This window comes from Eurosta solidaginis, chromosome 3 (assembly GCF_040869045.1).
Source record: "Eurosta solidaginis isolate ZX-2024a chromosome 3, ASM4086904v1, whole genome shotgun sequence".
Classification (NCBI taxonomy): Eukaryota; Metazoa; Arthropoda; class Insecta; order Diptera; family Tephritidae; genus Eurosta; species Eurosta solidaginis.
In genome coordinates this window covers 236,021,074-236,093,162 of record NC_090321.1, presented here as the reverse complement: position 1 = coordinate 236,093,162, position 72,089 = coordinate 236,021,074, and the positions used below count along the sequence as shown (strand labels likewise).

The following is a 72,089-nucleotide window of genomic DNA, read 5'->3' as shown; positions in this document are numbered from 1 at the left end:
GTAACCAATCAATTTAGAATTGGGTTCTCTCACCATCCTTTTACCATCCTAGTATGATACTTCTCATCAATTTTATCTATCGTTAAAGTATCATTTTTTCTGCCATCGAATGAAAACGCTAACAAATTGGTATCATCTAACCGTTTGCGAATCACTTCTTGTCTGCATTTCCATTTTTCAATGCTGATGCTACTCTGTCAGGCACACCAAATCTGTCACATACCAAGGCAAAGTTAAAACAATCGTATCTCTCTGTGTTTTGTGAACTTGTGCTTCTATCCATATCTTCTTGAACCGGTGGCGGTGCGTATGTTGAATCATCGGGATCTTGGTATTTTGGCATTGATGACATAGACGTTGCTCCTTGCTCTTCAGTTTCCATCATAAATGCATCCATTGTTAGTCTTCTCTGATTATGTTGATCGTGCATGAACTCTTTGAGGTGTTCGGGAATCCAGCCGCATGCATATGGAGCTGCCTTCAAATCGCATTGACATGTTCCAATGTAAAAATTTGTTTCCAGAGATTTTACATACTCTGTAAATTGTTGGGTGTTGTTTCTTCTCTTGATTTGCTCTTGATACTTGAAATTAGCACTTCACACTTTGAGTTCTTCACAACGACTTAATGAATTCACAAAAACCGTTGCGTTATATATGGTCTACGAGACGAGGTAATAAGAATGAAATGGTAATTTCAATTCTACCTGCTGTGTCTTGTGGTGGCTTAAAAAAAACAACAAAAGCAATTTTACGATCTGCAATTGTGTCACAGTGATACCTTCATTTTTTAAAACGGTTGAATAAAAAACCCACACAACTATGTTTACGACATGCAAATGCATCACAGTGATGCCTTGGTTTTAAAAGGGTTGTAAAAACGCTAATTTCTAATAATTTTTTTTAATTTCTTTTCTATCACTAAGTTAAATTCATTTTTTCATTTACATATGTTCTGACTAAATAAATTTCTAAAGAGAAAAATAAACTCCAAAAAGAAAAAACATAGGCATTTCGTTGATTTTTTCATGTAAAGTGCAAAATCGGCGATTTTTTGAAATGTTTGTATGGTGAACCCCCAGGGGGGTTCCAAGGGGTGTGCCACTGGCATTGGTGGGTCGGGCTTCCAAAGTTAGTGGGGGTCGGTCATACATTTGGACTTGATTGGAGCACTCTAAATGGGTCAAAGTGGGATATTTCGAAATTTGCCCCTACCCAAAAGTTCGACCCAAATTGGGGGACACCAGAATTCGGTTTAGAGGTATGGTTCCTTCGGTAAAGTTTCTTATTTTGATCCCTAGAATTTGATTTTCACAGAGCAATGGGCAATTTTTTTGCCTCCCTACAAATCGACCCAGCCTAATATACATAGTTGGTAAAAAGGAATAGAAGTAGCGATTTATCAGTCAAACAAATCACCGCTGTTTAGCTAAATGGTCAGCGCAGCGTGGCTACAGCGTACTGATGATGAAGCAACCATCGATATTGATCTATTTGCGCAGCTACGGCAGGTTGTCTAAAAGATTTTCTACCTTCTATTCCAAAAACCAAAAAAAAATTTTCAAATTATGAAAAAAAAAAAAATAATAATTATGCAAATTATTGTTCTGTCCTTGAGCTTGAATTGAACCTTGAATTTTGAATGAATTCTAAGCTAAAAAAATTAATTGCCGTTCTGCAAGTGGGCCTTATTTTGCATGTTTTTATAGAAATATGGGGTGAAACCCACAGGCATATGCTAGTACTCTTATAAAATAACTGCTTAATAAACTAACAACTGAAAAATATCCTTAATATCAATTTTAAAATAAAATCTGTAACAAAACTGATATAAAAATAGCTAGAAAGAAAACTTGAACCAAAAACTGGCTTTCAAAGCTCTCACAGCTGCGGCAACTATCGATATCTCTACGAAAAAAATCGGTAATACGATTGACACAAGCATAGCATTTCCATAATAAGCCGATAACTTTTTGATAAATAATGGATACATTTTCAATAGTAACTTAGACTTTAGACAACAAATCAATCACTTTTCGAATAAAAATCGATGATTTTCGATACCAAATCGATTACTTTAATATTACAAATCGATAAGACACTAATACCACATCGATAAATTTTCGAAAACACATCGATCAATTTTTCGGTAGCATATCGATAACTTTTACAAAAATAATTGATTGCCTTTCGATAATAAAACAACAACGATAATAACCCGATAAAAAATCTGTAACCCCTCGATAAACGTTGTTATCGATAGCAAGATTTTTATCTTGCCTCTTATGTCTCCTGACTTGGTCCCCATATAACACAAACAAGTAACAAGAGTCCGCCCTTAAATTTGATGTTCATGTTGAGAGGTTCTCGGAAAAATTATAAAAAAAATGTTGATCCTTCCAAATACAGCCGTAATTGTTTTTTGGTTGTAACTTTCGTTATTTGACATCCGACTTTTAAAACTGATATGATACTGGTTTTGTCTTTACGGCTCTGCAGTCGCTTTCATTTACTCTCTAAGGGGCTATAAGTAGTTTAGCAGAAGAAACTGTGAGAAAACGACTGCTATGGCATATGAGCATTTCCGTAGAATGGTCAACCAGATCAAAAATTTTAAATGTTAATAAAAATAAATTCTTTTTTAACCCTGTTATACAAAATTACCCAAATTTTTATAAAAATAAAGGTTTGGAAGTTAATTTGAATATTTTTATGAACAATTTGGCATAAAACCTGAAAAAATTTTTTTTTTTTCATTTCCAGCCAGGGAAATGGCCTGTTTCTTTTCAATTTTTTCACATGTACAACTTATACTAGCGATCCCTTTTTGCAACGAAATACCCCCATGAATATCAATTAAGACTATCAAAATGAAAGAAGAGTGATGTATTAACGGTAAATTTTTATTGAAACTTTTACCTCTGCCTGGATCGTACGTTCGCGACCAAAAAAATACATTTTTTGTTACCACTTCTCAAGGAGTGTAAGGAAATGTCTAGAACTACATTGCTCAAGCCAGTTGAGTGCACTTAATTGAAAACCAAAACTACTTCTCGTGAAGGGTTTACCAAACTTTTTTTTAATTTTCAAAGTTGCGTACTTTCGCGCTCGTTTTGCATTTTGATATATTTTTGGCCTGTTCACTTTGAAATTATGTACTTTGTCCTTTATTTTTCTATCCATCGTGTTAGCAGTTGTTGTGAGTCATCTCGCGTATTGAAATTTAATAAAGAAATAAAAAGGCAACATGGCGAATTCCAAGACATTTCCTTTTTCTCGGATGGAAGTAGCTGCCAATTTAAAAATAAGTATATAGTTCGGAGTCTTCCAGATTTGCTGACTCAATTCAACTGTAAAAAGTTTGAGTGGAACTATTTTGCGACATCTCATGGCAAGGGTGCAGTCTATGGTGTTGGAGCAGTTTTGAAAAGAAAAGTCTGGCAACTAACAAGAACAAAAAATCTTATTTTAAATGATGCATTATCTTTCTATAATTGTGCAAAAGAGCACATCACTGGATTTGAACTTAAATATATTCGAGCTGATTCAATCGCCGAGATATCCCCAACTTTAAGTCGAAAATGGACGAATATACCAAGCATTCCAGGTATCAGATTGATACATTCAATTTCCTGTGACGAAAACTTGAAGTTACATATAGCTCGTACGGCATATTCACAATATAAAGATATTTAATAATATTTCATTATATAGATATATATGTATGTATGTATATTAATAATAATAAATAATACTGATGCCGCATTTTACTCCATAATTCAATATGCAGAAAATAGTAAAAAAAAAAAAAATGTATGGAAAAATCGTACGTTCGCGACCGGTATTTAAGCGTATATATAAAAATGTACTGAAGATATTTTAACGCGAAATAAACGTAAAGAAAGTCACTTTATGCCACTTCAATATGGTATCAACCGTTTTGAAAAAATCCATTCCATTTCGCTGAATTTTGAATTTTTCCAATTGCACAAAAAAGTCACTTCCATTTTGCGTACATTCACGACCACATGTTTATTGCCCCCACAGTCAAAACTAAAAATCGAACAAACCTGCCTCTTGCACCTAAAATTGACCTACCAAAATGCTATCGAAGTAGCAAAAAAAAAAAAAAACAAAAACCTGTGTTTACTTTATTTTTTTGGCCCATAAAAGCGTACGAACGTACTATTCGCGACCGTGGAAACACCCATATACAATTTTAAAATGAGATATGAAAAACCTTAATATATCAGTCTTAAAAGTCGAATGTCTAACAATCAAGTTACAACAAAAAAAAAAAAAACTTTCGGCTTATTTGCAAGGATCAAACAATTTTTTATTTACCTTCCGAGCCCCTCGCCATAAGCTTTAAATTTACTTTTGCAACTTTTTTCTTCGGCCCAGTCTTACTTACACAGTGTGGCAAAAGAGCCCACTATAAAGCAAGAATATGAAATGCTGAACGGACATTCTTTGTTAAATTGTCCGAAACCGTGACATCCCAGCAATAAATTGCTTGATCTACTCACGCCTCCCAGAGAGGTAAGGAAACATATCCGTAAGCTCTATGATGACTTTTGACTCCAACCAACTCAGCCGTTTGAACCACATAAACATAAGGAGGCCAAAAGCCTAATCTGCTCGGAGTCGGTAAATATCTTCGCTGAGTTGCGCTCGGTGAACCACGTTAGCATGATATATTATCAAATTCTTGCAGAAGTGGAAAGCAGACTACCAAGGGAGACACGATTCACTCTGGCCCAACTTTGTTCTTACAGGTTAAACATTTACTTGTCCAGTATCAACTCCGACACACATAACCGCTTGTCCCGCTTGCAACGTGATCCCACATGACATAAATCATATTTTCAATTGAAATGCGTAACCAACGACTTAACACTCCTTTCTGTCTGGTCTACCCCTGTTGAAACTTCAAGTTTCCTTCGACTGCCGTTAGAGGATATTGATGAATATTTATGAATGGTTGCACCTATTGGATGTGGTGAAGCACTGCTACAACAACAACAAAAGCAGCAACAAATACTGAATAGTAAAGTTTTCTCTGGATCGTCGAAAGCAGAAAGTAAAGCACACAAATGCTGAACTGCAACAACGTTTAAGGTTTGTCAATCGCTGGCACCCACAAGAGTCACATTAAACCCAATAGATTAACGATGGTTCTACAATGTTGATTAAAATTGTTTGTGCTCTTGATTCAGGGATGTGCATGCGTTTTTATTATGTTCACAGTCAAGGGTTAACAATATTTTTTTTATTAAGCTATTGCATAGATTTTATCGTGGGCTTGGCGACTAAATCAAAAAAACCGTAACGGATATTTGTCAAAAAAGATCCGAAAAGGCTCGAAAAGGTTCGTAAAGGTTCGGTGTTAGCAACAGGCCAAATACATAAAATTGGATCTCTATCATAATCAGCGATGGGCAGGTTACCAAATTGAGAATGTGTTAGTAAACACGAACGCGTAGCGAGCACGAAAGCAAAATCAATTATTTATTTAGTTTGATTTCAATGCTTGAACGGTAAACACGTGTCACACGCACTCTTTGGTACTCTGTTTTAAGCGCGCGTGCGACACTTCCTCACTGTACGACCATCGAAATCAAACTAAAAGAGCTGTCGTTGATTTTCGTGAAGTAGCCATTGTGCTATCGCATATCGTATACATATATGGTCGCTTACAAGCCAACCTAATAAAACCGCACTGCGTTTTTTTAGCGCACGCAAACAACCGGCGTTTTTTGCCCTAACCCAAATAAGCATGGTTGCGACAATGTAAAGCATATGTGCAAACGTCAAATCTAAATGTCACGCAGAACAAAAATTTGAAATCGAGTTAGGTTTTCACGCAGCAAATTCAATTTGAGTTGCTCTCATACAAGTTGTATGTGCATGAGACATTTTTGACATTTTTGCGCGCGTTTATATTAGGTTGGCTTATTAGCAGGTGCTAGCTCACGCCCACCCCGGATCATAAAGTTAAAGTTAACGTTAACGTTAAAGTTAAAGTTAAAGTGAATGTTAAAGTTAAAGCGAAAGTTAAAGTTAAAAATAAAGTTAAAGTTAAAGTTAAGGTTAAAGTTAAAGTTAAGGTTAAAGTTAAAGTTAAAGTTAAAGTTAAAGTCAAAGTTAAAGTCAAAGTTAAAGTCAAAGTTAAGGTTAAAGTTAAAGTTAAAGTTGAAGTTAAAGTTATAGTCAAAGTTAAAGTTAAAGTTAAGGTTAAAGTTAAAGTTAAAGTTAAAGTTAAGGTTAAAGTTAAATTTAAAGTTAAAGTTAAAGTTAAAGTTAAATTTAAAGTTAAAGTTAAAGTTAAAATAAAAGTTAAAGTTAACGTTAAAGTTAAACTGAATGTTAAAGTTAAAGAGAAAGTTAAAGTTAAAGTTAAAAATAAAGTTAAAGTTAAAATAAAAGTTAAAGTCAAAGTTAAAGTTAAAGTTAAAGTAAAAGTAAAAGTTAAAGTTAAAGTTAAGGTTAAAGTTAAAGTTAAAGTCAAAGTTAAAGTTAAAGTTAAAGTTAAAGGTAAAGTTAAAGTTAAAGTTAAGGTTAAAGTTAAAGTTAGTTAAATTTAAAGTTAAAGTTGCAGTTAAAGTTAAAGTTAAAGTGAATGTTAAAGTTAAAGTTAAAATTAAATTTAAAGTTAAAGTTAAAGTTAAGGTTAAAGTTAAAGTTAAATTTAAAGTGAAAGTTACAGTTAAAGTTAAAGTTAAAGTTAAGGTTAAAGTTAAAGTTAAAGTTAAATTTAAAGTTAAAATTACAGTTAAAGTTAAAGTTAAAGTTAAAGTCAAAGTTAAATTTAAAGTTAAAGTTAAGGTTAAAGTTAAAGTTAAAGTTAAATTTAAAGTTAAAGTTAAAGTTAAATTTAAAGTTAAAGTTAAAGTTACAGTTAAAGTTAAAGTTAAAGTTAAAGTGAATGTTAAAGTTAAGGTTAAATTTAAAGTTAAAGTTAAAGTTAAATTTAAAGTTAAAGTTACATTTACAGTTAAAGTTAAAGTTAAAGTTAAAGTGAATGTTAAAGTTATAGTTAAAGTTAAAGTTAAAGTGAATGTTGTTAGTTAAAGTTAAAGTTAAAGTAAAAATAAAGTTAAAGTTAAAATGAAAATTAAATATTAACTTCTCATTTATTCAATAAAGGTAAAAAATTTGTTTTCTTATCGGTCACCACGCTTAAAAATGTTAACTTGAATTAATATCAAAGACAAAATTTGAATTAATATCAAAGAAAACAAAATGTTGCATAAATATTATAATTGCATAAGTTGATAATATGCAATAGCTTTACCGCAGCAGTCCCCGAGTGCCACACGTCCTTTTTTGAGTAGATACTTTTTCATTGTAACATGAGAAAACGAGCAGTTAAAGATTAGCATTTTATTGCAAAAAAAGTTAAATTATCCTGTGAAATAATTTCGAATAAAAAATTTTCCACTATTTGCTTATTGCTTACGCTTTCAATTTTTGTTTACATGAATTTTGTCACCTGAGCCAGTTTAAATTAACTTGATTTACATAGCTTTTATTTAAGATTTTAACATTCATTAAATGCCGCCTTTTCCTCGCTTAGTTTATATAATTACATTTATTGCCACTTTATCGCCACCAGTAATCTCACAGCTGATAGCGTAAAAAAACTCAAATATTTTTCTTACAAATTATACTACGCAACTAATATGATTCAAGAAACAAAGATGTTCAAATTAGTAGAATATTTACACAATTATTTCTTTTTATATAGATGACATGATTAATTTTGCTTAGTATAATTTAGTAAAATAAATTATTTTTAAAATTATTTCTAAGCTAAATAAGTAAAGGTGTCTAAGTTCGTGTGTAACCGAACATTATATACTCAGCGTGAGCTTCAATTGTACATTTCATTTCAGATAAATTACGTTTCTACATAACACGTGGCACCGCCCGTTTAAAAAAAATGTCTCCCCATTTCCTCTTAAAATAAAACTTGATAAGTGAAATATCATTGATTCAAAACTATTTTTTGCTAAGTTATAGCTTATTATTCTAGTCTACGACCCTTTTAAATTCTAGAAATATTTCCTGCTATAGGGAAAATGTGTGTACCAAATTTTATTACGATCCGTTAGTTTTTCTTCGAGTTATGTCTACCGAAACATAGAAAATTGTTTAGTCATAAAAGGGCCGGTGCCACGCCCATTTCTTAAAATGTTTTCCTATTTATTGTTATAAATACACTTGGGAAATGAAATACCATTGATATAAAGCTCATTTTTGCAAAGATATAGCTTATTTTATTCGTCTACGACCCTTTTAAAAATATTTTATATAAAAGTGGGCGTGGTCCTTAACCGCATTCGTTAATTTCTTCAAAGCATTCCTTATAGTAAAGGCAACCTCTCTGCCGAATTTTGTTACGATAGGTTTAACGGGTTTTGATTTATGATTAATAATATTTGTAAAATTGAGTTTATAACAAGTGGGCGGTGCCACGCCCATTTTAAAAATTTTTTTCAAATTTTTATCAAGAGCCTCAATATCAGTCCACAGGTCAAATTTCAACATTCTAGGTGTATTATTTACTAAATCATATGTAAAAAGTGGGCGTGGTTATCATCCGATTTCGCTCATTTTCAATAACAATCTATTTTGGGTCCACCAGATAAGCTCGTGTACCAAATTTTGTGAAGATATCTCAATATTTACTCAAGTTATGGTGTTAACGGACAGATGGACGGACGGACGGACATGGCTCAATCAAATTTTTTTTCATACTGATGATTTTGATATGTGGAAGTCTATATCTATCTCGATTTCTTTATACCTGTACAACCAACCGTTACACAATCAAAGTTAATATACTCTGTGTGCAAAGCACTCTGAGTATAAAAAAAAATCTGGTATCATCAACTGAAATTGGCGCCTAGACCATGTTGGCCGTTGCGTAGCACTTTATGTCAATAATTTCACGTTACCTGACGCCAATTGGGAGCATTTGTGTAGATGAAGTCTTCCCCACTTAACTATTCTAATCTGTTTGAACAGAAATAATTTCTGGTACGAATTTGTTTTTTTTTTTACATTTGCTTAATACAACCTGGAACCCGTTTCACAAAAATACAAGTCTTGTAATAAATAATGAATTTGTTCTGGCAAATTTTTCTTTATGAAGAAATTTACTTGTACTACAAGACCTGTATGTTTTGTCAAGCAGGTTTCTGGAAAGCGAAGGATTTTGAATTCATTGCACTATGTTAATGTGTGCGTAAAGCTCATCATTAAACTTCCTTCTATGCACTCCGTTGAAGCTACGGAGACAACTGGAAAGCTTTTCTCTTGAATATTCCAAGCTCTGTTTCCTTTCGCCGCCGGCCATGATTCTGAGTCAAACATAAGGATTGTTAAGATAAGAGTGAGGTCTTTACTTCTCGGTTGCTTACTGATTCTGATTAGAGTGATTTGCAACTTTACGAAGTCCTTCACAGTTGCGACTACTTGTCTGTGAACAGTGACACATCTGCTAAGCTGTGGGATGACGTTGTCATTTAATGACAGCAAGTATTTATTCTTGCCCTCTCTCACCGCAAGATCCATTTTTCTTGCATATACATATATACGGTTTAGCTTTGCTGCTCATATCGCACACCTAGATCAATAGGGAGCTAACGCAAAAATCTAAAATTTCGATGTATGAGTACCTTCGGACTTCCCATTTTCAATACCTACCGAACTGTATACTCGATTTATTAATCCCTCCACTAATCTACGAGAAAATACTATATACTTTAAAATTGCATTAGTGCAAAAGTCCCCAAGTCTGATATGTCGTTTGGTTAAAAGTGAACTACAAACCATTTACCCTTTTTAGAACCGTCGCCCACATCGGGAACTCCTAATTTGTGACTTTCTTCCTTTCCTATTTTTTTAAAAGCCTTATATAGTCCCCGTGCCCAGGTCCAACTTATTCTTCTTCTTGTAGCGGTAAGGAGACGCTCCGAAGGCTTTTAGATGTCGATGGTTCTATGCCGGATATTGATCCGAATGGTGCCGGAAAATAGCACGATCACAATGAGAACGATTTGATATAACCATGCTGAAATTTCTAAACTTTACAAGAGGAAACAGAGGAGCGTCAGACCCTAGTCTGCAGAATAAACAGGATACGCCACGGGTAGGTGAGAACGAAAATTAGTTTGGAGTAGCTATAAATTGCGCTGGTAACCCCTTGAAAGGGTTGTTATACACAACACATTCAATCCACCCTTATGGTTTGCTTAGCACTTTGTTACAACATTATTTACTGCCACTTAGCCGACTATTTGCTCGAGAATTTGGCGGTTCTGGTACCACGGATCACCCTGATAGAGCACGACAGAAATCTACTCTGAGAATCTCCTACTTTCGGGGTTATCTTGCTTTACTACCTCGACGATATTTCGGATGTTTTCGACTGCGCTTACAGTGAACTTTCCAGGTCTAAAGCCATGTTGCCTAGGGCATATTGAAAAAAGGAAAGGTAAGGAAAGGAAAGGCAGGGAATGGAGAGGAAACGACCGGAAAGGAAAAGAAAGGTGTATAATGATACGAGTTATTATAAACTAACTATCGATAACAAGATTTATGAGTTTGTTATCGAAAATTTATTGTAATCCGAGTGTTATCGATTTATTCTCGAAAAATTATAAATTTCCTATACAAAATTAAATATTTTTATAAAAACATCGATTTTTTATTAAAAACTTATAGAATTTTTTGCAGTGTTTCCAGTTTGTTATCGGAGTGTCATCTTACTTACTTACTTAATTGGCGCTCAACCCTTTAAACGGTTATGGCTACCCAACAAGGCGCGCCAGTAGCTCCTTCTCTCTGCCAACAGGCGCCAATTGGTCACACCAAGGAAGTTTTAATCGTTTTCCACCTGTTCCTTCCAGCGGAGGTTTCCTATAAAACAGATAGCGATAAAACTTCGAGGAATTCAAGGGGTTAATAATCGTGATTCATAGCTTCCGCAACCCAATTTCCAACCTCACCTATGCGAGGCGAATATCAGACACATATTTCGCAGGCGAAGCTCTGACGACCCCAAGCTCCTCATGGAATTAGGGGTTTGGGGCGTGATATGGCTTAGAAGGTTAAATGTGGTCATATTAAATCGTTTCCTAGATGGTCGGGCTACTACATTAGTAGCGCTTGTTACCGGAACAGACCATCAACATCGAAAAATTTCGGGAGTGTCCTTATCGCTACAACAGCAACAACATAATAGTTCAATATAAAATCAATGACACATATGTAACCCGTCAATGAAAAGCCGGCCAGAATCATTAAGAAGAAGATGACTCGGCGATAATAACTCATTTTCAATATTAAGTAAGTTGTCCCTCAAAAGCTTGAAAACTATTTGTTCCTAGTAAATTTACCTAGATTTGTTGTGATTCAATTATATGCATGTATGTATGTACATATGTATTACGATGGGTTCAGCAGGTTATTATTTGCGATATGTTATTAGTTTAATCACAGCAGACAAAACGTGCATCAACACCTAGTCTTACAACAACAACAACAACAACAACACCACAACAACAACAACAACAAAGTAGAATCAAAATCAAGTAGCTGCTGAACAGCTGTGAAGTGTTAAATGCTGATCAAATTGAGAAAAAAACAACGAAAACAATTTGCTAAATAATCAAAGCTCATAATAAAAAAAATATCAAATCATGTTGATGATCATTTAATATAGCTCTAAAGTTAAAACACACCTAGAACATGAAATAAGCAATGTTACGGTTGAGAATTACATATCTCTCTTTGCTAATGCTGTTAAATAATAATCAATAGAATATTTACGGTAGGAGGTTAATGATCTTGCTTTATCTGATTTCAAAAGCAAGGGGGGGAGGGGGGGCAAAATTAATCAAGCGAGTTTTTGTCGTAGCAACGTCTTCTTTAACAGCATAACCAGTTGATGTTGATGCTGTATGGTACATATATGTATACATACATATCGTTGTATATATGTCCTATGTTATTATAGCTCTACCACTGTTATTATTAGTGCCTCGTTGTTGTAGATGTTAATCGCGTCTTATTATTATTGGGTTTGTTTGTGCCGTTGTCGTTGATGTAGTTGCTGTGTTTTTGTTTTTCGTATGGTATATGTATATTTTTTTATTTTTCGTCGCAATAATGACGATCACAACAAAAATATGCACCAAGTTACAAGAAATTCATATATAAATGTGATTTTGTCACAACGATTCTTGACAGTAAAATAACAAAATTTGTACCGAATAGATCGTTGTCTGCGTTGACGTTGAGTGCAGTCAATTTGCGAGTATTAAAGCAAATGAGTGAATAATTTATAAAAACAATTTGTGCAACGATAATTTTGAAAGGTTTAAATTAAAAATTAAAAAATAAATATTCTCAACTCAAAATAAAAATTAATAATAAGAAAACGATAAAACATTAAAAATTGCAACAAAAGTGTCAACAAAAAAATTTTGCTCCCTCCTCATGCTGTGATAGTAATAAAAAACAAAAAATAAAAAAAAAAAATATGAAAATTTGTTGCGCTTGAAGAAGTAATGTTATGTATAAAAGCGAATACTAAACCTTGTAATTGTCAAGGAAGTTAAATAATTAGTTGCAAAATAATTAAATGCAAAGCTGTGCAAAAAATATTTGCCAAAACAAATTTTCCAAGTAACAATTTTTATTTGAAATTCGTTGTGCTTATTGCAAGGTGTATCAAGATAATAGTCTGTATACAAACATAAAATTATAAACAAACATAGCTTTGTAAATTTATTAACTTCATTACAAGGACATAACAGACACGCGGTTGCACATTAATTTGCCCTCGACAATTAAGTGTTTGGAACGAAATCACAAATAGGCTGTGAATATGGCAAAAGTGAGTATTTGAAGATATAAAATACCCAGTTTAAATAAATTTTATGCATACAGGAAGCAACGTATGCTAAATGCATTAAAAAGTATGTAAGATTCTTACATTTTGAATTGAAAATACATTTATTCATTCAAAAAGTATGCGTGCTGTATTAGTGAAAAAGTATGAACAATTCATTAGTACCCGAGTGGAAAAAGATTTATAAAAATAAAAATAAATGTGAGGCGCCATAACCTCCGAAGAGATTTTAGGTCCAGCTTCTCTTCCAATTTGCGTTGTGCACCTTTTAGTTCTTCCTACAAATTGGCGGGGCGGGACCTACTTATTTAATGCCGACTCCGAACGGCATCAGCAAGGCAGATGAGTTTTCACTGAGAACTTTTTCATGGCAGAAATACAACTCGGAGTGTTTGCCAAACACTGCCGAGGGGCGACACCGCTTTGAAAAATGTTCTTCTAATTTAAGAAAATTTTTTCTGAAATTTTGATCTTGCTTTTGCCGAGGAGTGAACCCAGGATCTTCGGTGTGGTAGGCGGAGAACTATACCATGACACCACGGCGGAAAAAGTTGTATGCATGCATGAAATATGCATGTTTTATCAATGACTGAAAGTTTGTAAAAATACAATTTTCTGAATTTCGTCTGCACATATATAATTCAGGACACTTTGAATTTTCTTAGGTGTCTTCAAACCTTTTTTTTTCCTTTATAAAATGTGTGTAATTGAAACAATTATTTTTTTCGATAAGACCTCCAGGACTTGAATAACTGATGAGAGATTGCGCGATTTGAAGCAGTAAACTTGGAATATTCTCGATGAATTATTAACGATAACCGACCGCCTGGCCCCAGGATGCTAAGAGTCATTAAACTGTTGCGAAGACAATTTTCAGAACGGTGGTGTTCTACCAAACAGTTTAGAGATGTGCGTGTATTAGTGGTCCATGTAATTTCAGTTCATGGCTTCAAGTTTCACCATCTCTCAGCATATCAAAGCTATTGTTATTATAATTACATGTGCGCCATAAATTCCTATTGGCCAATGGAGGGATAATGCTTTCATACATATAAAACATACGTAGGGATTAGGGCTGTGAACTGCAACCGGATTTTTCAACTATCCGGATAAACCGGATATTCGAATAACCGGATAGCTAAGCAAAAAATCTGGCTATCCCGATATCTGGATTCATAAATGGAAAATCCGGATATCCGTATGTCCGGATAATGGAATATAAAAGTTGAATATCTGCATATCAGAAATGAACAAAGCAAATATCGAAAAATTATTCACAAAATATGTTTGTAGATTATTAAATTAACTTCAAAAATTAAAAAGGTACAATTTTACAAACAAGTGAAAATAAGAACAGTGCCATTTGTTTATATTGTGAAAAAACGCTACAAAACAAAGGATCGACATCAAGTCTATGGAGCCACTATCGGAGTTTCGATCTTCAAGAGAATGGTATGGACGCAAATGCTGTTCGGTGTTTGAGCCCTGACATAACCAGTCATCCATGCCGTGCACATACACTTCAATTGAGGGTTAATTTAGAAATGAAACAACATGAATGTTGTGGAGTCATCCAAGAGGTTTCCAAACAGGTGATGAGTTTCAAACATTCGAGTAAACGTACATATGCTCTCGAGAAAGATTTAATACAAACTGAAAAGACAGTTCAAAAACTAATCCAAAGTTGTTCAACTAGATGGAATTCAGTTCTTTTTATGTTGGAAAGAGTTAAAGCGCTTAGATCTTCTATTGTTGCAGTAATTGCTGATCGTTCAATTTTCAACAACAAGGCCGCTCAAAATATCGCAATTTCTGACAATGACTGGGATGCAGTTGATGTTCTGATAGATTTACTCACCCCTTTCGAAATTGCGACAAATGTGCTCAGCAGTGACAGCGAGATTACATTTTCTAAAGTGAAACCCATCATTCATAAAATTATTAATAAGCATCTGGAATTCAAAAACACTGATACGAGGATGGCAAAACATTCAAAGCAAAAGTACACTGCAGACTAAAGAAGACGTTTTTCTTTTGAAGACATTGAAGATCCATCTCTGGAAAATATCATTACTGCACATATGGCGACTTGTCTTGATCCGAGGATCAAACAGTTGAATCACGTTGAGACCGATGCTTTTCGTAACAAAATAAAAATCATGTGAAAAAAATGGCAATAAAATGGGTACTGCTGATGTGAATGCCCAAGAAGAAGCTTCGTAAAACAGTGACCTCACGGCGATGGATATACACCTAAATGATAATGACAGTGACACAAGGGAGGAAGACGATTTTCAGCGCTACTTATTCGAAGAACAAATAAACCACAATCTCAGTGCCAGAAATCGGTGGCAAGACCATGAAAAAATATATCCCAATCTGTCGAAAATCGCCAAAAGATATATTGCGAAGAGTATTTTCAAGTGCTGGAAATGTAGCTCGTCCAACACGAAATTGTTTGAGTCGGGAAATGATATCGGCACTTGTTTTCTTACACCAGAACAAGAGGCAAATAGTTTAACATCGTATTACATATTTCTCAATTCGAGCCTTTTTTGTATTCACTGTTAATTGATTTAAATGCCCTACGAATTTATTGTTATTAATGTTAAATAAACATATAGGGGACATCAATTTGCTGCTTTCCGGATTTTATCCGTATCAACGGATATCCATATGGATATCCGCATATTCGAATATGCGAATAGTCCCAGCCCTAGTATGGATGTATATGTAGATGTTTTTCTATTGCTTCTGTATGCATTCGGCATTAATACAGCCATATGCATACAGAAGTAGAACAAAGTGAGTAATAGAGTATGTATGCTCCCTGAGAAATTACATGTGTAAATGGAAATGAACGTTCATTTAAACTGGCATGCATATATAGCTCCAAATCATGTCTCAAATATTGATGTTGTTGTTGTTGTTGTTGTAGCGATAAGGTTGCTCCCCGAAGGCTTTGTTATCGATGTGATGGTCCTTTGACGGATACAGATCCGGTACGCTCCGTTAACACAGTACCATTAAGGTGGTAGCCCGACCATCTCGGGAACGATTTATATGGCCACACTAAACCTTCAGGCCATCCCTCCCTCCCCACCCTCAAGTTCCAGGTGGAGCTTGGGGTCGCCAGAGCCTCGTCTGTTAGTGAAACAGGATTCACCTCGGATAGGTGAGGTTGACAATTGGTTTTGAAGAAGCTGTATATTGCGCTGGCAACCTGAAGGGTTGCGCTACACAGCAACTTGAATCTGGTATTTTAGTCACCTCTTACGACAGGCATACCTACCGCGGGTATATTCTGACCCCCTAACCCACTGGGAGCTCAAATATTTATGTTGCATACATTTCCAGCTGGGTATTCAATCTTTATAAATAATCATAAAATATGAACTTCAAAAATTCAAAGAAATAATAGCAAATTTATAATTTTCAAATATGGTAAACAGCATAACTTTGAATGAATGGAAACCGCAATTTCTGCAAATATTAAAATATTGCTACTCATAAATTTGAATATTTACCTACCCAATACATCGAAGGTTAACAAAGTTTATGCATATTGGACTACAAAATGTTTGGTCAGACTTTTATGTTTCCTCATACGTATATTAGGAAACAGTGATAAATGTGTTCAATCACCATTTAGGGGTAGCCTAAATAGTTAGCTAAAGTGTTGCAGCATATTTTCTAAAATAAACACAATAATAAAATTAATGTTAGGTTAGGTTGAACTGCCCGGTCAATAAATACCCCACATAGACTGAATGTATTACCTGTTTTAGTGTAACCAGAATTTGTTTGGCGACAAAACAGAAGAACTCCAATCAGGTGCCAGGAATTATAAAATAACTCCGTCCTCTTGGCAAGTACTAGAAGTTTTCTAGGACATTGCTTAGTTGCTGACTCGAGATGTGGCAACACTGCCGCCCCTGATAGCTGGAGGCTTAATCTGGTGAGCGCAGGGCACGAACAAAGAACGTGCTCAACCATTTCTTCCTGCAGATCGCATAAGCATGTGACGCCAGAAGGTAATAGTGCCCATTTTTTATGCCCACCGTGCGCCTTAAGTCTTTTTATCATCAGAGATATGAAACACTTTGTGAATCAAATATCGTTTGCACATTTTTAGACAATTTTCAGCCCCGCACTTCTGCCCTCGCCTTTCCTGCTTGATGAATCAAATGCAATTCCTCCCTCGTTTTATTTCTCCCAAACGGATTGGGACGTCTAATGCCGATTCAGCGAGTGCAGTATCCTCCTTTGTCAACTCATCAGCATAGCATCATAGCTTCCATTCTTTTATGACCGGAAAGCCAGTATATATGTATGGTACGGCCTGAGAGAAGATTTTCCAATGCTTCTTTGCATTCCAGGACACTCCTTGATGAAGTAGTGTGGAAGGTTATTGGCTTAATTGATGAGACTGTAGTTTAAGTACGCTTAACCCAGAATATCTGCTACTTTCTACACAGCTATAATTTCCACATGAAAGACGCTGCAGTAATCTGATAGCCTTAGGATCTACTTATTTCTGGATCGAAACAGAAAACAGCAGAGCCGAAAAATTGGCACCAATAAATAAATTTTATTAGAAAATGTTTGCCTTTACGACGGGCATCCACCCAAAAAATACAAAAATAATACTTGGCGCGATCCTCTCCCGAGAAATCCTGTCCCGTAGGTTCAGATCAACCAACTCCAACGTTTTATGAAGAAACGACTAGAGACTTATCGACTTCAAATCCTAAAGTGATACATGAGAGCTTCTGCCGGCCTTTGAAATGAAGATAACCTTTGAACGTGTTCCCAGACCTCAGAATATAGCTGAGCCAAAGAAAGTTGGTTTAAAAAATGACCAGCGGCAGAAAATCCCTAAAGAACTTTGAAGAACAGGCGGAGACTCCAGCGCAACTTGGACATCGGGAAAACGATTGTCCAATAGAAGGGATTCTTCGGTGCTCTTCGATCATCCCCAATTATTATCCCACAGCTACCCTAAAGGGGCCAATCGCGGATTCATTGGTACCTTCCATGTTTACGCAGCAGCTTCTCCACGAATCTCGCATGGCTATCCTTACTACTCAAACTGACATTATAGAGCTCCCAGTCTGAGAGTAGCTTACTCCTCCTACCTCTATTAAAAAGCCGCCTACTGGACGCTCTAACGTCGTGAAAAAATCAAACCACCTGGGCAGATTGCCCTTCCCCCTATGAGTTTTCATCAGACATGACAGATGAAAGGCGCTTTCCTTGCCGAGGTGAAGTTTTCGACCAGGACGTCTATTTTAGTTTCGGAAAGTCCAAACTTTCGGCAGGAGCCGCAAACAATAGCCCCCTCAGCTTCCTACAATACAATCCCAATTAGCGCTTTTAGGGTTTCTGAAAGATATTTAACTAGGTCGTACTTCGTTCGCAGAGAGCTGAAATATATCGGTGGAATGAGAAAGAGTGCTCGTTGAGAATCCTCCAACCCAACATTCAATCTACCAGTACTCTACTAGCCAGGGTGAAGTCCAGGACCTCCTCCTTTATTGCTGTAAGAAAAGTAGGGTCATTCCCCCCTGTTACAAATACAGAGTCCCATAATCTACTCCTTTTTCTTGGTTTTCGAGCTCCCCCAGATGCTGTGGTGGGCGCTCGCATCGGCACCCACAATTATGCCAACACTTCTTCGCCTTGCTTGAGCGGTAGTTTCACTCAGTATGGCAGGTGGTGATCTCACTACATCCCTTTAGGATAAATACGCTGAGACCTTACTAACTTACTTAATTAGCGCTTAACCGTTAAACCGGTTATGGCCGTCCAACAAGGCGCGCCAGTCGCTTCTTCGCTCTACCATCTGGCGCCAATCAGTCACACCAAGGGAGTTTAAACGGTTTTGCATCTGGTCCTATTCGAGGCTTGTTGTTTTCTTTCATTGGAGTGTGGATAGCCGTGACCGGTCCCAAGCCCAGCGCACAAGCCAAATATTATTTATATAGCGAACCACGTGATCCAAGACAGACGCCCGCTCGCAGCCGCACATCGCGGGGGGCAGACGCTGCCGATGAAGGATCCCACAGTTAGCCTTAAACCGAGTATGTCAGAGTTGCCTAGCCAAGTTGTCGCTTTCTCACATTAGCTCACCCCTAAATGGATATTCGGTGTTTTCAAAATAATCGCTCTGGCCATTCCCGGTGGATGGCGGTATTCTACTGTGGACTTCTGCACACGCCTCAACCCTCCAATATACGCTGAGGCCACTGACAATTAATTGCTACCTCGCTTGTGGTAGACTGTAGTCACATAATCATTGCTAAAATTAGAAAGAGTAAAGGCTGTAATCTCCTTTTTAATAAGCACAGAGGATCTAAGCTCTCCTGCCTCCAAATGTACCAGAGGAGCTAAGTTTTTTGTCCGTAATCCAGAAATCTTTCCACTGAGCTGTAACCACGGCTCCTATACAAGGACTATATCCACTCCACCTTCTTTAAGGCAGAGCACCAAATTAGTGGAACCACCACCCTTAGAGTGCTGAAGATTGATGTGACAGATATCCATCATAATCGTCATTCTTCAGCACACCATCCTTGGCGGTTTCGCTCTTGGAGGCTAGGAGTTCGTTCTCTGTCCTATCAAACAGACGACCAGCACTGACAGAGCCCGTATCGACGAGACGCCAACATTGGTTTCACTGTCCGAATAAGCTGGGTCAGCAGCTACATCCATGGGTACTAGGTCTCTTGCGAACGCCTCCATCCACCGAGAAGTTTCTGGTGAAAAACAGCCATCTCTACTTTCCATTAAGCAAAATCAGTACTTGCCGACGTGGCTCAACTAGCTCTTATACCCTGATTACCTTCCAGTTATGTATCGGGTGGTTTGTGTTGAAATATCGCAGCAACTCCAGAATATTCTCTGGCTGAGAAGATCCAGGAGACAGCGACATTCGAGCCCTCGGTCGAAGGGGCAGATCTCTCCGGTTCACCGCTCTTTTCCAGACATCCCCAACTAAAGAAATTATTCTCGCCGGCATGTCATGAAAGAATAATCCTGAAAACAAATTACAAATAAAGCGACAACTTTAATTAAAGTTAATAATTTTGCAAGAAAAAATCTACACTAATTAAATTTTGCAATTCATTCGCACCATTTACCAAATCCAAATAAACACAACGAGCTCAATAAGAAATATTTACTTATATACATTAAGTTATAATTAAAATCCTCTTTCAAGCCAAACTCGAATTAATCCAGTTAAAATGCCATAAAACAAAGCCGCATGACAAAGTTGATGGCAGCGCATAAATCGTCGAAAGTAAACCAAAACCAATCGAATATCAAAACAAGTAAAGGTGTCTAAGTTCGGGTGTAACCGAAAATTATATACTCAACGTGAGGTTCAATTGTACATTTCATTTCAGATAAATAACTTTTCTCCATAACACGTGGCACCGCCCGTTTAAAAAAAATTTCTCCACATTTCCTCTTACAATAAAACTTGATAAGTGAAATATCATTGATTCAAAACAATTTTTTGCTAAGTTATAGCTTATTATTCTAGTCTACGACGCTTTTGAACTTGTTTTATATCTAAGTTGCCGTGGTCCTTAAGCGATCCCGCCCATTTTTACTAGAAATATTTTCTGCTATAAGAAAAATTTGTGTACACAATTTCATTACGATATGTTAATTTTTCTTCGAGTTATGGCTCCCGAAACATAGAAAATTGCTTAGTCGTAAAAGGGGCGGTGCCACACCCATTTTCAAAAATTTTAGTGTTTTTCAATTTAATGTTATAATTGAATTTAGAAAGTAAAATTCTATTGATACACAGCTCTTTTTCGCTAAGATATAGCTTATTATTTTCGTCTATGACCCTTTAAAAAAACCTTTAATATAAAAGTGAGTGTGGTCTTTAACCGATGTCGTCCAGTTTTTCTAGAAATATTTCCTGCTATAGGGAAAATTTGTGTACACAATTTCATTACGATATGTTAATTTTTCTTCGAGTTATGGCTCCCGAAACATAGAAAATTGTTTAGCATAAAAGAGGCGGTACCACTCCCATTTTTTTTAATTTGAAATTTTTCCTATTTATTGTTATAAATCCTCTTGGGAAATGAAATACCATTGATATAAAGCTCATTTTTGCAAAGATATAGCTTATTTTATCCGTCCACGACCTTTTTAAAAATCTCTTATATAAAAGTGGGCGTGGTCCTTAACCGATTTGGTTAATTTTTCTTCAAAGCATTCCTTATAGCCGAATTTTGTTACGATAGCTTTAACGATTTTTGATTTATGATTAATAATAATATTTATAAAATTGATCGATGTTTTTCAAATTTTTATCCAGAGTCTTGATATCAGTCTACACGTCAAATTTCAACATTCTAGGTGTATTATTTACTAAATTATCAGGTTTTTTGTGTTTTCCAAATTTTTATATATATAAAAAGTGGGCGTGGTTATCATCCGATTTCGTCCATTTTCAATACAAATCTATTCTGCGTGCAGATAAGCTCATGTAACAAGTTTTGTGAAGATATCTCAATATTAACTCAAGTTATCGTGCTAAGGGACGGACGTACGGATATGGCTCAATAAAATTTTTTTTCGATACTGATAATTTTGATATATGGAAGTCTATATCTATCTCGATTCCTTTATACCTGTACAACTAACCGTTATCCAATCAAAGTGAATATACTCTTTGTGCAAAGCACGCTGAGTATAAAAAAAAACAAGTAAGGACGGCACTGACTTTTGCTGTGCCGAAGACTTCATACCTTTCATGAATGGGGCTGAACAATAATCTTATCCCATTCGTACTCTCCAAATAATGCGCTGTATAAGATAAGAAATATATAGTGAACAGATGTACATACCTAAACGATTTTAAGATAAATATAAACAAGTAAGGAAGGCTAAGTTCGGGTGTAACCGAACATTACATACTCAGCTGAGAGCTATGGAGACAAAATGAGGGAAAATCAGCATGTAGGAAAATGAACCTAGGGTAACCCTGGAATGTGTTTGTATGACATGTGTATCAAATGGAAGGTATTAAAGAGTATTTTAAGAGGGAGTGGGCCATAGTTCTATAGGTGGACGCCATTTAGGGATATCGCCATAAAGGTGGACCAGGGCTGACTCTAGAATTTGTTTGTACGATATGGATATCAAATTAAAGGTATTAATGAGGGTTTTAAAAGGGAGTGGTGGTAGTTGTATATGTGAAGGCGTTTTCCAGATATCGCCCAAAATGTGGACCAGGGTGATCCAGAACATCATCTGTTGGATACCGCTAATTTATTTATATATGTAATACCACGAACAGTATTCCTGCCAAGATTTCAAGAGTTTTTGATTTCGCCCTGCAGAACTTTTTCATTTTCAATTGTTTTTTGTTTTTATCGGCCTTTTGATAAATCATTCAAGGTTCGAATCGAGCTCAAGGCCAGAACAATAATTTCTTTCTAATGATAATTATTGTTATTTTTTAATTTTTTTAATTTGCCAGTCAAACAAAGCACCGCTGTATAGCTAAATGGTTAGCGCAGCATGCCTAAGGCGTACTGATGATGAAGGCTTAGCACCCTTCGAAATGGATCTATCTGCGCAGCTATGGCAGGTTGTCTGAAAAATTTTCTACTTACTATTCCAAAAACAAAATACAATTTTTCAAATTTAGAAAAATTAAAAAAATAACAAGAATTATCATTAGAAAAAAATTATTGTTCTGGCCTTGAGCTCGATTCGAACCTTGAATGCTTTTTCCTTTTACTCACTCATTTTAAAAAGTTTTTTTCTAGTTATATTTTGCGTCAATAAACCAATCCAATTACCATGTTTCATCAATTTTTTCATATTTGGTATAGAATTATGGCATTTTTTTAATTTTTCGTAATTTTCGATATGGAAAAAGTGGGGGTGGTCATAGTCCGATTTCGGCCATTTTTTATACCAAGATAAAGTGAGTTGAGATAAGTATGTGAACTAAGTTTAGTAAAGATATATCGATTTTTGCTCAGGTTATCATGTTAAGGGCCAAGCGGAAGGACAGGCGGTCGACTGTGTATAAAAACTGGGCGTGGCTTCAACCGATTTCGCCCATTTTCACAGAAAACAGCTATCGTCATAGAATCTATGCCTCTACCAAATTTCACAAGGATTGGTCAATTTTTGTTCGACTTATGGCATTAAAATTATTCTAGACGAATTAAATGAAAGAGGGCGGAGCCAAGCCCATTTTGAAATTTTCTTTCATTTTTGTATTTTGTTGCACCATATCATTACTGAAGTTGAATGTTGACAAATTTACTTATATACTGTAAATATATAAAATTTTTTGTTAAAATTTGACTTAAAAAATTTTTTTTTAAAGTGGGCGTGGCTGTTCTCCGATTTTACTAGTTTTTATTAATATAGTAATAGGAGTAACGTTCCTGCCAAATTTCATCATGATATCTTCAACGGCTGCCAAATTACAGCCTGCAAAACTTTTAAATTACCTTCTTTTAAAAGGGGGCGGTGCCACGCCTATTGTTCAAAATTTTATTAATTTTCTATTCTGCGTCATAAGTTCAACTCACCTACCAAGTGTCAACGCTTTATCCCTCTTTGGTAATGAATTATCTCACTTTTTCTGTTTTTCGAAATTTTCAAACTCGAAAAAGTGGGCGTGGTTATAGTCCGATAGTTTTCATTTTAAATATCGATCTGAGATGAGTACCCAGGAACCTACATATCAAATTTCATCAAGATACCTCAAAATTTACTCAAGTTATCGTGTTAACGGACAGACGGACGGACGGACATGGCTCAATCAAATTTTTTTTCGATACTGATGATTTTGATATATGGAAGTCTATATCTCTCTCGATTCCTTTATACCTGTAGAACCAACCGTTATCCAATCAAAGTTATTATACTCTGTGAGCTCTGCTCAACTGAGTATAAAAAATGGCAAAAAACGCCCTTATCTGAAATGATTTTTTCATGAAATCTTCTATGATATATTAGAATAAATATCACCAAATTTAACGTTTTTGTATTGGAAATTAAGGGAGAAATTGCCAAAAATCTTTCTATCTGAACGATCGGTTGTGTGGGATATAACTATATATATCTCCGATCAAAGTGATTTTTTCAGGATATCTTCTATGATATATTAGAATATATATCATCGAGTTTCACGTTTATACTTTCTAAATTGCGGCAGGAATAACCAAAATCGTCTTATCTGAACGATCGGTTGTATGGGAGATATATGTTATAGTGGTCCGATCCTACCGGATCAGACAAATGTCTAATATAAATATAATACAAAAATACATCCTTGTGCCAAATTTCATTGAGATATCTCAAAATTTGAGGGACTAGTTTGCGTTCAAACAGACAGACGGACGGACATGGCTATATCAACTCAGTTCGTCGCCCTGATCAATTAGGTATACTTAATGGGGAGTCCTTCTTCTATATTTCTCAACGTTACAAACATCGGAACAAAGTTAATATACCATTTCATGTTCATGAAAGGTATAAAAATAAGAAACAGAGGTATAACTGTTCATAATTTTAATCTGCTGAACAGTAAAATATAGCCAAAGATCCGCTTAGAAATTGACTTTTCATTAATCACGTAATTTATTTAAGGTAATTGTGATTGAATTTAAAACAACTGTAAAATTTAAGCCCACAAAATCAGATCACAAAAAAAGTTGAAGAAGGCTACGTTTATATAAAATAATCAACAACAAAAAAAAGTCAACGTTAAAATAAAATCAATAGAAATTCAACTTCTCTACTCTACATGAACTTGTGATTTTGTCACGATAAGTAAAGCGCACTGACTGATGATGACTCTTGTTGTTGTTTCATTAACAATAGAGATACTCCCCGAAGGTTTTGGGGAGTGTTATCGATGTTGACCTTTACCAGATATAGACCCGGTACATTCCGGTACCCTTAAGGTACTAGCCCGACCATCTCGGGACCGATTAATATGACCACATTAAATCTTCTAGGCCATCCTGCCTAGTTCCATGAGGAACGTGGGGTCGCCTGAGTCTCGCCTGTTAAATGTGTGTATGATACATACATACATATTTGTTATAGGACTCCCCTCGCGTAGGTGAGGTTGACAATTGGGTGGCGGAAGTTTTTAAGCTATAAAGCTTTGTATTGCGCTTATCAACTCCTTGAATCTCCGATTATCAACCCCTTGAATCCGTTGATGATGACTGCATTTAAATTTTGCGTGCAATCAGGCTTTGCAAAAATTCCAATCACAGTCCTAGTCACAGGCAAAATAATATGATGAACCAGTGAACTTGTGATTTGCAAATGTCCTCGACCACTGCTTACTGTGCCATCTGCTGTTACTGAAGGACTGGTACAAAAAGTTCCGCAAATTACAGAATGCTCATAAAGTAAAAACAGCTACTTTTTTTACTTTTGTTTTTATTAGTATGGAAATGCATATTTATATCAATGACAGGTAAAGAAATTTTATCAATTTATTTGTTGCCGTTCATACCACCATAGGCTTTTCTGGAGAGACCTGACCAAGTTTTGTACAACGGTTTTGTACTTTCGTAACGATTTTTGTTGGTTTCCGTATATTCAAAATTTTTGCTTTCATCAGAGCCCAATATCGCTAATTGGCCGCAACTTAGCCACGTTGGGTGGATTCAAGTTTTTCCTAACGTAATTTGCATTGTTATATTCGAACCATTATTGGGTAACACGTGCATAATGCGCTGAAAACAAGTTCATCCAAAATATAGTTGGACAATTATGACGACAAAGGAATGGCAAAAGACGTTGTTGAAGGCATTCTTTCACGTAAATTTCTGCGTTGATGGTTCCCATCGTAAAAAAACGGCGTAGATTTATGCTCGCATTCACAAATAGCTTGCCAAACCAGAATTTTTCTGCCAAACTTTTCTATTTGGATGGTTTTTTCCGAATCAGGAATGTTCTCTCCAGACTGCAAGCAGTAGAACTGGAAACCTAGCAACGTTCTCAGCTAAATTTTCAACGACGTTTCGCCGTTCGTAGTAATACAATTTTTTGTTTGCCAATTTGGTCTTATAGTGTTCACGTGCAGGAGGGGAAATGCTTTTTGACGTCTGCTATTCATTTCGTTTTGAAACTGTTTTCTTTTGTACGTTTTAATAGCGTTCCTCTGCTTGTTTCATGTGACTTGCACATGTGTAGTTTTGGCTATTTTGGCAACATCTCTCGTTGACATGAATCGGGGTTTTCCAATAAGGGATAGGACATTTTTCTCCAGCTGGGCGTTTGCTGACCCTTTTGGGCGAACAGATCTTGGCTTGTGCTTTAGTGAGCCACGTTCCTTGAAGCACAAAACCGTTCTTCGAGCTGTGTCATAAATAAAGCATTGGGATCATTCGTCCAAATGTGCAAAATTTGTTTACATACATACCTCTTCATTCGTATTCCTTTTTGATATTGTTGAAAACATTGTGGATAAGACAAATATGATAACTTCTGCATAGACGCCAAAATTAAAATAGAATGGATCACCTGACTTTTTATTGACTTTCGCTGTTTCATTCTGTATCTCTTTCTATCACCCGCTGAAGATAGCCGGCCCTATGCACGCCATATTGAACACCCTGTCAACACTCTGCCAAAACGCTAAAAATAAGCTATATTGAACAAAAGATAATATATTTTTAAAAATATCATAAATAGTTCATTCAAAGCATACGGTGTCATTACTAAAAAATTTAAAGGGAGTTCTAAATTTGCAAAGGCTTCTGTTAGATACATATGTAAATCAATTCATAAAATTTTGGTCAGAATTCAAAGACGTGAGATTTTAGAGCTTAGAAATAAAACAAGAGCTAACTTTTCAATTCTGACTAAGGATTCGTGTTCAGTCCCAAAATCCATATAAATTGATTTGTCTAGTCCGCCAAATATCCCACGTTTTTTTTTGTGTGAGGCTGTGTTATTTTTCTGCCTTAAAGAGATAAGTGATTGCGATCTTAAGCTTGCTTTAAGCGAGTTTATATAAAGTACAGATAGATGCACATAAAAAAAGAAATATAAGCATTCAAAACCAGCCTTAGAATTCGACACGTGTTGTATTTTAAAAGCTAATTGTTTGCAACGACCTGTAATTATAATTTGGCATTTATTTATGGTGGCAACTTTTAAACAAGTAAAATTTGTTGAGAATAGAGTAACAACCCATAATCGAATGAGCAAAGATCTCGCATTCCGGAATTGTTGTATTTGTAATCGAATTTGAAAAAAAAAGTTTGATGGCGTAGCGCTTTTGAAAATTTTCGATTTATTACATTTCTCTCATGTTTCGCTACCAGTGTTCGGAGTACTTAAAACTGTTACCTGAGTAAACGACTACGCAGGAGTAAAAATAAAATTTTCGGACTATATTTTTTCTTCCTTTTTGAAAGCGCGCGAACAACTAACATCAAATTGATTGGTGGTTTGGAAAACCTTTCGATTGTGTTTTTGCCATGAAATTTTTCCCAGCAAAAAAGTTATCTGCCTTATCAGATGCACATGGAGTCGGCCTAAAACGGGTAGGATGACCAATTAATGCTTCCATTTACACACCACATTCTATCTCCCCGGATATTTATCGCGAAAAAATATTATTATTATTATTTTCGGTTTACCATACATATTTCATGCTCTTTTAATGACACAAGATTTCAAGACCGGAGCAGATTCATGTAGGAACGTTAATGGCGACCTGGTAACTGACGTACAGAGTGTGGGGGAAGACGAATCCGATACCCCGATTGCCGATGTTGAAAAACACTACGAGGCATTCCAGTATCACGGCTAAAGAATAACAAGGTGCCAAGTAATGATGGGATACCCGCAGGGCTGTTCAAACATGGCGGCGAAGAGTTAGTATAAGATAAAGAATAAAAAGAAAGTGGTTCTTACAGTGAATTTTGGGCAAGACGAAGTAGTTGCTGTCATCGTGGCCTTTGTAGCCACGTTACTTTTGATGGATATAAATTCGAGACTGTGAAGGAAGCAGCATTGAAAGAAAAAACAATGTCGGCCTAGAAATCAAATGGAGATTAACTCTTGCCAACAAGTGCTTCTTTAAGCAATTGAAAAGTAAAGTCCTCTTTCGACGAACAAAATTCTCGCTCTACAAGTCACTCATCATACCTGTCCTGATGTATGGCTCGAAATCATGGAAGGTGTCTAGAGAAGATGAGATGGCTCTTGGAGTATTCGGGAGAAAATTTCTCCGGAAGGTTTATAGTCCTATTCGTGATGTTGACGGCGACTATCGAAGGAGCTATAATGATGAGCTATATGAGCTTTACGCAGACTTGACGATAGTGCAGAGATTGAAAATCCAAAAGCTTCGCTAGCTAGGGCATGTTATGCAATGTAAACAGAGAAAAGTGAAAACTTTCACTGAGCTGGGAAAGATATTTGGAGGAAGATTTGACCTCTCTTGGTGCCCCAATTGGCGACTATTATCGCAAAACAGGCTTAGCTGATCTCATTTTTATATAAAACTTCAAAAAGTGCTGTATGTTGAATTTTGGCAGGATTTACAGATCTCGCCCGGACACTTTTTTTGCTTACATTCTACTCCTTCTTTTCTCATTCCGAACGAAAAAAGTACAAAAACTGTGAGTAAAATGTGAACAAACATGTCTTAAGACACAAACAATGAATTCACGTCATTTCATCCAATCGTCACTTGTAAACAATCAGCTTTTCATACGTATGCAATAAAAGCTTCAACCAAAACATATCACGTAGTAATACTATTTAGTTTTCAACTCGACCCAATAAGCCTTTGAGATAAAAAATGCAGTAGGACGTAAGACCGAAGCAAAATACTCCTATTGGAATAAAGTCTGAACACTGCGTCAGCAATAAAACATGTTGTCAAAATCGTGACGTCACGCCGAGAAAATTTATTTCAAAGCTAGCTATGAATTTTGGCTCTCTCATTTTTTAATGCGGGATCTGTTACTTGGTTCATGGTAACAACCTATAAGATAGACATCTTGCGCGTTTTGTGTTTGTGTAATTTATAAAACGTTAAATGGAACTCTATGTAGATATGCGTACATAAAACTTTTAGGCGTAGTTACTTACACGGTTAAAAGTTTGAGCCTAAATAAGAAACTTTTTTGAACATATATGACCAAACCAAACTTGGTTTCAAATAAAGATTATACCGGTCTTCCTGAAAATGATTGCACAGAACTAAGTTTGACACTGGAGAGGTCATGCAGTTATACAAAAAAAAAAAAGAAAAAAAAAAAAATTTAGTGGTTGATGGCCGACGTGTTACGGATAATATTAGATTGCTATACCTACTAAGCTATCACAACTTTGTAAGAAAATATCTTGTTAACGAATTTTGGGTAACTCCTGATTGTTTTTCAGCTTCCGTTAACGTTGGAATCCCTGAACTGTCGAATAAATAACTCAAATAATCAGTATAGCAAAATGTTCTTTATTTACACTACCTTGGTAGTACTTCAAAATTACAATACTCGCGTTCTTCAATTACAGCGCTAAAAATCAAACCTATTTCTTCGTCTCGATTAGTTGCTTATTTATTTTCATTTGTGTATCTCCTACTGACTTTGGTTACATACATGTACATATATCTGCCATTTGCTCACTTGATTGCCGTTTACATGCGCGTGAAATATTCTCTTCGCTGGTATGTGTATGTGTAATAATCTCTTCGCTCTTAGATTCGCTGTTTACTTGTATTTGTGGCTTGATTTGATGGTTACATGTACATATGTGTGGTTGCTTACTTTGTTGTTGTTGTACATTTATTTCGGAGCAGCATAGTGATGTATCGAAATGCTAGTATTCGCCACAATATCATAACACTTTATATGTAAGCAAACTGTTTCGAAAAAGAATCTATAACTTGCAGCACTTTTAACAAATGCATTGTTTTGTTTTTAAATTTTCAGCACCAAGGTGTAACTCTTTGTTTTTATTTTAAGGCTAGATGTGTATACAAGTTTCTAGTTTTAGATTTTTGAAACATTCTGGTTATGTTTCAAACCCAGAAGCGTCCACAAGTTACTTATATTATTTATTTATTATTTATTGTTTTAATAAGTTTTGAATTGAAACTGAATAAAATTACAACAAGGTAATAAATTGTGAGGTGTACAAAACAGTTTCAAAAGTTTTAAAAAATTTAACCGATGAATTTTTTAAGACTTAGGCTCAAATTTTTAACGGTGTAAGATAAATGTCAGCGGAATGTTAAGAACTCGTATGCTCTATGGGGGATTACAGAATGTACTGGTAGGATAGGTGTAAGCGTAATATGTGAAAATAGTATGATCTATACGAGAGTCTAGAATGCATTTATTTGCCAATTTCAGATATAATATATGGGAATGGTGGAATGATGAGACGTCAAAATAGGAGCCTAAAATGTACAGAGATTTATGCTTAGTTTACATTGAACTGACTGATCCGTGAGGACCTCACATACACCGAATGAGCCACAGTGTAACCAAAAGTTTGCTCAACGAACAAACTATAAAACCCTATCAAAAACCAGGACATATGATATAAAATAATTCCGTCCTCTTGGCAAATACTAGAAGCTCTCTAGGACCTACGCTACTTGGTGCATCTAGATCTGATAGCTGTGCCACTTCTAATAGTTGTAGTCTTAGCCCAAACCGCGATAACTAATCGAAGTTATAAATTTGTAATAAAAAAAGTATCAACTCATTACCGAGAAGATGTCGATTTGTTATCGGAGTGTAACCGTTTTGCAATTGAGGGGTAATCGTCGTGCAATCGATTTGTCATCGCGTAGTTATCGGTTTGAAATCAGCATATTGTTGATTTGCTATCGACGATTTATAGGTTAGTTATCGAAGTGATCTTCAAAAAACTGATAGAATTGTTATCGATAAAAACGTGATCGATTTCTTATGGGTTCAATATCAATAACACTTCAAAAAAGAAGGTGGCTAATTCTGTATTAATTCGCAAATTATATTGCATGTATTGTTATATCAGTATACACAAAACATTCACCAAAAGAAATGAGTTAATTATGTCAGTAACGATAATCTTACTTAAATCAATATATCAATTTCATTTTAAGCTTTTAATGCATTTATATATAGGCATTTATATATGGCTATCATTTGCAATATTTTTTTTTGTTATAGTAATAAAAACTATGTCACAAACAAAAAAAATTTAAGTAATAAAAAGGCCCACGGATATATTCATTAATTTTTTGCGTCACTATATTAAAATATTTTTAAGTTATTGCAAAGGCTGTAAATTGTGTTATTGTAAAATGACTTATGAAAATGATTTACACATGTTGCGTATATTAGGGTGGTGCTTAAAAATTAAATAAACGACAATTTCCAGTGTAATCCCTTCACATGTTTGTATGCAGCTTATGGACTCCGAAACCGCTCCGCCAATTCTATTCAAGTTTGCAGGATGCCTTCACAGCAACCCAGAGAGTGTTTCTGTGAACAAAGTCTATTCATGGTTAGATTTTAATGAAATTTGGTTTATAAGATGCCCTTTGCCCAGATTAGCAGTTACGATATATCTCTTCAGAGAAATGGACCAAATGAAAATAATGACTGGGACTAAGACTGAGACTGAAACTGGAACTGGGACTGGGAAAGAAGTGAGAAGGAGACTGAGAACGAGATAGACTTAGATGAAGATAGAGAGATAGGGATAGATGGAGCGGAAAAGAAGCGAAGGAAAACATGGAGATGGCAAAAGGGACTTAGAGAAAAAGAAAGGCAGAGGGAGGAGTGAATAAAAGGATAAGGAAAGGGGGAGGGGGGGGGGTGGGGTTGAGAGGGAGAGTAAGAGGTAAAAAATTCTTAAAAGTTATGCAGATATACCAAAGTTCGGGCAGAACATCGTCTGCCGTGTCTGCTAGTCAGATATAAACTTTGTTGTCTTATACACAAAATCGGGAATCTTTTTGTTGGCGAAATTACGTACAAATTTTGATGCCGATGTATTGTAAATCAGTGCGAGTTTTTTCAAACTTTAACTGCTCAGACTTAAAACTTTTTCAAAAATTCTACATAAAAATTTGGAAATTTTCTAAAATATTGTTTAAAACTTTTCGGTATTACACATTTTTAGAAAACGTTTACGAAATTTTTAGTTCAAACTAAATAACGACAGCTTCCGATTATACCTTGTAAATCTCCTTCCATTTTACCTTGTTCGCTGTTGTTGGAAAGTGGGGATTACCGAATAACTTTTAAATGCATTGAAGCATTTTTTTTTCAAACAATTTTTAAAATTTTATTTTATTCAATATTTGGGAAAAAAATGAAATAACGCGACATCTTTTAAATTTTTTTCGATTATGCCTTGTAAATCTCTTCAAAGCATTTTCTCCCGGGAGCGGGATTTTAACCCGCACTCCTGCAATAATCAGACTATTGACAAACACATACGGCCAAGCCACGTCTTGTTGTTCTAGAATTTTTCTCCGATTAACTTCTGCTTTATTTACTCATACTTCCATATAGTTTTCGAAATTGTTTTACAAAGTTTTCGTTTATTTAAATTAGGGACACTAAAAAAAAGAGAAAATAACTGATACATTTTGCAAATAATCTTTGCTGCTACTATTTTACTCGCAGGTGTATGTATTTATAGCTGCGCGGGCTCAATATATTTTTCAAGTCCAGATAGTTTCTTTCGTTAATTTAAACAAAGAAATTGTTATTGGCATTACAGAAAAACTAGACAATACAAACTAGCTAGCAGAACCTGTGTACCTGTAAACACGGATATCCAAAAGATGGGGTTAAAGGGAAATTGGAAATGGCAATAAATTAAGCAAAATAACATAACGTGCAGCGGAGTAATCATATGGCTGAGTGAAGGCTAGATGATGATGTACAGCTAGATGGTAAAGAATTATGAATATTTAAACCAAAGGAAATTCACTGTTGCCATCAATTGTTATGTTGAACTAAGTAGAAAATTAAGAAGTAAACTCTTCTGTCGATTGCGTATTTCTATTTTGGGCTCTTGAGATAAAGTTTAGTTCTGCAACGTTTTATAGGTTGAAATTGAACTAAAATGTTCATTGGTATACTTACCAAGTAGAAAAAGGAAGGAGTAAGAAGCAATTACAGAAGCTCTTCTCCGGAGTATAGAGGGCCTTACCATCTCGATGAATTCCTTAATTATATGAAACGGTCCAAATGGCAAGGCCTTGCCTTTCCGCTTCCGAAGAAATGGCTTTTAGAAGTAGTTCGTCTCAAGCACTCCATATACGCTTAGTTCTAAGGCATTACCGTTTCGCTTCCTGGGGAATGGCTTTTAAAAGGAGTTCGTCTCAAGCATACCATATAGGCCTCGTTCTTACAACGATTACCGTTTCGCTTCCGAAGGATAAGTTTATAAATGAAATATTTAAATATTTAGAGTGTTTAAGTACGTATGTACACATGTTTATTGGTTCAACAGGAAAAAACGTAAAAATAAATATCAGTTCAGCGTAAATTAAATGTTATATGTATAAACATATATGTTATTCCACACGCAAAAAACGTAAAAATTAATATTATTAATTTAGTTCAATAAATAAATATATATTTGTACATACAGAAGAACATAAGAATAAGACTGCATTCAAGTTTTTTTTTAACATTTTTACCAATTAGTGTATGTTATTTGATATACGAAAAAACGTCGAAATAAATATTAATTGAGCGCAAAACGAAATGTGATACATACATATACTTTATATATTATATATACTTTATATATTTGTTGTTTAAAAACTATTTTTGCTTCCTTGCTAGACATTTTGCCTTGTGTACTCGGTTCTTGGAATTTTTTAACCCTTTTTCCATTTCGAAAATAAAGTTTTCTTTTGTTACGGCTTTTCCAGCAACAGCTTCTGCAATTGAAAAGAAAAGACAAATAAAGAGTTTGATTGAATATTAGTTTTATTACAACTTACTATATAAAATATCGTTTATGTTAATATATTGTTTTAAAGTTTGTTTCGTTTGTACCCCGCCATAATTGAAATTAAGAAAAATGTCCTTTCCGAATAAATGGTGGAAGTTTTTCGCGATACCTCCCCTTTCAATAATTTTTTTGATGGCATTAAGCTAAAAGCAGAAGAAAAGGTGTTCAGTTATATTAAGTATATATAATATATATAAGACCTATAAAAATTTGTATGAAACTCCGGTAGTCTTCTTTCTCTAAATTCATCATCTGTCCTCAAACATGCGGCAGTGGTGGAGAAAGTGGTTACGTTATGGATCCGCTTTCCTTTCTGGTAGCATTTAGAGCAGCCTACTAAAGAATTATGACCCATAATATCACACATGCAGGAACGTGCTGGTGTATCGCATATGAATGCTCTTATCTCTACTTTAAATTTCCTACTATTCAAAATGAATTCGTGTTCTTTCAATTCTTTAATTTCGATTGTAAAGTTGTGAAGGTAGGTGTCAACATTGAAAGGTTTTTTTTTTTTACCTAGATATGTGCCAATCAAAAACACATCAACTTTTGAAATATTGACCACTCTTCCCATTATTGGCCACAAAGTTTCTGAGCTACTGGCAATCCATCCACATCTATATCGAGGACTATTGCGTCATAACCAAGCAACGCATATGGTGAAAATTTTTTAACTGCTTCTCTAGCCCAATGTGCAAATTTTCTCCAGGTGCTGTAGTTCTTTAATGGGTTTCGTCTTGGTACTTTTAAGTAGCTCCCCCAGCGTCATTGGGACAATTAATCCCTCGGAATTTAAGACTCCCAAGATGGAATTCAGCATATTCCTTGGGGGATTGAAAGCATAATACAACTTTTTTAATTTAGTATTTAGACTCTCTGGCTGTCTGTCTGCATTTATGGCAGAAATATTTAATTCGTAGCAAACTATATTTTCACTTATGTTATATAATTCTTCGATAGGCTGCACACTTTCACTATTTACTTCGATTTTCTTAAGTTTTTCTCTTAGCTTGTTTTTTTCTTTCACAATTTTTCGTTTTATGTTATCTCTACTTGTTCCTATTTTATATATATTTAGTTATATTAATATTTCCTCATCACACAAATTAATACGCGTCTTTTCTTCACAAACATTTTACTTAAAATGATACATGCTGAAATTGACGCGTCGCTTTTCAGTTTGTGCTGTTATACATAACTGTAACTTGCATAGTTGAGACAAACAAAGCATTTGCCGGCTCTTTTGTTCAAAACCTTATCAACTCGCTTATCAAGAAGGAGCACAAGAAGCGATCACTATGGAGCGCTGCGGTAACGTGTATTGCTCTTGCTTGGAAGCTGTTCTGTAATGCCTTCTTAGGGGAAGCGCTTGCAAACTTTTCTTCTGGGTAAGCATATACAGTTGCTTGTGGTCACCTGTCCATAATAACAGGTTAGATAAACCGGTGACATATGTTTCCGTTGCTTTTACTAGTCTTTTTTTAGTGTTTTTTCATAAAATTGTATGCTAATATTTTATCAATAAACCATGTGCATCTTTTTTCGAATGCCTTTTTGGTATTTTTTGGATGGATATTTTTACTTTTTTTTTTTCGATTTTCACAAGAGCAGATGTGAACACTCTTTTGAGCACAAGCAAATAAATATTGGCTTGCTATAAGTAATATCTCCCACATTCTTCAGCTTATATTATTGTTATTGTCATTTTTATTATTTATCATAATTTTAATATTAGCTTTAAAATTTAGAGTAATGGCTTTGTATTCTCTGCATTTACTTTTTACATATTCACGCTATCAATCTGTATCTATTCTCAATTCGCCTCTTAATCTCTTTTATTTGTTTTTTTTTCTATCTCCTTATGCCTTCGTTTGCTTGAGTTTCATAAGGTATGTAAGCTTGTTCGCTGTCAAAGCGCAGTGTCAATGTTGTTCTGAGCTGTAACAGCTGTATGCGTTCTAAGGGCTATGACAGCACATACAATATGATACGTGTACTAGGCAAGCAAAGAAACGGCTTAAAAATATGTCATATTAATGCACATCCTATCACCTAAAATAGACGAGTTTCGGCATATTTTTGAGTCATCAGAAATATATGTTGTGTGCGTTTCCGAGACTTGGTTCTCTCAGTGGCACAGTGATGCAGTGTTCTGCGTTGACGGATATAAACTTTTTCGTGCAGATAGAATCGGGCATGGTGGTGGGGTTGCTGTATTTGTTAAACATGGATTATGTTGTAAAACTGTTTGTACATCTGAACCCTTTACTTCTATAGAGTACATTTTTGTTGAAATACATTCCCATCATAACAAAATACTAATAGGTTGTGTGTACAGGCCAAACAAATACGTTGCCTTTGATAACTTTTTAGAAGAAATTCACGACTGTACCTTAAATTATAATAATATTGTAGTTGTTGGAGATTTCAATAGTGACCTGCTTCGTGAAAACAAATTTTCTTTAGCTATGCAAACCCTTGCACATTTCCCAGTAAATACCATAACGCCAACACATTTCACTCAAACTAGCAGTACTCTTTTAGATATATTTTTTGTTAATGAACTATCGAATATTCAAATCTACGACCAGCTTTCAGTCCCAAACTTCTCCAATCATGACCTAATTTTTATATCATTTCACTTCGATCGCACATGTGAAGCAGTTGCCTATTCATACCCGGATTTCATGCATATTAATCATGTGCAACTCGAAGAAGCTGTTGATAGTATTCCTTGTGAAACTGTTTATATTTTAAATACTACCCACGAGCAGATCCGTTTTCTTCAAAATAATATCGCTTCACTTTTTGACCAACATGTGCCTATTGTAGTGAAACACTCAATAAATCGTAAACGGCCTTGGTTCAACAACTACATAAAGAGGCTTATCCAAAAGCGCAACATAGCTTATCGGAAATGGAAACGATTTAAATGTACTGTAACATAAAATGTTTTCAAGGGTCGCAGAAAAGAAGTTGCCAAGGCTATAAAGCTGCAAAAGCTGAAATACTATGAGTATCAGTTTAGTACAGCAATAGGGTCGAAGAAGACTTGGAAATACATTCGGGATATTGGCATCGGTAGCAAATGTAACGATATCTTTGAAAATGTAGACGTAAATAAATCAAATGAGCAATTTGTTCAATCATCTAGCTGTGACAGTAACTTATGCCATGAAAGGTATGGCGATTATTTGTGTGGTGCGATACCCGAATTCTCTTTTTCGAACGTTGATGACTGTGCAGTCGTTGAGTCTGTCCTTGGTGTAAAGTCCAATGCTACTGGTCTAGACGGAATTCATCCAAAATTTTTTAAATGTCTACTCCCTAAAATTTTACCGTTTGTTACCTATGTTTTTAATACTATATTTACCACGTCCGTGTTCCCTGATTGTTGGAAAGTTGCGAAGATCATTCCGATGAAGAAACCCAACGGAGAGTACAGACCCATCGCTATATTGCCATTCCTGTCTAAAGTCCTTGAACGTATAATGCATAACCAGATAAACTCATCTCTGACCCGAAACTCACTTTTAAATCATAACCAGTCTGGCTTTAGAAGCCGTAGAGGCTGTACCACTGCTTTAATTAAAGTCTCTGATGACATCAGGCTTAACATTAACAACAACCTTGTTACTTTTCTAACGCTCCTGGACCACTCCAAAGCATTCGACACTGTAAACCACAATCTTCTTACTCTAAAGTTAAAAAACTTGTTCAATTTTTCACCTCCTACTTTACATTTAATAAACTCCTACCTCAGTGAGCGATCGCAAGCTGTGTGCAATGGGAGCTACATATCAAATTATCTACCGCTCTCCAAGGGTGTTCCTCAAGGTTCGATTCTTGGCCCGTTATTGTTTGTGTTGTATGTTAATGACCTTCAAAGTGTGTTGAGGTATTGTGATATTCATGTTTACGCAGACGATGTGCAATTATATGTCAGTTGTCCTCTTTTATCTGTTAATAGTTGTATTAGTTATCTTAACACTGACTTAGAACATGTAAACAAGTGGGCAAGTGATAATGGCCTACTTTTAAACCCAAATAAATCACAGTGCATAGTAATCTATAAGAAAATCATATCGCTTGATAGTTTCAATAAAGTAAAATTAAATAACTCAGTCGTAGGCTATGTAAACACCGCAAAAAATCTTGGAATGATTTTTAATAGGAATTTGACATGGAATAACCACATTTATAGAGCAATAGGCAAGGTTTATGGCATGCTTCGCTCACTTTGGACTACCCAACACTTTACCCCAGTGAAAATTCGACTGCTGTTAGCTAAAACATATCTGTTACCCACCTTATTGTATGGATGTGAACTTTATGCCAATTGCGATAGCTTGTGTCGTAGTAAACTAAATGTCCTCTATAATAATATAGCCAGATATGTGTTTAGTGTTGGTCGTTACGAGCACATCTCCATTTTCGCCAAGCGGATTTTTATACTCAGTTGAGCAGAGCTCACAGAGTATATTAAGTTTGATTGGATAACGGTTGGTTGTACATATATAAAGGAATCGAGATAGATATAGACTTCCATGTATCAAAATAATCAGGATCCAGAAAAAATTTTATTGAGCCATGTCCGTCCGTCCGTCCGTCCGTTAACACGATAACTTGAGTAAATTTTGAGGTATCTTGATGAAATTTGGTATGTAGGTTCCTGAGCACTCATCTCAGATCGCTATTTAAAATGAACGATATCGGACTATAACCACGCCCACTTTTTTGATATCGAAAATTTCGAAAAACCGAAAAAATGCGATAATTCATTGCCAAAGGCGGTTAAAGCGATGAAACTTGGTAGATGGGTTGACGTTATGACGCAGAATAGAAAATTAGTAAGGTTTTGGACAATGGGCGTGGCACCGCCCACTTTTACAAGAAGGTAATTTAAAAGTTTTGCAAGCTGTAATTTGGCAGTGGTTGAAGATATCATGATGAAATTTGGCAGGAACGTTACTACTAACTCTATATAGGTTCTAAATAAAAATTAGCAAAATTGGATGAAGAACACGCCCACTTTTTAAAAAAAATTTTTTTTAAATTCAAATTTTAACAAAAAATTTAATATCTTTACTGTATATAAGTAAATTAAGTCAAAATTCAACTCCAGTAATGATATGATGCAACAAAATACAAAAATAAAAGAAAATTTCAAAATGGGCGTGGCTCCGCCCATTTTCATTTAGTGTGTCTAGAATACTTTTAATGCCATAAGTCGAACAAAAATTTACCAATCCTTTTGAAATTTGGTAGGAGCATAGATTCTATGACGTTAACTGTTCTCTGTGAAAATGGGAGAAATCGGTGGAAGCCACGCCCAGTTTTTATACACAGTCCACCGTCTGTCCTTCCGCTCGGCCGTTAACACAATAACTTGAGCAAAAACCAATATATCTTTACTAAACTTAGCCCACGTACTTATCTGAACTCACTTTATCTTAGTATAAAAAATGGCCGAAATCCGACCATAACCACGCCCACTTTATCGATATCGAAAATTACGAGAAATTAAAAAAATGCCATAATTCTATACCAAATACGAAAAAAGGGATGAAACATGGTAACTGGATTGGTTTATTGACGCAAAATATAACTTTGGAAAAAACTTTGTAAAATGGGTGTGACACCTACCATATTAAGTAGAAGAAAATGAAAAAGTTCTACAAGGCGAAATCAACAGCCCTTGGAATCTTGGCAGGAATACTGTTAGTGTTATTGAATATATAAATAAATTAGCAGTACCCGACAGATGATTTTCTGGATCACCTGATCCACATTTGGTCGATATCGCGAGAACGCCTTCACATATACATCTAAGGGCCACTCGCTTTTAAAACCCTCATCAATACCTTTAATTTGATATCCATATCGTACAAACACATTCTAGAGTCAACCCTGGCCCACCCTAATGACGATATCTCGAAAAGGCGTGCACCTATAGACCTAATGCCCACTCCCTCTTAAAATGCTCAGTAACACCTTTCGTTTGATACCCATATCGTAAAAACATTCTAGAGTCACCCCTGGCCCACCCTAATGGCGATATCTCGAAAAGGCGTCCACCTATAGACCTAATGTCCACTCCCTCTTAAAATGCCCAGTAACACCTTTCCTTTGATACCCATATCGTACAAACATTCTAGAGTCACCCCTGGCCCACCCCAATGGCGATATCTCGAAAAGGCGTCCACCTATAGACCTACTGCCCACTCCCTCTTAAAATGCTCAGTAACACCTTTCGTTTGATACCCATATCGTACAAACATTCTAGAGTCACCCCTGGCCCACCCTAATGGCGATATCTCGAAAAGGCGTCCACCTATAGACCTAATGCCCACTCCCTCTTAAAATGCTCAGTAACACCTTTCGTTTGATACCCATATCGTACAAACATTCTGGAGTCACCCTTGGTCAACCTTTATAGCGATATCTCGAAAAGGCGTCCACCTATAGAACTGAGGATTACTCCCTTTTAAAATACTCATTACCACCTTTCATTTGATACCCATATCGTACAAACACATTCTAGAGTCACCCTGGCCCACCCTTATGGCGATATCTCGAAAAGGCGCCCACCTATAGACCTAATGCCCACTTTCTCTTAAAATGCTCAGTAACACCTTTCGTTTGATACCCATATCGTACAAACATTCTAGAGTCACCCCTGGCCCACCCTAATGGCGATATCTCGAAAAGGCGTCCACCTATAGACCTAGTGCCCACTCCCTCTTAAAATGCTCAGTAACATCTTTCGTTTGATACCCATATCGTAAAAACATTCTAGAGTCACCCTTGGTCCACCTTTATGGCGATATCTCGAAAAGGCGTCCACCTATAGAACTAAGGATTGCTCCCTTTTAAAATACTCATTGCCACCTTTCATTTGATACCCATATCGTACAAACACATTCCAGAGTCACCCCTGGCCCACCCTAATGGCGATATCTCGAAAAGGCGTCCACCTATGGACCTAGTGGCCACTCCCTCTTAAAATGCTCAGTAACACCTTTCATTTGATTACCATATCGTACAACTAGAGACACCCCTGGTCCACCTTTATGGCGATATCTCGAAACGGCGTCCACCTAGGGAACTAAGGATCACTCCTTTTCAAAATACTCATTAACAGCTTTCATTTGATACCCATATCGTACAAACATATTCTAGAGTCACCCCTGGTCCACCTTTATGGGGATTTCTCGAAAAGCCGTCCACCTATAGAACTAAGGATTGCTCCCTTTTAAAATACTCATTACCACCTTTCATTTGATACCCATATCGTACAAACACATTCCAGAGTCACCCCTGGCCCACCCTAATGGCGATATCTCGAAAAGGCGTCCACCTATGGACCTAGTGCCCACTCCCTCTTAAAATGCTCAGTAACACCTTTCATTTGATTCCCATATCGTACAACTAGAGACACCCCTGGTCCACCTTTATGGCGATATCTCGAAACGGCGTCCACCTAGGGAACTAAGGATTACTCCTTTTCAAAATACTCATTACCATCTTTCATTTGATACCCATATCGTACAAACACATTCCAGAGTCACCCCTGGCCCACCCTAATGGCGATATCTCGAAAAGGCGTCCACCTATGGACCTAGTGCCCACTCCCTCTTAATATGCTCAGTAACACCTTTCATTTGATTCCCATATCGTACAACTAGAGACACCCCTGGTCCACCTTTATGGCGATATCTCGAAACGGCGTCCACCTAGGGAACTAAGGATCACTCCTTTTCAAAATACTCATTAACAGCTTTCATTTGATACCCATATCGTACAAACATATTCTAGAGTCACCCCTGGTCCACCTTTATGGGGATTTCTCGAAAAGGCGTTCACCTATAGAACTAAAGCCCATTCCCTTTTAAAATACTCATTATCACCTTTCATTTGATACCCATATCGTGCAAACACATTCTAGAGTCAGCCCTGGTCCACCTTTATGGCGATATCCCTAAATGGCGTCCATCCATAGAACTATGGCCTACTCTCTCTTAAAATACTCTTTAATACCTTCCATTTGATACACATGTCATACAACCACATTCCAGGGTTACCCTAGGTTCATTTTCCTACATGGTGATTTTCCTTATTTTGTCTCCATAGCTCTCAACTGAATATGTAATGTTCGGTTACACCCGAACTTAGCCTTCCTTACTTGTTTTTTATTAAATTCGATAACCTGTTACATTTAAAGTGCTTAACACTGCTTCATAAGATCATCGTATCTCGAGAACCTGAATATCTCATGGACCGCCTTAAATTTAACAGATCACCTCGATCGTTCAACTTAACTACTATGAAGTACAACTGCCTAGTTACCGAACGTCAATTTTTTGTCTACGCTGTTCGCCTTTGGAACGCTCTGCCCCAAAAACTTAAAGCAATACAAAATGCGCTGCGCTTCAAGAATGAGCTCATAAACTATTTTCGTCAATAAAAAGGCAATATGCACTTTCTCTTACATTCTTCTTCTTTGCATTTTATTACATCCTCAGACTTGTTATTCTCTGTTAAACAAACCTGTTAAGCATATTCACTTGTCAAGTTTATTTTTTAATGTTATTTTTAAGTTAGCTTTAAGCTCAAACACTGTAAATTAACCTAAGGTTGTGTGTTTGATTAATGATAAATAAACAAATATTGCTTTTGTGCTAAAACGTTTTTTATTTTAATGCCTATTTTTTACACGGTTGCTATGGTATCGTAAATAGTATTAATAACTGTACTCAAATGCCAACCGTTTACATTGTATATACATATATGCTAACATATTTTGTTAAGTTAATATTTTGAATAGAAAATTAAAACAAAACGCGTTCCATGTAAATGACCTCAGTAACATTAGATACCAAAAACTGGAATAATTAATATAGTGACGAAATAGCCGTCGTTATATTAAATGTACATGCATAATTTATCAATAAATGTTTTCTTATGTCATATACTCGTATGAACGATTTTGAATCGAACTTACCTATATTTGGGGTTTTTTTCGGTCACGGGGAAATTATTTAAAACTCGATGGCGAAGTTTCTCAATTTGGACGAGTTTTCTAAATATCACGCTCGTGGTGCCACCTAGCGACATCTTTTTTCCCTCATTGCCATCAGGTTCTGGGGTATGCTGCAAGTATCGATACTCTGTCTTAGCGGGCAGTTACCCAAAAATCGATTGCAAGATTCCCCATATTTGTATTGAAATTCCCTAACAAAAAACCGACTAATAAAATAAAACAAAAGAAGTCATAACAAAAAATAAAAAATAAATAAAATAATATAATGTAAACTAAAATAAAGTAAAATAAAATAAAATAAAATAAAATCAAATAAAATAAAGTAAAATAAAATAAGATGGCGAATCGAGCTCAAGACCTAATAATAATTATTTTATCTTATTATGATAAATTTTTTCTTTTTAAATTAGAACAGAAGAAGCAAAATTATGAAAATTGACAAAGCTCGTTGTATAGATCCATTACGGAAACTGCTAAATTTCTTCATCGTTTAGGCGCTGCTATAACCCTTCAGCTATCACAGCGGTTTTTTATTTATCTTTTTTATTCTATCCTGTTTTTTTCCAATTGATAAAAACAAAAATTTTTATAATAAAATAAAATAAAATAAAATAAAAGAAAAGAAAAGAACAGAAGAGAAAAAAAAGAAAAGAGAATAAAACTAAATAAAAAAAAAAAAAATAAAATAAAATAATATAAAATGAAATAAAATAAACTAAAATAAAATAAAATAATATAATTTAAAATAAACAAAATAAAAAAAATTAATAAAAAAAAACATAATCTGATAAAGAAAATAAAAACAAATAATAAATTAACATAAAACAATATAAATAAAATAAAATACTATAAAACAAAATAAATATGAATAAATAAAATAAATAAAAATAAGATAAAATCAAATGAAAGAAAATAAAATAGAACAAGTAAGGAAGGCTAAGTTCGAGTGTAACCGAACATTACATACTCAGCTGAGAGCTTTGGAGACAAAATAAGGGAAAATAACCATGTAGGAAAATGAACCTAGGGTAACCCTGGAATGAGTTTTTATGACATGGGTTTCAAATGGAAGGTACTAAAGGGTATTTTAAAAGGGAGTGGGCCATAGTTCTATAGGTGGACGCCATTTTGGGATATCGCCTTAAAAGTGGACCAGGGGTGACTCTAGAATGTGTTTGTACGATATGGGTATCAAATGAAAGGTGGTAATGATTATTTGAAAGGGAGTGGGCCTTAGTTCTATAGGTGGATGCCTTTTCGAGATATCGTCATAAAGGTGGAACAGGGGTGACTCTAGAATGTGTTTGTACGATATGGGTATCAAATGAAAGGTGGTAATGATTATTTGAAAGGGAGTGGGCCTTAGTTCTGTAGGTGGACGCCTTTTCGAGATATCGCCATAAAGGTGAACCAGGGGTGACTAGAATGCGTTTGTACGATATGGGTATCAAGTGAAAGGTGTTAATGATTATTTAAAACGTCGTGGGTCTTAGTTCTATAGGTGGACGCCTTTTCGAGATATCGCCATAAAGGTGGACCAGGGGTGACTCTAGGATGTGTTTGTACGATATGGGTATCAAATTAAAGGTACTAATGAGTATTTTAAAAAGGAGTGGGCCATAGTTCTATAGGTGGATGGACGGCATTTCGGGATATCGCCAGAAAGGTGGACCAGGGTTGACCTAATTATTGACATAATTTACTTATATACTGTAAAAATAATCAATTTTTTGTTAAAATTTACCTTAAAAATTTTTTTTTTAAAGTGGCCGTGTTCTTCATCCGATTTTGCTAATTTTTATTTGAAACATATATAGTAATAGTAGTAACGTTTCTGCCAAATTTCATCATGTTATCTTCAACGACTGCCAAATTACGGCTTGCAAAACTTTCAAATTACCTTATTTCAAAAGTGGGCGGTACCGCGCCCATTGTCCAAAACTTTACTAATTTTCTATTCCACGTCATAAGGTCAACCCACCTACCAAGTTTTAGCGCTTTGTCCGTCTTTGGTAATGAATTATCGTACTTTTTGGATTTTTCGAAATTTTCGATATCGAAAAAGGGGGCGTGGTTATAGGCCGATTTCGTTCATTTTAAATAGCGATCTGAGATGAGTGCCCAGGAACCTACATACAAATTTCATCAAGATACCTCAAAATTTACTCAAGTTATCGTGTTTACGGACGGACGGACGGACATGGCTAAATAAATTTCTTTTTTCGCCCAGATCATTTTGATATATAGAAGTCTATATCTATCTCGATTAGTTTATGCCGTTACGGATTGCCGTTATGCGAACAAAGTTAATATACTCTATGAGCTCTGCTCAGCTGAGTATAATAAAGTAACATAAAATAAAATAAAAAACAATAAAAAAATGTTCAATAGTTAATAAGTTTAACACCGGTTTGTAATAATTGATTATTCTATTATTATTTTTGTTTAAGAGAACCTAGAAAGAAACATTTACTGTCATATTGCGATAGCCTCGACGAAACCTTTGAAAACAATACGAAATTGCCTTATGATGATTACTTGGCGGTTTTCGAAATGGTTTCTAAGTATAAATAAAAGTGCCTATATAAGAAGGTTAACGGGAAAAAGATATACAACATGAAGGAAGAGCTTTGGTCAAGACTGAAATGAATTGACAGTGAAATTAATTTTCTTCTATCACCTAACTCTGTTATTTGAGGGGCAAAATAAATACATCTCTTTGATAAATCCCAGAGAGAAATTTTAATTACCAAACTTATTGAAACATAAGTCTGTTAGTAAGAAATTGATAAAAGTGTTCTGGTAACTCTTTGTGAATCCAGCTACGTGCATTCAAATTTTCTAACAACACATTGAAAAATCAATGATATTCAGGTAGAATATAACTCGAATGTCATAAAATATAAATAAAACCTCTGTGTTTTTGTTTTTATGTAACGTTTAGAATTAGTTAAATCTAGAAAACAACAAACACCAGTAAACGACACGAAATTTATAAGGTGTATTGCATAACTGTTTCATTAATAAGCTAAAATTAATAGCACATGAGTGAGCTAATAAATTAAACTAAAATTAGATAGACACAAATATCAAAGTACAAAATACAGGATGTTCAACATAAAACATACAAATAGCTATCATATTTTACATATCTAGTATCACGAACAAATTCGTGACTTCTGAGCGTAAGAGGTTTTAATTTCAAGTGGATCCATTTGAACAAAAGGTGTGATTGATTTTATTGAAAAATTAAAGCATATAAAAACAACGTGTTAGAAGAACAGTCTTAAGTGTATGAGTTGGTTATAAAAAATGTATGTATACCTACCGATATTATACGTATTGTTCGAAAGTGAAGGAGGTGGCGCATGAGCAATGTCCTATGCAGAAGACCCACCCAACGCAATTATTAGATGAGCAGCTACACAAATTCGTGCCGCTACCTGTAATAATTAATCAGATATTAACATAACTTATCATCAGACTATAATAATTAATGCTTACATAAATTATTATAGTCTGATGAATAAATTTAAAATTCCACGCAAATTGTATGCTATTAATAGTAAACTGATTTCAACCTGCGCGTCAACGATGAGCTTGAATTGAATAGCTATATTCGATTTAAGCTTTTTTAAACGGTTTTATTTATCTTGACTCTGTGTAGCGAACGGCCGTTGTGAACGAATTGTGTAATTAAAATTTAAGCAACTTCCCGATAAGCTACAAGCTTGAAACTTGGAATATAGTTCAGAACCCGATGACAACGCAATAATAAGAAAAAACTCCGATGGTGGCACATGGATCGAAATATTTCAAAAAATCGTATTTGTGGTTCGATTTGGTTCATATTTGGAACAAATATTACATACAGTCCGGTAGAAGTGACATCAACATACTCGAGTTCGAGGAGGGACAAGCATACTTGGCGCCGAGTCGAGTAAAGTCTTTGGAAGGATTATGTATTGAAGACTAGATTGTAACAAATTGTTGGGAAAGAGTCCTTGTAATAACGAGTCACTAAATCAACTAAATAAAATGAGAAATAATAGGCAATTAAATAAAGACTAAAAACTTGAAAATAAAATAATTTAAAAAAAAATTTTAAGTTAAACGGTTTTATTGAAAACAATACTTACATTAAGTAATAATAATACTAAAAGCTAGAAAATAATTAGGTAGATCCTAGGTATTAGTCATCACATTCCTCATCAATCTAATATGAAATAATAGCGTTGTACGCGTGAAATTTCTAAAAATGTGAGGCGTAACATAACCTGATTAAGGTTCAGTTGGTCTTACTTATGACTATCAATAGAAATTTGACGCGTCCAACGTTTTTATGTAATTGTCTGATCAACGCCCTAGATTGATGAAGAATGTGATGACTAAAACCTGGAGCCTATCTAATTATTTTCTAGCTTTTAGTATTATTATTACTTAATGTATATATTATTTTCAATAAAACCGTTTAACTTAAATTTTTTTTTAAATTATTTTATTACTCATTAAAATTATTTATTTTTCTAGAAAGGCTAATCAGTCATTGGCGCAAATACATTATAGCGTATCACACATTTTGGTATTGTTAACTATAAATATATGAACACATGTTCACGAGGAATGCTTTTTATGTCAACCAATTCTCCCTTCACCCATTCAGCTATAATTAATATTGATAAATTGTTGAATATTTATTCCTGATAAACTGGCTGAACTACCCGCCTATTCCAAAGTTGTGTTATAATAAAAAAAAAAGATTCTTTTACGACCAAACAAGATGGTTGAAATGAGAAATAGTTTATATATTTAATTAATAAATAAATACTTGGCGCGATTGACCTCAGAGGAAATACAGGTCAAGCAAGAATGTGACCTTGGAATCTTAAGCGGTTAACGAACAAAAATTTGATTGGGCAAGAAAAAGCAGAGGCAAGAGTAGTTGCGGGCTAGTTTTTCCATTCAAGTATTGGCCTACGTTGAGTATCTGCTACTCCAGCTTTATCACACATTGCTTCGTAGGTGTAAAAGCTCGGACAGAGGTGTGCTAACTTTTGCGGATAAGGCCAGCGTGAGGTTGGAAAAAGTAATTTTACGATAAAAAAGCAGATAATAGAGTGGGTTCCGGGAAACTACTAGCATCTGCGGAAAGTAAATAGTTATCTTATAACAAAGATTCTGGATATTTAAGGCGTTAGGTGGAACAAATTTCTGGTAGAATTATTGACATATGTATTTTATATGAGCGCCTTACGGACTGGCCAGTTTGATTTAGCTTAAGTGTGATGTTTCGCTTTGCTAATTTGCAGGAAAGAAAAATGTATACCTACAAACTGACAGACAAGGACTCTAAACTCTGAAGTCTGAAGCAAAATTATCCATATGTACACGATTAGAAACTTGAGCCTAAATTTTAAACCATTCATCGGTTTTAAGGAATTGTTGAAACTTTTTGTACTTAGGGAATGTTTCGAAAAGTAAGTGCACACTCTATCTTGCTTATAATTTGACGAGTTTGCACTTTATTTCCTAAAATTTTATGCTAAAAAAACTTGCATATTTAATGAAGGAAACATTAGAATAAATCTCTGAAGAGTTTTCTTTAAACAGCCTTGATTATCGCTTGTACACAGTTTTCTGGCAAAGTAGATTTTGTCTTATATTTTTTTGGTATGAATAGCTCAAGTTTTCTTGGGCATGTTGTGCATGCCATTAACCCAGTACTATTCCATAAGGCGGGAAGTTTGGTATATTGTCTTATTTTTAGGTAATTGTTTAACTGTTTTCTATGCAATCCTACTTTAGTTCTGATGAAATGTATAAAGACCAAGTTGAATCAAAATATAGTTGGCACAATGTTATGTAATAGACGTCAGGCGTTACTTGGAATTCTCCTCAATTTTATTTCTTGCCTATCGTGCCCTCATGTGACTGTACAGTCACATTCTTCCGCTGAATTCAAAATTTGAATTAAATAACATTTTTAACATGCATTTTCAATCTCTAATTGGAAACACAATTTACTACTGTATTTTTATACTCAGTTGAGCAGAGCTCACAGAGTATATTAAGTTTGATTGGATAACGGTTGGTTGTACATATATAAAGGAATCGAGATAGATATAGACTTCCATATATCAAAATAATCAGGATCCAGAAAAAATTTTATTGAGCCATGTCCGTCCGTCCGTCCGTCCGTCCGTTAACACGATAACTTGAGTAAATTTTGAGGTATCTTGATGAAATTTGGTATGTAGGTTCCTGAGCACTCATCTCAGATCGCTATTTAAAATGAACAATATCGGACTATAACCACGCCCACTTTTTTGATATCGAAAATTTCGAAAAACCGAAAAAATGCGATAATTCATTGCCAAAGGCGGTTAAAGCGATGAAACTTGGTAGATGGGTTGACGTTATGACGCAGAATAGAAAATTAGTAAGATTTTGGACAATGGGCGTGGCACCGCCCACTTTTACAAGAAGGTAATTTAAAAGTTTTGCAAGCTGTAATTTGGCAGTGGTTGAAGATATCATGATGAAATTTGGCAGGAACGTTACTACTAACTCTATATAGGTTCTAAATAAAAATTAGCAAAATTGGATGAAGAACACGCCCACTTTTTAAAAAAAATTTTTTTTAAATTCAAATTTTAACAAAAAATTTAATATCTTTACTGTATATAAGTAAATTAAGTCAAAATTCAACTCCAGTAATGATATGATGCAACAAAATACAAAAATAAAAGAAAATTTCAAAATGGGCGTGGCTCCGCCCATTTTCATTTAGTGTGTCTAGAATACTTTTAATGCCATAAGTCGAACAAAAATTTACCAATCCTTTTGAAATTTGGTAGGAGCATAGATTCTATGACGTTAACTGTTCTCTGTGAAAATGGGAGAAATCGGTGGAAGCCACGCCCAGTTTTTATACACAGTCCACCGTCTGTCCTTCCGCTCGGCCGTTAACACAATAACTTGAGCAAAAACCAATATATCTTTACTAAACTTAGCCCACGTACTTATCTGAACTCACTTTATCTTAGTATAAAAAATGGCCGAAATCCGACCATAACCACGCCCACTTTATCGATATCGAAAATTACGAGAAATTAAAAAAATGCCATAATTCTATACCAAATACGAAAAAAGGGATGAAACATGGTAACTGGATTGGTTTATTGACGCAAAATATAACTTTGGAAAAAACTTTGTAAAATGGGTGTGACACCTACCATATTAAGTAGAAGAAAATGAAAAAGTTCTACAAGGCGAAATCAACAGCCCTTGGAATCTTGGCAGGAATACTGTTAGTGTTATTGAATATATAAATAAATTAGCAGTACCCGACAGATGATTTTCTGGATCACCTGATTCACATTTGGTCGATATCGCGAGAACGCCTTCACATATACATCTAAGGGCCACTCGCTTTTAAAACCCTCATCAATACCTTTAATTTGATATCCATATCGTACAAACACATTCTAGAGTCAACCCTGGCCCACCCTAATGGCGATATCTCGAAAAGGCGTGCACCTATAGACCTAATGCCCACTCCCTCTTAAAATGCTCAGTAACACCTTTCGTTTGATACCCATATCGTAAAAACATTCTAGAGTCACCCCTGGCCCACCCTAATGGCGATATCTCGAAAAGGCGTCCACCTATAGACCTAATGTCCACTCCCTCTTAAAATGCCCAGTAACACCTTTCCTTTGATACCCATATCGTACAAACATTCTAGAGTCACCCCTGGCCCACCCCAATGGCGATATCTCGAAAAGGCGTCCACCTATAGACCTAATGCCCACTCCCTCTTAAAATGCTCAGTAACACCTTTCGTTTGATACCCATATCGTACAAACATTCTAGAGTCACCCCTGGCCCACCCTAATGGCGATATCTCGAAAAGGCGTCCACCTATAGACCTAATGCCCACTCCCTCTTAAAATGCTCAGTAACACCTTTCGTTTGATACCCATATCGTACAAACATTCTGGAGTCACCCTTGGTCAACCTTTATAGCGATATCTCGAAAAGGCGTCCACCTATAGAACTGAGGATTACTCCCTTTTAAAATACTCATTACCACCTTTCATTTGATACCCATATCGTACAAACACATTCTAGAGTCACCCTGGCCCACCCTTATGGCGATATCTCGAAAAGGCGCCCACCTATAGACCTAATGCCCACTTTCTCTTAAAATGCTCAGTAACACCTTTCGTTTGATACCCATATCGTACAAACATTCTAGAGTCACCCCTGGCCCACCCTAATGGCGATATCTCGAAAAGGCGTCCACCTATAGACCTAGTGCCCACTCCCTCTTAAAATGCTCAGTAACATCTTTCGTTTGATACCCATATCGTAAAAACATTCTAGAGTCACCCTTGGTCCACCTTTATGGCGATATCTCGAAAAGGCGTCCACCTATAGAACTAAGGATTGCTCCCTTTTAAAATACTCATTGCCACCTTTCATTTGATACCCATATCGTACAAACACATTCCAGAGTCACCCCTGGCCCACCCTAATGGCGATATCTCGAAAAGGCGTCCACCTATGGACCTAGTGGCCACTCCCTCTTAAAATGCTCAGTAACACCTTTCATTTGATTCCCATATCGTACAACTAGAGACACCCCTGGTCCACCTTTATGGCGATATCTCGAAACGGCGTCCACCTAGGGTACTAAGGATCACTCCTTTTCAAAATACTCATTAACAGCTTTCATTTGATACCCATATCGTACAAACATATTCTAGAGTCACCCCTGGTCCACCTTTATGGGGATTTCTCGAAAAGCCGTCCACCTATAGAACTAAGGATTGCTCCCTTTTAAAATACTCATTACCACCTTTCATTTGATACCCATATCGTACAAACACATTCCAGAGTCACCCCTGGCCCACCCTAATGGCGATATCTCGAAAAGGCGTCCACCTATGGACCTAGTGCCCACTCCCTCTTAAAATGCTCAGTAACACCTTTCATTTGATTCCCATATCGTACAACTAGAGACACCCCTGGTCCACCTTTATGGCGATATCTCGAAACGGCGTCCACCTAGGGAACTAAGGATCACTCCTTTTCAAAATACTCATTACCACCTTTCATTTGATACCCATATCGTACAAACACATTCCAGAGTCACCCCTGGCCCACCCTAATGGCGATATCTCGAAAAGGCGTCCACCTATGGACCTAGTGCCCACTCCCTCTTAAAATGCTCAGTAACACCTTTCATTTGATTCCCATATCGTACAACTAGAGACACCCCTGGTCCACCTTTATGGCGATATCTCGAAACGGCGTCCACCTAGGGAACTAAGGATCACTCCTTTTCAAAATACTCATTAACAGCTTTCATTTGATACCCATATCGTACAAACATATTCTAGAGTCACCCCTGGTCCACCTTTATGGGGATTTCTCGAAAAGGCGTTCACCTATAGAACTAAAGCCCATTCCCTTTTAAAATACTCATTATCACCTTTCATTTGATACCCATATCGTGCAAACACATTCTAGAGTCAGCCCTGGTCCACCTTTATGGCGATATCCCTAAATGGCGTCCATCCATAGAACTATGGCCTACTCTCTCTTAAAATACTCTTTAATACCTTCCATTTGATACACATGTCATACAACCACATTCCAGGGTTACCCTAGGTTCATTTTCCTACATGGTGATTTTCCTTATTTTGTCTCCATAGCTCTCAACTGAGTATGTAATGTTCGGTTACACCCGAACTTAGCCTTCCTTACTTGTTTAGTTTTATTTAGTTTCAATAAAACTTATTTGAACAATAAATCTAAAATCTCAAAATTGTTTTTAAACAAAATCAAAAAAGTTTCAAAAATCTAAAAATAGAAATATGTTTACACATCTGGTTTTAAAACAAACCCCAGGAGTTTATACTTTGGTGCTTAAAATTTAAAAACAAAACATTTTATTTGTGAAAAATGCTGCAAGTCAAAGATTATCTCTCTAAACATTTTGTTTTACGTACATATAAGGTTTTATGATATATATATTTTCTAACAAAGTTGTGATGGTTCATTGGGTTGAGCAAGCTGCTAGTGTTCCTGGAACGTCGGTTCGAAACTAGGCCACCGCCCACTAGTTTTTATTTTTTTATAACTGCAAGTGTATACCTCTTCAAATTCCCCCCGCGGGTTAGGGGATTAGAATATACTCGCGTTAGGTATGCCTGTCGTAAGAGGCGACTAAAATACCAAATATATTCAAAGGGTTGTGTAGCGCAACCCTTTCAAGATGTTGCCAGCGCAAAATATAGCCAACCCAATTGTTAAGCTCATCTATCCGCGGCGAATCCTGTTTCATTAACAGCCGAGGCTCCTGGGACCCGAACTCCTCATGGATCTAGAGGGCGGGAGGGCGGTATGGCCTAGAAGGTCGCATGTGGTCATACCAAATCGTTCCCGAGATGATAGGGCTTGGTACCGGAACGTACCGAATCTGCATCCGACTAAGAACCATCAACGATAACACTTCCAAGGCCTTCGGGGAGTGTCCTTATCGCTACAATAACAAACTCTTCAAATTGAAAGCCAGTTCTGTGTACTCATTTTCACGAAGAACGGTATAATCTATATTTGAAACCAAGTTTGGTTTAGTTATGCATATATGTAGTACAAACAAGTAAGAACGGGACTGTCTTCGGCTGTGCCGAAGACTTCATACCTTTCATAAATGGGGCTGAACAATAATCTTATCCCATTCGTAATCTCTGAATAAACGGATGTATAAGATAAGAAATATATAGTGAACAGATCTACATACCTAAACGATTTTTAAGATAAATATAAAATAAACAAGCAAGGACGGGACTGTCTTCGGCTATGCCGAAGACTTCATACCTTTCATGAATGGGGCTGAACAATAATCTTATCCCGTTCGTAATCTCCGAATAATCGGATGTATAAGATAAGAAATATATAGTGAACAGATCTACATACCTAAACGATTTTTAAGATAAATATAAAATAAACAAGCAAGGACGGGACTGTATTCGGCTATGCCGAAGACTTCATACCTTTCATGAATGGGGCTAAACAATAATCTTATCCCGTTCGTAATCTCCGAATAATCGGATGTATAAGATAAGAAATATATAGTGAACAGATCTACATACCTAAACGATTTTTAAGATAAATATAAAATAAACAAGTAAGGACGGGACTGTATTCGGCTATGCCGAAGACTTCATACCTTTCATGAATGAGGCTGAACAATAATCTTATCCCGTTCGTAATCTCCGAATAATCAGATGTATAAGATAAGAAATATCTAGTGAACAGATCTACATACCTAACGATTTTTAAGATAAGCATAAAATAAACAAGTAAGGAAGGTTAAGTTCGGGTGTAACCGAACATTACATACTCAGTTGAGAGCTATGGTGACAACATAAGGGAAAATAACCATGTAGGAAAATGAACCGAGGGAAACCCTGGACTGTGTATCAAATGAAAGGCGTTAAAGAGCATTTTATGAGGGAGCGGGCCATAGTTCTATAGGTGGATGCCATTTAGGGATATAGCCATAAAGGTGGATCAGGGTTGACTCTAGAATGCGTTTGTACGATATGGGTTTCAAATGAAAGGTGTTAATGAGAATTTTAAAAGGGAGTAATCCTTAGTTCCATAGGTGGACGCCATTTCGAGATATCGCCACAAAGGTGGACCAGGGGTGACCCTAGAATTTGTTTGTACAATATGGGTATCAAAAAAAAGGTGTTAATGAGCATTTTAAAAGGGAGTAATCCTTAGTTCCATAGGTGCACGCCGTTTCGAGATATCGCCATAAGGTGACCAGGGGTGACCCTAGAATTTGTTTGTACAATATGGGCATCAAACGAAAGGCGCTAATGAGTATTTTAAAAGGGAGTGGGCCTTAGTTCTATAGGTGGACGCCGTTTCGAAATATCGCCCTAAAGGTGGACCAGGGGTGACTCTAGAATATGTTTGTACGATATGGGTATCAAATTAAAGGTATTAATAAGGGTTTTAAAAGGGAGTGGTGGTTGTTGTATAGGTGGTCGCCTTTTCGAGATATCGCCATAAAGGTGGACCAGGGGTGACTATAGAACGCGTTTGCACGATATGGGTATCAAATGAAAGGTGCTAATGAGTATTTTAAAAGGGAGTAATCCTTAGTTCCATAGGTGGACGCGGTTTCGATATATCGCCATAAAGGTGGACCAGTGATAACCCTAGAATTTGTTTGTACAATATGGGTATCAAAAGAAAGGTGTTTATGAGTATTTTAAAAGGGAGTAATCCTTAGCTCCATATGTGGACGCCGTTTCGAGATATCGCCATAAAGGTGGAGCAGGGGTGACCCTAGAATTTGTTTGTACAATATGGGTATCAAAAGAAAGGTGTTAATGAGTATTTTAAAAGGGAGTGAGCCTTTGTTCTATAGGTGTTCGCCTTTTCGAGATATCGCCATAAAGGTGGACCAGGGGTGACTTTAGAATATGTTTTTACGATATGGGTATCAAATGAAAGGTGTTAATAAGTATTTTAAAAGGGCGTGGGGCTTAGTTCTATAGGTGGACGCCTTTTCGAGATATCGCCATAAAGGTGGACCAGGGGTGACTCTAGAATGAGTTTGTACGATATGGGTATCAAATTAAAGGTATTAATGAGAGTTTTAAAAGGGAGTGGTGTGAAGGCGTTTTCCAGATATAGACCAAAATGTGGACCAGGGTGACCCAGAACATCATCTGTTGGATACAGCTAATTTATTTATATATGTAATACCTGCCAAGATTTTAAGGGTTTTTTATTTCGCCCTGTAGAACTTTTTCATTTTCTTCTACTTAATATGGTAGGTGTCACAACCATTTTATAAAGTTTTTTCTAAAGTTATATTTCGCGTCAATAAAACAATCCAATTACCTTACCATGTTTCATGCTTTTTTTCGTATTTGGTATAGAATTATGGGATTTTTTCATTTTTCGTAATTTTCGATATCGAAAAAGTGGGCGTGGTCATAGTCGGATTTCGTTCATTTTTCATACCAAGATAAAGTGAGTTCAAGTAAGCACGTGAACTAAGTTCATTAAAGATATGTCGATTTTTGCCCAAGTTATCGTGTTAACGGCCATGCGGAAGGACAGACGGACGCCTGTGTATAAAAACTGGGCGTGGCATCAACCGATTTCGTCCATTTTCACAGAAAACATTTAATGTCATAAAATCTATGCCCCTACCAAATTTCAAAAGGATTGGTTAATTTTTGTTCGACTCATGGCGTTAAAAGTATCCTAGACAAATTAAATGAAAAAGGGCGGGGCCACGCCCATTTTGAAATTTTCTTTTATTTTTGTATTTTGTTGCACCATATCATTACTAGAGTTGAATGTTGACATAATTTACTTATATACTGTAAAGATATTAAATTTTTTGTTAAAATTTTACTTTAAAAATTTTTTTTTTTTTTAAGTGGGCGTGGTCCTTCTCCGATTTTGCTAATTTTTATTAGGCGCACATATAGTAATAGAAGTAAAGTTCCTGCCAAATTTCATCAAGATATCTTCAACGGCTGCCAAATTACAGCTTGCAAAACTTTTAAATTACCTTCTTTTAAAAGTGGGCGGTGCCACGCCCATTGTCCAAAATTTTACTAATTTTCTATTCTGCGTCATAAGTTCAACTCATCTACCAAGTTTCGTCGCTTTAGCTGTCTTTTGTAATGAATTATCGCACTTTTTCGGTTTTTCGAAATTTTCGATATCGAAAAAGTGGGCGTGGTTATAGTCCGATATCGTTCATTTTAAATAGCGATCTGAGATGTGTACTCAGGAACCTGCATACCAAATTTCATCAAGATACCTCAAAATTTACTCAAGTTATCGTGTTAACGGACGGACGGACGGACGGACATGGCTCAATCAAATTTTTTTTCGATCCTGATTATTTTGATATATGGAAGTCTATATCTATCTCGATTCCTTTATATATGTACAACCAACCGTTATCCAATCAAACTTAATATACTCTGTGAGCTCTGCTCAACTGAGTATAAAAATAGGTAGGTACTTTGTGTGAGGATGCAAAGTTTCAGGTTTTTTGTGGTCTGCGTGTAAAAACTATGACTACGAATCACGTATTTCAAAAATATATGAAGTAAACGTAACTATTTGATGAAACTTGATGAATTTTGAAGCTTCTATCCGTAAAAAAGGGGCAAAAATGACAGTTTGTGTGGTCTGCGTGTAAAAACTATGACTACGAATCACGTATTTCAAAAATATATGAAGTAAACGTAACTATTTGATGAAACTTGATGAATTTTGAAGCTTCTATCCGTAAAAAAGGGGCAAAAATGACAGTTTGTATGAAGTATATAATATATATACCACCGATCTCTATGATTTTTTCAGACAACAATATATGCTATATACGTAAGCATTTGGTGAAATTTGAAGCTTCTAGCTGTTATAATGGGGCAGAAATTGCGCAAAGTTTCTTATCTGAACAATCGGTTGTATGAGATATATACTATGTATACACCCGATCTCAATGATTTTTTCAGACATCAATATATGCTATATACGTAAGCATTTGGTGAAATTTGAAGCTTATAGCTGTTAAACTGGGGCCGAAGTCGCAAAAAAAAAATATATATATACTATATATACCATCATATATATATTATATATATCACCGATCTCTATGATTTTTTGACACAACAATATATACTATATACGTAAGCAATCGGTGAAATTTGAAGCTTATAGCTGTTAAAATGGGGTAGAAATTGCGAAAAGTTTCTTATCTGAACAATCGGTTGTATGAGATATATACTATATATACAACCGATCACTATGATTTTGTCAGACAACAATATATGCCATATACGTAAGCGTTCGGTGAAATTTGAAGCTTCTAGCTGTTAAAATGGGGCTAAAATTGCGAAAATATATATATATATATATACTATATATATATACTATATATACCACCATATATATACTATATATACCACCGGTATCTATGATTTTCTCAGACAACAATATATGCTATATATGTAAGCATTTGGTGAAATTTGAACAAATCTAAACGATTTTTAAGATAAATATAAAATAAAAACTAGGTAGGTACTTTGTGTGAGGATGCAAAGTTTTAGGTTTTTGTGGTCTGCGCGTAAAAACTATGACTACGAATCACGTATTTCAACAATATATGACGTAAACGTAACTATTTGATAAAATTTTATGAATTTTGAAGCTTCTAGCCGTAAAAGAGGGGCAAAAAAATACAGTTTATATGGGGTATATAATATATGTACCACCGATCTCTATGATTTTTTCAGACAACAATATATGTTATATACGTAAGAATTCGTTGAAATTTGAAGCCTCTAGCTCTTAAAATAGGGCAGCAATTACGAAAAGTTTCATATCTAAACAATCGGTTGTGGGGGATATATACTATATATACAACCGACCTCATCAATTTTTTCAGGCAACAATATGTGCAATATACGAAATTATATGGTGAAGTTTGAAGCTTCAATCCGTTAAATTGAATAAGATATTACAAAAATCCTCTTTTTCTGAAAAATCGGTTGTATGGAGGATATATGCTATAGTGGTCCGATCCGGCCGGTTCCGACAAATGTCTAATCGGACACCCAAGTACACCCGCTCACCAAATTTTATCAAGATATCTCAAAAATTGAGGGGCTAGTTTGCATACAAACAGACAGACGGACAGACGGACATGGCTAAATCAACTCAGCTCTTCAACCTGATTATTTCGGTATACTTAATGGTGGGTCTATCTATTTTGCTTTAAGGGCTTACAATTTTCGGTTTCGTGACGAAATTAATATACCATTTCATTTTCATGAAAGGTATAAAAAGTTATATATTTAGCTTCAAACTGTTAAGCGTGTATAATAGACTGGGTCGATTTATTAACCGATATCGCGCCATCAATTTTTCGATAGGGGCTCAGGAAAAAAAAGTTCCACTACGCATACCCAAAAAAATAATTTTCGAGCCTGCAAAAAAAAAAATGGCGAAAGAGTATATTTTTCTACCAAAACACTCCCCAAAACCCAAAATATATCGATGGCGCCATATCGGTTAACTTTCGTCCATACAAATCGACCCAGGTTAGTGCATATACTTTTAAAATATTTTATTGTTTCCTTTTTAAAACCATATCTCATCCCTCATTGCAAACAAAAATAAATTTCTAGATCCACTCTCTCTTCTCTTTTTTCCAGCTACTCATCACCACAATCTTAATTTTGGGTTCAAGTCTCTTACACTGCGCACAAGCACAAGAACGTGCCACCAATTATTTGGATGTTGAGACTCCTAACTTCTTCCAGTACAACTCACCATTACGTCGACCGGAGAGCTTACGCTCACCACAATATTTTGATTTTCTCAGCACATTGTACCGCCGTGATGCCACCAAAGCTGAACTCTTTCGCCCTTACCAACGATCGCGTCGTTCAATCGCAAATGCACCACTTGCGCTACATTTAGATGAGGCACCAGTAGCAGCGCCAGAGTCTGCAAATGCTGCGCCCATTGTACAGCGTTCACGTCGTGCTATCGTTTTTCGGCCATTATTTGTATATAGACAACAACAAATACGCAAGGAACATTTGAAACATCGTCGTGTGTAAAGCGTTGTTTGTTGAGTTAGTGGAATATAGCAATTTTGTTTGTTGTAGAGTGTACTATGCTATTTGCTTGCTTAATTTATTATATTTTTTTATATTTTTGTAAACTTGTACATATCTATACTTATGCCTTGTTGATGGCTTTGCTTGCCTTTTAATTTTTACATCTAATACGTACTTTATCTCTACTTACATTTATAGTCTTTTTATTAAAAGAATATTTCGAGTATCGGTTATTCGCATTAACTATTTTCTAACCATTCACATACATATCGCACACCCAGATGAAAACAGCGATCAACTAAAAAAATTGTTATGTTAGGGTAACGCGAAAAGCCTCCTCACTCATATACGCCCGTGCAACTTTTATGTTACACAAAGCTTTTTCTCGGTGATTAGTAGAGTTATTAATAAATCGAATAAAGATTTCGATAGGTGTTAAATTGGGATTTGCGGTAAAACTCCTAACTTCGAAATTTCACTTTTTTAAGTTAGCTCCCTTTTGATCTAGGCGTGCGATATATAACTACGAACATTGTATATGTATGTTTTTCATATATTAAATAATTATGCATAGTTATTAGTTTAAACGAATTTCGGTCATTTGTACATACATATTGATTTATTGCCTAAGTGTATATATAATAAATAACATTTGTATTTAAAGGACTCTTAGGTAAGAAAGAGACAAATTGTTTTTATAAATTAAAAATTATTTTTTATCTGTTATTAGTCGAAATTGAAAATGCTCATTACTAAAAATAATTTATAATAAAATAGTAGAAAACAATCAATGTTAATATTTTTCTTGCTATTAACTGGCGAAACAAGAAATCGTATTGAAACAACCCACCATATGCCGTGTAGGAAGAACCTTTTGCTCTTCAAGTGGATCCAAGCTAACGAAATGAAATAAAATAATTTAGCTCATTTTGGTTGAGAAAAATTAGCAAGCCAACGTGCAGCTGCAAGGAAAGGGTTATAGGACATGATCTTTATAATAATAAGAACGTGGGTATATTTTAAACTTGCTAAACTCTCTAAAACACTTCGTTCGTCGTCGGTTAGGCGTCAGCCATACATACAAAAATTTTAGTTTATTTTTTAAACATGACAAAATTTACTACAGATTTTATGCTTTTTTATACTATTTTAAAAGAGTTTTAAGAAATTTCTAACGTATCTTGGTTTTCATTTTATCCACACTCGTGAAAAATTTCAATATTCAAAACAAAAAGTTTTAACCGTACCGCGTTTATAAACTGTTTTGGTCTATATTTAAATTATGAGAGGATAAACCCAATTTTTAATATATTTGGGTTTATTTTTATTCAATTTTACTTTACGAAGTCTATGATTACATAAATCTTGCAGACTAGCAATTCTAAATTAATGTTTACAAAAAAATATATTCCAATATATGAAGATTAAGTATAATATGATTAAACTTTAGTACCAAAACATTATCTCGGGAGTGCGAAGCCTAGGTCAAGAGTAGAGAAAATCTTGTTAAACTCTACGAGTGCCCTTGAAATAGGGTCATAATTAAAATAGTTAGCTCTGATTACTTTGACGTTAAATAGATATTGCGTACGAAGCGTTCTACACGGAACATTCAAGGTAATTTTCCCCAGAAGTTCCGGGCAGTCAATCAAACCACAAACGAAATCATAAATAAACATGAGGGATTGGCTAGACCGCCTCGACACAAATGACTTCATGCTTATGAGGGCGGAACGAGCACTACAGGAAGGTATAGGATCAGAAAAATTAAGGGGTTGAAGAGCAGATCGAACGAATATCTTCTGTACTCTTTCTAGTTATAGTGAATGAACAGAATAAATTGGATTCCAAATAATAGAGGCATATTCCAGTTTTGAGCGCACCAATGAATTATATGTTTTTATTGTGTATGTATCTGTAAAATCTTTGCCATAACGCCCTATGAAGGCCTGATTCGAATAGGCCTTGGGCAAGATATAGCTGATGTGATTAGAAGAAGTAAAGCCCGAATCGAACATTACACAAAGATCAACAAATTCGCTTACAGTAGAAAGGCTATCACCAAAAAGGGTGTACGTGGACTCAATTGTATAAAGGTTTTTCGAAAGAGTCATATGAAAGCACTTCTTTATATTCAGTCGAAGGTTGTTTTTAATGCTCCAACTAAAAAAAAAAAAAATAAATGTAAGGCGCGATAACCTCCGAAGAGATCTAAGGCCGAGCTTCTCTTCCAATTTGCGTCGTGCTCCTCTTGATTTTTCCCTACAAATTGGCCGGACGGGACCTACATGTTTTTATGCCGACTCCGAACGGCATCTGCAAGGCAGATGAGTTTTCACTGAGAGCTTTTCATGGCAGGAATAAAATCGGCGCGCTTGCCAGACACTGCCGAGGGGCGACCCCGCTTAGAAAAATTTTCTTCTAATTGAAAAATCTTATTTCTAAAATTTTGATGTTGCTTTGCCCGGGAGTTGAACCCAGGGCATACGGTGTGATAGGCGGAGCACGCTACCATCACACCACGGTGGCCGCTATGCTCCAACTAGTTAGATTATTAAGATAATTTTTTTAAAAGAATTACGTCTGACACGCTCGCAATTTTTAGTACAGAAGTTTGAAAAATGGAAATTTTCTGGACTAAAACTTAAACCAAAATGATTCAATTCAAAAGCAGGCATATGACCTCGTTTCATTTAAAACTTTACAAGGTCTGCATATAAAACCAAAAAAAGCTTGGTCCCATATGTAGACCAAAAAGTTTAAGATTTAAACCAAAACTTTCAACCGTGCAGCAGAGGTCAACCTAGGCATGTGAATATGTCCTGTGGAATTCTTATCATGGGACAAACGGTTGGGTGATATAAGGTTAACGATCCTAACGTCAATTGATCTTATGACTACTTTAAACAGTCAGTCAAATGACGGTTTGACCTTATGAACATATGGGGAAACAGTCTATAACTTATGGAATTGAGCTAAGCATGCAAAAACGCTTTGCAGGATGAATCAAGCGGTTATTTTAAAAAGTTGAGATACTACAAAAAAAGGAAAACTTAGTGGTTGATGGCCTGGTTTCTAACCAACGTGCCACAGGTTCTAGTAGATTGCCCTACTTACTGAGCTATCACGTAAAGAAAACAAATCAAAATCAATGCAATTCTTTTGTCTTTAAAATTTCAGCACCAAGTTTCAACTCCTGGGGTTTGCATTATAACCAGAAGAGCATACAAGTTTTTATACTCAGTTGAGCAGAGGTCACAGAGTATATTAACTTTGATTGGATAACGGTTGATTGTACAGGTATAAAGGAATCGATATAGATATAGACTTCCATATATCAAAATCATCAGGATCGAAAAAAAAATTTTATTGAGCCATGTCCGTCCGTCCGTCCGTCCGTTAACACGATAACTTGAGCAAAAATCGATATATCTTTACTAAACTCAGTTCACGTACTTATCTGAATTCACTTTGTGTTGGTGTAAAAAATGACCGAATTCCGACTATGACCACGCCCACTTTTTCGATTTCGAAAATTACTAAAAATTAAAACAATGCCATAATTCTATACCAAATGCAAAAAAGGGATGAAACATGGTAATTGGATTGGTTTATTGATGCAAAATTTAAATTTAGAAAAAACTTTGTAAAATGTACCATATTAAGTAGAAGAAAATGAAAAAGTTCTGCAGGGCGAAATCAAAAGCCCTTGGAATCATGGCAGGAATACTGTTCGTGGTATTACATATATAAATAAATTAAGGGTACCCGAAAGATGAAGTTCTGGGCCACCCTGGTCCACATTTTGGTCGATATCTCGAAAACGCCTTCTCATATACAACTACCACCATTCCCTTTTAAAACCCTCATTAACCTTTAATTTGATACCCATATCGTACAAACTAGAGATATACGCCGCCGATAAATGCCGCCGCTGCCGATTTTGGTCGTTTTTCGCACGCCGCCACCGAATGTCAAAAATATCGGTGCGGCGGCGGCGGCGGGGTTCGGCGCGTTACTATATTTTCTACTCGTTTAAGACTGTTTAGGCGATTTATTGTTCGTGTCGAAAATTGGTCGGATATGGTCGAAAGTGGTATCAACGGATGCGCATCGCTGCCAGGTTTAAGAAACTAGTTGCGAAATTTAACTCTTTCTAACTGTTTTCGATGTCAGCTTAACTCGGACTTTCCATCACCCAATTCACCAAGTTATTAAAACAAAACACTAAAAGAAAAGTTACATAATAAACTTATATGCTCACTTTGCATATGTTTTTCAAAAAATTAATAATGAACAATGAATTCAAATAAAATGACCAAAGCGTTTCAAATTGTTTTCAAATTGTCCTCAAGTTGTAAAAAAAACCAAAATACCCAAAAAGTGCCAATTTTTTTTAAAAATATTATATTGCGATTGGCTGAAAGAATAATCGAAATCAGTGATGCAAAATCCTTTATTAGGTTCTAGGGCATAAACAGTCCATTGAAATGATTCTTACCTCATACTTAAGTTGAGGATATATGTATGTATGAGAAGGGTTTGAAAAATCGCCTGGGCTTACATTCAAACATCTGTTGTTTATTTGCGAAATTATACAATAGCGTCTGAAATGTTAATTTTGATTTTCACACTTCATACTTCTACACCCAAGTCTCCCGGTTTGACACTTCCTAAAGTTGGCGGCCCTATCCAAAGCTAGTCCCTTGGAGTGAATCACATTGATTAAAGCTTATCAACAAAGTTTAAATATCACCTACACGTTACGGCTCATTTTACAAATGTGAATACCAAGGCACATATATTTACCAGGTGAGGCTTTGTCGTTCGCAAGAACACTCAAAGTGGTGAAGCAAAAGCTTTCCCAAAGCAATCGAACTAATGACCGTGAGTGCTACTACCCTAACTTGGTAGACAGTCGAACTAGTCTGAAAACTGAAGCTACGCGGTCACCCATAATAAGCTCTTATATCATAAGGCCGGAAAACAGTAGTTAACATCTTTCAACTTAAAATCGATCGACTTTTATTCTAAATTATCGTTTTGATTTAACAAAGACTATTGAAATCAATGTTGTGAACACAAACGTCTGCAAACTTTGGTCTACATTTTAAAAATTGTATCCAAGGTCCTTGTAGAATTTTAATTATGTCGATGCGTCGAAGATTATACGATGAGTTACGCAATGACATCCACTTAAACTGCTTATGATTTCGAGGGCTGCATCCTTGGCCTAATTGTTACTCCCTAACGTTTCAAGGTGTTTCTCTGGTGTAGATCGGCAGCATAGTGCGATAAAAGCATCCATTGGATAGTTTTCGGAGCTATACCTAGAGCTTCTAGGAAAGTGACGCCGATGAATGTATGAGTTCGAAGTCGCAATTCTATAGCTTCTTTGCTGACATATGGTGTGAGGGTCAGGAGGCGTGGTAGCGACTGGTGGTCGGGATTGCTACTGTTCGCACATGTTGTTGTTGTTGTTGTTGTTGTAGCAGTGCTTCGCCCCACCCAATAGGTGCAACCGATCACTAATTGTCATCAATATCCTCTAACGGGAGTCCAAGGAAACTTTCTGTTTCAACAGGGGTGGACCATAATGAGAAGGGTGTTAGGGGCGTTGGTTCCACATTACAATTAAAGAGATGGACTGTTCGCAAATCGGGAATTATAGCTCTTAAAATTAAGAGCTAAGAGAATTGTAGCTCTTAAAAACAGCCGAAAAACTGGAGGCGCCCTGTGCCACGAGAGTCATGAGTATTAATAGTCCATCAATAGCAACCGTAAGTCGCCTTTGGCGTGACCGCCAAGAAGCCACAAATGATTTAAAGAAATTGTGTTCGCGACGATTATTAGGAGTTAACCCCAGGTGAAACTACGCTTTGCACGAGATATGCAGACAAAATTGTGACCATTTCATGTATCTCTATCTCTTTTTAGCAGACGCAGCAGTACCAATTCCAAAGACCGGGGTTAGGTTCGAAGCCTCCCTGGAGTAAGTTAACGAGGGACAATCTTTCCGTAAAGAGCTACTCCTGAAAATTTTTGAACGGTCTGCAAGATCTTGAGGCAAAAAACCCGGATCTTTCCGAAATGGCCAACAGGTTGATTTCCTTAAATATATACAAACAAAACCTTTCTTAAATATTATTTTTTTAAATAGAAAAATCAAGCTTTTTAAATTAAAAAGACCGGCGTACGCCGGCGTGCCGCCCACGCCGCCGCCGCCGGTATATAATAGAGCCTACGCCGCCGCTGCCGATAAAGTGATCGGCGTAAACCTCTAGTACAAACACATTATATAGTCACCCCTGGTCCACCTTTATGGCGATATCTCGAAAAGGCGTCCACCTACAGATCTAAGGCCCGCTCCCTTTTAAAATACTCATTAACACCTTTCATTTGATATCCATATCGTACAAACAAATTCTAGAGTCCCCCTGGTTCACCTTTATGGCGATATCTCGAAAAGGTGTCCACCTATAGAACTAAGCCCACTCCCTGTTAAAATACTCTTTAACACCTTTCATTTGATACCATTTGATACCCATATCGTACAAACAAATTCTAGAGTACCCCTGGTTTACCTTTATGGTGATATCCCTAAATGGCGTCCACCTATAGAACTATGGCCCACTCCCTCTTAAAATACTCTTTAATACTTTCCATTTGATACACATGTCATACAAACACATTCCAGGGTTACCCTAGGTTCATTTTCCTGCATGGTGATTTTCCCTTATTTTGTCTCCATATCTCTCAACTGAGTATGCGATGTTTGGTTACACCCGAACTTAGCCTTCCTTATTTATCAAATTTGCAGAACTTTTAGTACCAGTCCTTAAGAGGCGCTGGTTCAACATTGTTATACATAAAAGATGCTTGGTGTTTTCTTTAGACACTATTGCTGCAGGACAGACCTTGCGTATTTCGGGGTTAATTCTGTATCAGTAAGAGTTTAAAGTTGTGTCACAGTGACATGCGTCTTCATGGGTAGTCTGTTTTCTTTATCTACGATTTTCGGGTATTGGCCATTGCGAACGGGATTGGTTGAGCATTTATTCGCATATAAATTTGCAGACTCTTTGTGGATGACGTTGAGGACCTTTTTACGCTCAACTTAAATCGATTTACGAAGAGATCTAGGCAGAGCTTCTCCTCAAATTTGCGGCGTGCTCCTTTTTAATTATCTCTACAAATTTCCGGGACGAGACCTACATGTGTTACGTCGACTCCAAGCAGCATCTGAAAGGCAGAAGAATTTTCACTGAGAAGCTTTTCATGGACCGATACCTGCCGACCACACAGATAATTTGCGGTTAATTTTTTTAGACTACATGGAAGGGTATACTATCCAAGTTTTGCAGAAACGTTCTTTGATATACTGTGTCAAAATCTTTTGATAAGTCTAGCGCTTCTAGTGCTGTTCTGTGGTGGGGATTTTTGATCAATTTGTGTTTTGTTTGTGTGTTGATGGCGTTAAGCGTAATATCGGTGCTATGCTATTTTCGGAAGCCACCATGCATGCTGTTTGACTAGTCGCAGGTTTGCGATGAAATAAAGGGGCAGGACGACTTCAGAAGTCCTGGCGGTAGGAGAGGTATATGACGATACGATTCTCCATCGTCATTTTACATTTTTCAGGGATGACGAAAATTGATAAGGGCATATTGTAGACAAGTTCCAGGTAACTAAATCCGTCATTTCTAAGGTCCTTGTTGTTGTTGTACCAGTGCTTGGCCTATCGAATAGGTGCGAGCAATCACAAATTGTCATCAATGTTCACTAACGGGAGTCCAAGGAAACTTGCATCGGTATAGCAATCACGTCTCGGTTTATTGATTTAGATAGTTTAATAAGCTGCAAGGCTTATTCAACCTCTTTGACGGTTTGTTAATGGGGGGCGCATTGTGTTTATATTTATGTGCGGATTTGTTGGCCCCCCGTCTGGATTATCCAACCAAGGAAACCTTTAAGTGTTGCCATTAGAAAGCGCATGGTTTTTTTTCGCATTTAACAGCACTTTATCGCCGAATGCGATGGATATTTTGTCATTGCGCTTTGCCCGATTGAAGAAAGACTTTGCGATTGACCACATCTACCAAACAATGACAGGATTACAGTTATTTAAATGTTCCTTCTATTCCACCCGCTTGAGCTTATCCACAAGCTGTATGATGAGCAGGTTAGTTTCACCTGATTTGAGGGTCGCCAGGGTCTTGCGGTCTCAAAAGGTCACACTCTCATGCCAAGGTTGCGGCCTCCGTTGAAATTTTAACGAGATTTCCAGAACTCTTTCAGCGAGATTAGAGTAAAAAGCACGTTTGACTTGATGGACGACTGTCGGGATCGGGAGGACAGCCAAAATATAATCCGTGTATACTTTAGCCTGCCCGCTTAGATTTTTTGAAGTTGATGAAAGTGCTGTGCTCTGACGTGATGAGCTCGACTGAGAGCTCCAGCCTAGGGTAGGTGGTCCGATGCAAATGCTAATATCGGCTGCCGGTTAACGCAACTTACAAGTCTTGCCCTAATGAGGAGCGCATTGCAAAATATGACAATTTCCTACCCCACGAGTGGGGGCGGTTCGTTATTTCCTATTCGCGTTTTCCAGTTCGTAATATGCATATACATAAACTATATGGAACACGTTTACTTGTCAATCGTAATAAAGTCACACATCGCTACAATATAGAAATGTCAACAGATGACAATTTCAGAGTATGGAAAAATAGTGGGGTAGGCTCTGGTAGGAAAATATAAAAATATGGCAAATGAAAAACTTGACAACAACAAAATATTGCAAATAGTCCAATAGTTTGTTAACAACTCAGACTGCAAATGATCCAACTACAGCTCGTGATCTTAAGGTATCTCCCAAACTTTACTAGTGTGTTGTTATATCGTGCATTAGAGCAGATCGATTTATTTTGTAGCAAAAAAGAAATATTGCATATGCGGGAGATTATCTACAGACCTTTCCGTACAAGAAAAAATTTCCGCTGTGGCTTAAAAAAAGTGGTTCGGATAGATTCATTCTGAACCATTTTGCTTAGGTCACAACAAAAATTTCTAAACTGCGGAAAGCTGTGCGGTCAGCAAGCAAACGTCGCCCAACGGTTATAGAATGTTTCTTGGAGCATTTTCCACATATATAATTTTTGTTTTGGCGGAAAAAGGACCCACCCTAATGTGCACCTAAGCACATCTTCATGTAAAATTACATGTACGAATTAGTGGCTTCGTTGCAGTTCTGCATAGAAATTTTGTCATTAACTGAAGTCATTGATAAGCTGATAATGGAGCGGAACGGGATGTGCATACATTTTGGTAACAGGTGAGTTTTAGCGAAAAGTACTCGCTTCATGTGACGGCAACACACTTTTACAAGGTAAGTGCAAAGCACGTATTTATTTGTGAAAAATATGCGGTGTGTGACATGAGCATTTTTACAGTTGAGTATATGTTTAGCAAATTAGCTGTCAATGAAGTAATTGAATATTGCATGCAGCAAATGCTTGTAAAATTACCAAGCGAAGGAAAGGCATGTGAGAGGTGTACGAAATTCATTCTAAATTTTCTACTTATTGAAATATGCATGAAATATTAAAATATTAAAAACCAACACGTTAGGGAGAGATCATGACTCAACTATATGGTTGGCTCATCTCTACTGCAACAACAATATCTTTGCTCAGATTGTCTGCGTGTTGGTGTTAGGCGAATGGAATGGAGTGAAAACATAAAACTTAGCAGTTTTTGTTTGCTGTAAGAAAATTGTGTCAATGTTTTGGTTTCATTTTGAGATTGCCATCTCCTTTTGACAATCCCTATACCAGTGAAATGAAAAAAATAAAAGCAGCTGATGAGATGAGCCAACCATATAGTAGTGCCACGGGAGACATTGAGAACATCGTTGCCATTTCCTATTTCCAATCATACTCTCGCTTTGGCCGCCATTGTTTTGCGTAAATTTAAACTTCGAATATGAATACATTTTTGATATATAAACATCTTTGCTCACGGTTTTGGCAATCCAGAATGTAAGCATCAGGTGAACTTGAGCGTAAGCGTAGTCTTTGGAACATTAGTTCTCACCTGTATGTTTATACATAGAACTTCACGACTACGACTAGTTGTCCTTTTTTTATACTCAGCTGAGTAGAGCTCACAGAGTATATTAACCTTGTTCGCATAACGGTACCCCGTAACGGCATAAACTAATCGAGATAGATATAGACTTCTATATATCAAAATGATCTGGGTGAAAAAAGAAATTCATTTAGCCACGTCCGTCCGTCCGGCTGTCTGTCCGTAAACACGATAACTTTAGTAAATTTTGAGGTATCTTAATGAAATTTGGTATGTAGGTTTCTGGGCACTCATCTCAGATCGCTATTAAAAAAGAACGAAATCCAACTATAACCACGCCCACTTTTTCGATATCGAAAATTTCGAAAAGCCGAAAAAGTGTGATAATTCATTACCAAAGACGGCTAAAGCGATGAAACTTGGTAGGTGGGTTGACCTTATGACACAGAATAGAAAATTAGTAAAATTTTGGACAATGGGCGTGGCACCGCCCACTTTTAAAAGAAGATAATTTAAAAGTTTTGCAAGCTGTAATTTGGCAGTCGTTGAGGACAGCATGAAAAAATTTGGCAGGAACGTTACTCCTATTACTAAAGATGTGCAAAATAAAAATTGGCAAAATCGGCTGACGAACAAGCCCACTTAAAACAAAAATGTTTTAAAAGTCTAATTTTAACAAAATTTGAATATCTTTACAGTATACTAGCAGACCCGGCAGACATTGTTCTGCCCTAAATTTGGCCTATCTGCATAAATTTTAATACGATTTATCCGTCTAACTCTGCCCTACCCCTCGATAATTTTTCCTAATCTTTTTATTCACTCCTCCCACCGTCTTTTTCGTTTCATCTATCTCCATCTTTGCCTCATTCTATCTCTTTCTCAGTCTCCTTCTCTTTTTTCTCTTCTCTCCATTTTTTCTCATTCTTCTTCATCTCTTATTGCCAGTCCCAGAGGGTGGTATGTATTTTGTTCAAGTCCCATTCCGAGTATAAGTCCCAGTCCTAGTCCTAATCCCAGTCCCAGTCCGTCTCTTGTATACTTCCCGGAAAAAAGCATAGTAAATACTAATATAGGCAAATTTATATACCAAATTTTAGGCAAATCGAATAGGACGTATGTAAATAGGTATGTGGGTATTATTAATTCTTGTCTTTATTTCGGCTTCGTATGCATATTTATCAGTTTTGCCAGGTTGATGCGACTAAATGGAATATCACAATGAACTTTTGAGCTCTCAGCAACAGCTTTCATTTGATATCCATAACACACACACATTCTAGGGGTATCCGGGTCCATGTTTTGGCCTACATCTCGAGACTCTAGTCACTCAGCGGCATAAAGCTTAGTCTGTACTAAAGCACACATCAGCAGCTTCAATTTGATACCCATAATGTAAAACAAATCCTAGTGTTACCCTGATCCACGTTTTGGCCTATATCTCGAGACCCTAGTCACCAATAGGTATGAAAACTACCCTGTACTAAAGCATTCATCAACAGCTTCAATATGATGCCCACAATGTAAAAACATTATCTAGGCGTTCACGGGCCCACGTTTGGCCTATATCTCCAGACCCTAGTCACCCAAGGGCATGAAAATTATCCTGTACTATAGCACTCATCAACAGCTTTCATTTGATATCCATATTGTATAAACGCAATCTAGGGGTACCCGGGTCCACGTTTTGGGCTATATCTCGAGACCCTAGCCTCCCAGTTGTATGAAAATTATCCTGTACTCTAGCACTCATCAACAGCTTTCATTTGATATCCATATTGTATAAACACATTCTAGGGGTACCCGGGAACACGTTTTGGGCTATATGTCGAGACCCTAGCCTCCCAGTTGTATGAAAATTACCCTGTACTATAGCACTCATCAACAGCTTTCATTTGATATCCATATTGAATAAACACATTCTAGGGGTACTCGGGTCCAAGCTTTGGGCTATATCTCGAGACCCTAGCCTCCCAATTGTATGAAAATTATCCTGTACTATAGCACTCATCAACAGCTTTCATTTGATATCCATATTGTATAAACACATTCTAGGGGTACCCGGGAACACGTTTTGGGCTATATGTCGAGACCCTAGCCTCCCAGTTGTATGAAAATTATCCTGTAATATAGTACTCATCAACATCTTTCATTTGATATCCATATTGAATAAACACATTCTAGGGGTACTCGGGTCCAAGTTTTGGGCTATATCTCGAGACCCTAGCCTCCCAGTTGTATGAAAATGATCTTGCACTATAGCACTCATAAACAGCTTTCATTTGATATCCATATTGAATAAACACATTCTAGGGGTACTCGGGTTCAAG

The 72,089-nt window shown here is 36.1% G+C and overlaps 1 protein-coding gene and 1 long non-coding RNA gene across 2 annotated transcripts; one reads left to right on the top strand and one right to left on the bottom strand.

The window, feature by feature from the left end:
* Positions 1 to 12,195: 12,195 nt before the first annotated feature.
* Lst (Limostatin) lies at positions 12,196 to 60,461 on the top strand. Its single transcript, XM_067778087.1, has 2 exons — positions 12,196 to 12,909; positions 59,260 to 60,461. Exons 1-2 carry the CDS (start codon positions 12,901 to 12,903, stop codon positions 59,668 to 59,670), a joined length of 420 nt encoding a protein of 139 aa, XP_067634188.1. The 5' UTR covers positions 12,196 to 12,900; the 3' UTR covers positions 59,671 to 60,461.
* LOC137247021 (uncharacterized) lies at positions 33,404 to 35,652 on the bottom strand. Its single transcript, XR_010951760.1, has 3 exons — positions 34,137 to 35,652; positions 33,926 to 34,079; positions 33,404 to 33,862 (listed from the first exon to the last, which is right to left on the bottom strand). It is a non-coding gene; the product is annotated as an uncharacterized lncRNA (long non-coding RNA).
* Positions 60,462 to 72,089: the final 11,628 nt, after the last annotated feature.